This window comes from Sus scrofa, chromosome X (genome assembly GCF_054392235.1).
Source record: "Sus scrofa isolate SSC_HxYL_T2T_F1_AM1 chromosome X, Sscrofa_HxYL_maternal_Yorkshire_Landrace_v2.0, whole genome shotgun sequence".
NCBI classification, from domain to species: domain Eukaryota; kingdom Metazoa; phylum Chordata; class Mammalia; order Artiodactyla; family Suidae; genus Sus; species Sus scrofa.
In genome coordinates this window covers 132,132,499-132,203,814 of record NC_139401.1, presented here as the reverse complement: position 1 = coordinate 132,203,814, position 71,316 = coordinate 132,132,499, and the positions used below count along the sequence as shown (strand labels likewise).

At 51.5% G+C, this 71,316-nt stretch overlaps 2 long non-coding RNA genes across 2 annotated transcripts; one reads left to right on the top strand and one right to left on the bottom strand.

The window, feature by feature from the left end:
• Nucleotides 1-36,762: 36,762 nt before the first annotated feature.
• On the top strand, nt 36,763-45,476 carry LOC146394820 (uncharacterized). Its single transcript, XR_014834859.1, has 3 exons — nt 36,763-40,513; nt 41,050-43,376; nt 44,587-45,476. It is a non-coding gene; the product is annotated as an uncharacterized LOC146394820 (long non-coding RNA).
• On the bottom strand, nt 40,036-44,280 carry LOC146394821 (uncharacterized). The gene is made up of 2 exons (XR_014834858.1): nt 43,407-44,280; nt 40,036-40,539 (listed from the first exon to the last, which is right to left on the bottom strand). It is a non-coding gene; the product is annotated as an uncharacterized LOC146394821 (long non-coding RNA).
• Nucleotides 45,477-71,316: the final 25,840 nt, after the last annotated feature.

Below are 71,316 nucleotides of genomic sequence, written 5' to 3'. Positions count from 1 at the left end.
TCTAGATGGCCAGCCCCTGCTGTTTCTTCCCTTAGGCACTGTATTTATTCAGAGAGCTAAAACTGGCTGAAAACGGTGGTTTGTTCTGTGCCAGTTGAGTGGAACTGGAGCTTCAATGCCTGGAATTCCCTTCCCTGTACAGTTCTGGGCTAGAGGGATGGCTTTGGAAGACAGAGTGAGGCAGGAGCCAGCGCTGGCAGCGGCGGCAGAGTGTCCTCGATCAGCTGGCTCCTCTCGTCGAAGCGGGACAGCCCTGGTCCCCCCACTGCCCCAGCTCCTGCGGGAGTATGTGTGCAGCTGCAGGTGAGGGAGGCCAGCTTGCCTTCTGGGTCGCCCATGGCATTGAGGTTGGAGGTGGTAAGAGGCAGATGGGGTGCCTGTTTATTCTCATTCTTGCCCATGTGCCACTTTCCCTCCGGACACTTGGTCTGGGCGAGCTCAGGCCCCTCCGCCCGCCCCCACGGGCCACGGGTCCCATCCCTGTGGTAACCTTCTCTTTCTACCACCTTGACCGCTCTGCTTCTCAACCTGAACCCTGACTGGTGCAGAGACACCTCAGAGGAAAGGAAGATTAGAAGCCAGGCGAGTGGATGGTGAGCAGGCAGAAGCATAGGAAAAGCCAGACTCTTCCAAGGAATAAAATCACCTTGCAGCAGCCGAAACGCAAAGGTGATCCCACTTTTTGGGGGGCTGCACCTGCGGGCATGTGCTAGTTCCCAGGGATTGAACTCGCACCACAGCAATGACAACACCAAGTCCTTCACTTTTTTTGAGGGTGACTTTTTTCTTCATCTTTATTAAGGTTTAATTAATTGACCAATAAAAATTATATGTGTTTAAGATGCACAACTTGATGCTTTGATGTGCATATCCAGTGTAAAATGATTGCCGGGACGCTGCTATATACTCGAAAGCACTTTAAAAGGCCCAATCCACAGGGAGAGAAAAAAACAGTCTTTCTGTTTGCTTCTGGAACCCTGAGGACGTGGGTTCAGGTCAGGAAACCACTTGAATTCTCATCCTCCTCTGTTCTTCCTCATTCCAACACGTTAAACACGCCCCACCCTCACTGAGGCCTCCGTCCTCCCAATTGGCACAACCCTGGTGATTTTCAAACATATTTATAGGAAGAAAGAGACTTTGTATCGAGACTCAATGCAAATACACATACAAATCAAGATACACTGTAACAAAAGCTTCAAGAAACAATTCTTTTTTTTTTTTTTGTCTTTTTGCCATTTCTTGGGCCACTCCCGCGGCATATGGGAGGTTCCCAGGCTAGGGGTCCAATCGGAGCTGTAGCTGCCAGCCTACACCACAGCCACAGCAACGCCAGATCCGAGCCGTGTCTGCGACCTACACCACAGCTCACAGCAACACCGGATCCTTAACCCACTGAGCGAAGCCAGAGATTGAACCTGCAACCTCATGGTTCCTAGTCGGATTTGTTTCCGCTGCACCATGACAGGAACTCCCAAGAAACAATTCTTACCTTTACTACATAAGGTGCTTCCATGGGCTGAATGTCTGGGTCCTGAAATTCACATGTTAAAACCTAGTCGTCAGTGTGATGGTATTTGGACTTCAGGGCTGATTAGGTTACAAGGGTGAAGCCCTTACCAAGGAGATTAGTGCCCTTTTAAAGAAAACCCAGAGAGCTCTTTGTCCCCTCTGTCATGCGAGGTCACAGCAAAAAGGTGGCTGTCTATGAACCAGTGAAGTGGCTTGCACCAGACGCTGAATCTGTGGGTGCCTTGATCTTGGACTTGCCAGTCTCCAGAACTGTGAGAAACCAATGTTGGCTGTTTAAGCCACCTTGTCCATGGCGTTCTCTTACCACAGCCTGAGTAGACTAAGAAATTGGAGGTGTGACGTGGGGTGCTGCTCTAACAATCACCTACAGAAGTGGAAGTCGATTTGGGCAATGGGTGGAGGCTGGCATGAACAGACTTTAAAAGCCGATCGTGGTGTGAGAGCCCACAGAGAGCCTCAGGCTTCTTAGAGAGGAGCCAATGTTCACGGACAGAACGTGGTACGAAGATGGAAATGAGAAAGATGCTACTGGAAACCGGAGGAAAGGCGGTCCTTGTTATTCAGGGACAAAGCAGCTGGCTGGAATGTGTCCCTGTCCTAGTGTTTCGTGGAAGGTCGAACGTGCAAGTGATGGAGTCGCATGAAGCCATTTCTAGGCCAAGTGCTGCAGGTGTGGCGTGGCTCTTCCTGACGGCTTATAGTAAAATGTTAGACATGGAAATTGTTAAGCAAAAAAGAAGCAGACCTTCAACATTTGGAAAATTCTCAGCCTATTCATAGTGGGGGAGAAAAAAGAGAGACTTCTAAGGGTATGGCTAAACGACTCTTCCAGAAGGAAATTCGTATGGACGTAAACCCCAGACTTAACTTTCTCATGAAAACTCGGAATAGAGATGGGGTTATGCCAGCTGCCCCCCTTGAGCTGGGACTAAAGGAGGCAGAGAAAATGGGGCAGAATGAGGGAGACTGTTGGACTTCTTCGGCCCTGCAGGCATGGACCATGGAGCCGTGTGGTGGTGAACACGCGCTATTCCTCCAAACGAGGGAAGAAGGCCCGCAGAGGTGACAAAGCGATCGAGGCTGCTACCCCCACCGCGGTCTGCGCGAACCGCCCTGGGGCACGGCTGCCTCCGCCTAGGTTCTGAAGGGCAGGGTGGCTGAGCAGGCGCATGGGTTGGGACTGCAGCCCAGGAGAGGTTCAGGGCCCCAGCAGAGAGCTACCGCAGGGCCTCCTCGCTCAGTGGTGGGGCTGTCCTTGCCATTCCAGGCGTTCTGCAAGGCAGAGAGCGCGTGGAGCCAAGAGGATTATTCTCGAACCTTAAGGCTTAACTCTGCCCCGTTGGGTTTCGGACTTACGTGGGGCCCATTTCACCCTTCCTTCTTTCCTGCTTCTCCCTTCTGGAGTGGGAATGTCTGTCCCGAGCCTGCCCCACCACTGGCTTTTTTGAAGCGCATAACTCAGTTGGTTTCACAGGTTCACAGCTGGGGATTTTTTTTTTTTTTTTGGTCTTTTTGCCTTTTCTAGGGCCACACCTGCGGCATGTGGAGGTTCCCAGGCTAGGGGTCTAATCGGAGCTGTAGCCACCGGCCTACACCAGAGCCACAGCAATGCGGGATCCGAGCCACGTATGCGACCTACACCACAGCTCACGGCAACGCCGGATCCTTAACCCAAGGAGCAAGGCCAGGGATCGAACCCTCAACCTCATGCTTCCTAGTCGGATTCGTTAACCATGAGCCATGATGGAAACTCCACAGCTGGGGATTTTTGCCTCAGGATGAGTCATACCTTGAGTCTCGCCCAAGTCTGATTTAGATTTACGTGGTATTTAGATGAGACTCTGGACCAAGACGTCAGAGTTAATGCTGGGATGAATTAAAACTTCGGGGGCAATTGGGAGTATTTTGTATTTTGTCTTTTGCATGTGAGAGGGCCATGCTTTTGAGGGTCCAGGGACCGAATTCTCTGGACTAAATGTTGGTGTCCCCCCCAAATTCATATGTTGAAATCTCCTCCCCAGTGGGACCGTATGAGGAGCGAGGCCTTTGAAAGGTGAGGAGGTCATGAGGGCGGAGCTGGAACGTGGCCATTTATGAACCAGGAAGACATCCGTGAACCTCACCAGACACTACATCTGTTGGCGCCTTGATCCGGAATTTCCTATTTTCCAGACCTGCGAGCCACTTGTTGTTTAAGCTGCTCAGTCTACGGTGTTTTTGTTACAGCCGTCCATGAGGACTGAGACAAGGCACTCGGATGTTTCATGTCATCTTCTTTTTTTATTCTGTTTGCTGCTTTCAAATAGATGCCGGGTGAGACTTGCTAACTTGATTTTAGGACAAGCGCATTCGGGTTACAAGCCGCAGTTTGAACCATACTAGATGCTTCCAGAACACCCAGCCAGCCCCTAAGCTCCAGGACACCACGAGGGTTGAAGGAGCTTGTGTGGATAGTCTGCCTCGGAGTGGCTTCTTCTGAGTGGGGCTGTGATGTCCCCCTCTTTTTCATCTGACCCAGCTAAAGGGCCAGACGTTGGGCTCTGGAGGTCAAGGTTGGGCTCCTCTGCCAGAGGCCCCCCACAGGAAAGGATCCTGAAATGGCAATGAGAAGCAGCAGAAAGTTTAGGATTGCATGACATGAGCCAAGTCATTTCTTATTCCAAACCTCAGCCTTTTTTTTTTTTTTTTTTTCTTTTCTAGGGCCGCACCCGCGGCATATGGAGATTCCCAGGCTAGGGGTCGAATCGGAGCTGCAGCTGCTGGCCTACACCAGAGCCACAGCCACACAGGATCCAAGCCACATCTGCAACCTACACCACAGCTCTCGGCAACGCCAGATCCTTAACCCACGGAGCAAGGCCAGGGATCGAACCTGCGTCCTCATGGATGCTGGTCCGATTCATTTCTGCTGAACCACGCATGACAGGACCTCCCAAACCTCAGCCCTTTGGTGTGGAAAATGGAACAAAAGTCATCATCCGGGCTGCCTTCAGGACACGGGATGGCGATCAGAGTGGCAGAAGCCGCGACCGGTGGGAGGATGCTCAGAAGGGCCTGCTCTTGCCTCTGCTTTTCCTCAGTGACTTCCCAGGCCAACGACAGGGGCCAGCAAAGAAGGAGAGACTGTGCCCTGCCTGCCGTCGATCGGAATCCGAGCCCTTCCCATCTGCCCAGACGGAGCCGGGAGGGGCGGGAGGAGCGTGGTCATCGGGCCGCGCAGCTGAGGGACCGAGGCGGGCAGGGGGCTCCAGGGAGTCCTGCCCGTCACTTCTCAGCGGGTGAGCGCTTTGCTTCACCCTGCGGAGCTGCTGCCCCTCCCAGGAAGGGAGCTGGCTTTCACTGCACACCCACTATGTGCTGGCGCTTCCCTCTACTGCCTCCTTGAAGCCCAGTGGCAGGATGAAACCAAGCCAGGCCCCCTGCACGGGTGAGGCAGCACACCCCAGGTCCCGGGAAGCCCAGGACAGGGAGAGGCATGGCCACTGCCGTGCGTGTGTGTGTGTGTGTGTGTTGAAATTTGCCATACTTATTTGTTTGTTTGTTTGTTTATTCATTTATTTATTTTTGCTTTTTAGGGCTGCACCAGCGGCACATGGAGGTTCCCAGGCTAGGGGTCGAATCGGAGCTGTAGCCACCTGCCTACACCAGAGCCACAGCCACGCCAGATCCGAGCCGCGTCTGTGACCTACACCACAGCTCACGGGCACACCGGATCCTTAACCCATTGAGCAAGGCCAGGGATTGAACCCACATCCTCATGGATCCTAGTCGGGTTTGTTAACCACTGAGCCACAGTCAGGACTCTGCCATTTACCATTTTAAAGCGTACGATTCAGTGGGATTAATGAGACGAAGGAAGTTAGGCAACAAGCACCACTGTCTGATCTTAGAACGTTTTCATCACTGCAAAAATCACGCGATATCATCGACCGTCCAGTCCCTCCCTAGTTCCCCTCCCCCACGCCCTGGCAACCACGGATCTGCTTTCTGTCTCGGCGGGCAGATTTGCCTATTCTGGACATGTCGTATAAATGGAATCAGGTAGCAGGTGGCCTTCCACTTAGCATCATGTTTTCACAGTTCACCCCCCTGGTCGCACGCATCTGTACCTCATTCTTTCTCATGGTTGAATAATATTCCTTTACATGGACAGACTACATTTTATTAATCCGCTCACAGTTGGTGGACATTGGGGTTGTTTCCATTTTTTGGCTATTGTGAACAAGACTTCTATGAGCTGTCCTTGTCCGAACACCTGTTTTCAATTTTCTTGGGTGCGTCCCCAGGAGCGGAATTGCTGGATCATATAGTAATTCTATGTTTAGCATTTGGAAGAGCCTCCAAACTGGTCTCCACAGTGGCTGTACCATTTTACATGCCCACCAGAGATATTCAAGGGTTGGATTTCTCCACGTCCTTGCCAACGCTTATTTTCTGGATTTTTTTTTTTTTTTTTATCTTAATGAGCTTGAGGTGGCATCTCGTTGTGGTTTTGGTTGGCGTGTCTCTAACGACTAGTGATGTTGAGCATCTTTTCATATGTTTGCTGATCCTTCACTGGATCTTAAGACATCCCTACCAGGGCCCAAAGGCCCTGCCCCTTCCCATCTTGTGTCCCGACCCCCACCCGGCCCCACCACATGCCACTGGCTCTCCACTCTGGGTACCAGCCACACCCATTCCATCTTCCTCACACGCCTGAGAGCCTGCATGGGGCGAGCGCCCTCTGCCTGCAATGGCCCCCTCCTGGGGCCGCTGCCCCTCGGGTTCCTCCCTCATCCTCCTCCGTCCGTCCGCCCTGCGCAGCAGACCAGGCCCACCCTGCCTACCTGCAGTTTTGCAGCTCCAGCTCGGCCCTGCATCCATCTGGGTCCAAAGCAGCGGACAGAAGCCTGGACTGAAGGACTGCAGGGCGTGCAGCCTCCTTGCCGACAGTTGGGGACTCCTGCATCCCACCCACAGACTCGTCATCCCGAGCCACCAGTGGCACAGGCGAGGCAGCCCTGAACGTCTCCCGCTGACATCTTAGGAGTTGCCCATTGTCAGCTGCCGTCTGTCATGACTCATGCCCTTGAGGCAGGATGACCGTTGTTTGCAAGTGACACATGGATGTAGTCCCTCAGCCTTGGCAGCCCTCGGGGCCCGGCAACACAAGGGAGAGAGCCCCGTGGTGGGAAGCCAGAGCCACGGCCCTGGTGCGTGATGACTCGCTGTGCAAGCAGACCCAGGCCCCTTGGTCTATAGACTACATCACAACCACCACAAAAAGTGGAGCCCGTTTTCGGGATGCAGCTGCCCCTCCCCCACCCCACCCCCGCCACGCGGAGCTGCTGCCTGGCTAGCTCTGGCACAGGGCCCAGGAAATCGGCATTTTTATCAGCAGCTTCTGTGCCCATGCTGGCCAAAGTGGCTTGGAGGCTCTGGGAGAGCTGCTCTGAGGGCCCCGTCCACCTCCCCAGTCTTCGGTTCTAGGATGCTAGAATGTCTTTCCATTGCAGGTTCCAAGAAGTTCCTTGAAGGCAGGGCCAGCTCACTTTCTTGTCCTTGTACTCTGGGCCAGACCCTGGGGGACACCTGACGGCCCGGGGGGGTGTGCTGACCCAGGCCTAGGGGTCCCTGCCCTAGACACTCCACCACCTTCAATGCTTCCCACCTAGGCTGCACACACTCTGGCACAAGGGCTGGAATACCGAGGTGCAAACCCAGGGTGCTGGGCAGGCATAGGGGGAAAAGCCACCCCCGCTATGGGCACCTGGGGGAAGTCGGGGTGGGGGCGCTGCTGGGCTTTGAGCCATACACTGGGCAATTTATCAGGGGGAAGGTGGCAGCTCATGGCCCTGCAGTGGGGAGGGCAGGGGTGGGAGATGCACTGTGAAAGGAAAAGGAAGGTTCTAGAATATGAGGTGGGAGAGGTGATGGTGGCATATCTGGAGGACCTTGAGCATTGGAAGGGATCGCAGGGGTTGGGGTGGGAGGTGGTGCTCAAGGCTACCACACTGGGGGAGGGTCTGGGGTCCCTCTGTGTCCCTCCTGAGGCCCTCGTCCTTGGGTCGCCTCCATTCAGCAAGATGCACCCAGAGGCACCGCCTCGCCGTCTGGGCTGGTCTCGGTGGCGTGAGGCCTGAGCTGGGTTTCTGCTCAGAGCAGGAAAGAGGCCCTTTTTCTTCCTTAAGGCTGCGGCCCAGCCGAGGGCCACCGAGGCGGTTAGCAGCAGGGCTCTGGCTTCCCAGCCCACTTCTACCCGCCACCCCACCTTGGGCAAGCTGGTCACCCTGTCTAAGCCTCAGTCTGCTCCTCCATGAAATGGGGATATGATTGGCACCTGCCTTAGCATTTCCATGACCTGACGGGACAGGCCGCCCAGAGGAACCCCACGAGATCTGCTGACCTGCGGCCGAAGCAGAACTACTGGGCTCCAGCCATGCCTCCAGCATGAGAGCTCCACCAAGACGAGCTGAGCAGAAGCCTGGGGAGAATGCGCGTGCCCGGGAGCGGGCATGAGGCGGCCAGCGCCGCGAAGGACCACTCTCAGCTGGCACCACGCAGACGATCGGAGAGCCCCAAAGAGGGCCTCACGCCTTGGAGACGAGGGGACAGCCAGACCAGGGTCCCCCCTCCTGGGGGGACTGACAAAGCTGATGGCAGGTGGATGAGGGGCATTTGCACAGATCCGGCTCCCGCTGCCGAGGAACCCGCGCCCGCGTGGCCCGGCCTTGCTCCCTCCTGCTCCTGCCGGGTCGGGCTGTGGGTTGGAATCCAGGGGTGGGGCCACTGTGGACTGGGCTGGGGGAGAGGCCAGGATGGGCGTCCCCAGGGCAGAGGTTGAGTTAGGCCAAGCCCTGAGCCGGGCCTGGACTCCAGCAGCGGCTCTGCCCACAGACAGAGCACCCCACGGGGGGGCCGAGCCCTGGCCGAGGCCAGCCCACGGGCCAAGGGCAGCTGCGGGACGGGGGCAGATGGGGAGGCAGCAAGGCCATCTCCCCCGCCTCCCCGCGGGCCCCCGCCCAGCAGCATGTTTGATGCTCACAGTCTGATTTCTGACCTTCACCCAGAGGCTTCGGCGGCCCCAGGCCCTTGTCTGCAGGCCCCCTGGGTGTCCTCCAGCGAATCCCTCCAAACTGGGGGGGGGCCATGTCTTCTCCGGTCAAGACCCCCCTGTACTCCCCCAGCCCCGCTGGCCCCAGGAAGGGTCCTCATTCCTTGGGCTGCTCTAAATGTCAGGCCTCAGGAACCCCCATCCCCCCCAGCGCCCCCTCCCCACACCACAGCCTGCTGCTGAGAACCGGCTGGATCCACTTCCAGTGGGTCCTGTCTCCTGAACACAGGGCACCTGCTTCCTCTTCCTTCCCCCAAGGGGGGCACCCCCGGCCTCTGGCTGAGCCTCGAAGACCTCTGGCCGCAGCCTCCATCAGCTGACCTTCCGCTCCGCAGTGCCCCCTGCAGCGCCGCCCCGAGGGTACAATCCACTGGACCAAAGCCAACCCGAGCGGGCGCACAGGTGATGGTGAATTCTCTGTGGCCACGTGGCCAGGCATGGTTGCCCAGCTGTTTGGTCAAGCACCTGTTTGGATGTTGCTGTGAAAGTATTTTTGAATTTTTCTTTCTTTCTTTTTGAATTTGTCATTATTTATTTGTTTGTGTATGGCCAAATCAGAGCTGCCGCTTCAAACCTCCACTGCAGCAACAATGGATTCTTAACGCACTGAGTAAGGCCAAGGATTGAACCCGCATCCTCACAGACACCATGCCAGGTTCTTAACCTGCTGAGTCACAACGGCAACTCCATAAAGCATTTTTTTTTAAAGATATGATTAACATTTGTGATGAGGAGACTTTGAGTAAAAGCAGATTATCCTCCATCACCTGGGTGGGCCTCGTCAAATCAGTTGAAGGCCTTAACCGCAGATGGAGTTTCCCCAAAGGAGGAGCTCTGCCCCCGGGCTGCAGTGTAGAAACTCCGCTTCAAGTCCAGCCTTCAGACTCAAGGCGGCGACGTTAACGCTGGTGGGACTCTACAGCCTGCTCCTGCTCCGAGGATTTTGGACCTGCCCGCCCCCGGAATCTCACGAGCCGGTTCCCTAAAACCAGTCTCGCTCTGTCCCGCTCCATCTCTGCTTCCTCCTGATGCTCACGGTGGCCAAGTGAGTGAAGTGTGTTGAGTGGACTGGCATGTGGCAGTCACCACCAGGCACAGGAAGTGGGAACACTGTCCCAGCGGGGCTTCCCTCCTGCCTTAACCTTGGACCTTGACCCCCAAAGCCTTGCCTGCTGGCCACCTGCGGGCTGTTCCCCCGACACTTTCGGGTGGAACCCATTCCCCCAGAGCCTTGCCTCGCAGGACGTGCCCTTGGGCTGCTGGAGGGCAGCTCATTACTGCTTGTGACTCATCGACATCTCACACCAGCAGACAGACGCGCCTTTCAGAGGTTCCTTTGAACCCCAGGGCCTCGTTCTGTGACACACATATTTAGAGGATTGAGACGAGACCAAGAGCGTGTACAGCAGACAAGGGCAGCCCTGTCTTCCCGGGGAAGCGGCAGCCATGCCTGTCCTCACCCCAGTCCTTGCACTCAGGCCCTGCTCTTTAGCGTCCTTGTCCCAAGGCTGCATTCTGCTGCCTCTGCGTCTGCATGAGCCTCTGAAGGCTCAGGAATAAAGAGTGAATGAAGAGCTGTAAATAACGCAGAGCCTTTCAAAAGCACATGGGAAGAAGCGGCAGGAGCCACTGTGAAGGGCCAAGGAAACCTCGGTAGTTTTCCCCTTCCCTGGCCACCTGGGCACACCACCAGATGCCAGTGGGTTTTGCTAGGGGTAGGCTCTAAAATGGAACCCAAGGCACCAGCGTACCTGGGCCCACAGGGATCGGAGCTGTCGTTTTTCAGGGCCTAGCTGGTGCCAAGGCAGCCCGGGAGCCCCTGGCTCTTTGGCAGCTCTGGCTTGTCACCTGCTGCCTGTGGCCTGGCCCTCCTTGGCTTTCTTCACCCCTGCAGGGGACGCCAGGACATCCGTGGCCATGGACACCATGGCTGTGGGTGTGGCTATCTCAGTCTGGGCCCGGTCTCACCTGCTGCACATTGGGTAGCTGGTCTCAGGCAGAGGACACCAGCGGGGCTGGGCAAGGGTCCCCTCTCTGCTGTCACTACACCTTGCCTTGGGCCCGAATGGTGGCCAAAGGAGAGGAGAAGCTTGGAGGCAGAGGTGCAAGGCCGGAGGTGTGAGCACGGGCTGCTGCCGGCCATTGTCGATGAGCTGGCTTGGCCCCGGTCCTATCTTTTGTCTTGCTGGGTCCTGTTACTGCCACCCACGGCTTCCTGAGAAGGTGCCCGGGATCCAAGGAGTCTGCCCCCAAATCAAAATTCCCTGGACGACGGGAACCGCCTCTCTCCTCCTGCTCAGCACCCCTCCCTCCAGGCCCAAAGCACTGCCCCGCCCCAAGTGCCCTGGCTTCTAGAACGCCCAGCCAGCGTGCGTGCTTGAACTCCATGGGCTCCAGAGTTGGGTTATTGCCCCATTTGAAGAGGAGGAAGCTGAGGCCCCGAGAGGAGAAGAGCCACTCTGAGACCCCCAAGGCCACAGACCCCAGCCTTGTCCATCCCCCTGCCCCCACCGCCATCCAGGCCAGCGGGAGACTCAAGGCTGAGTGTCCCAGCAGGCCTCAGGCCCAGGCCGGGTAGGGGCCTTCTGCTCCTGGGGACCCTGAGCGGCCACCCAGTGATGGCAACGCCCCTTTTACGGACCCAGCTGGCCATCTCACAGCAGCCACTGGGGCTGCCATGCTGGCGCCAACCACAGACTGCATTTCGCACAGTTCTAGAGGCTGGAAGTCCAAGTTCAAGGTGCCAGCAGATCTGGTTCCAGGCTTCTAACAGCCGCATCATCACTGCGCCCTCACGTGGCCTTTCCTTGGTGCTAGTGCACAGAGAGGGGGGCAGCTCTGGTGTCCTCTCCCCCGCCATGGGGACCCCACTGCCGTGACCTCAGGTAACCCTAATCACCCCACGTCCAAATGTGTCACCCTGGGGGGTGGGGCTTTAACACGGGAAACAGAGGGGGACACAGACCTTCCCCTCACATCAGCCAGGGACAGCGGGACGGAGGGCAATTACAGTCCCAACCCGGGGGCTTCCTCTCCTCGGACACAGATCAGATTACTCCAAGCCTCTGGTGCTGGGCGGGCTTGTTATCTATCAAGTTATCGTCTAGTCACATGTTTCGTGTGCTGATTCCACCTTCCAAAGCCACTAAGTAGCAAGTCGAGAGCCCACGGACACTGAAGCGGCCCCAACAGGGGCCCGGTGCCGTTCCTGCACCCCAGCCCTGAGTGACAGGCAAAGGCGCTGCACCTGCGAGGCTCTGGCCAGGCACCAGGAGCTCCTTGGGTGCCACGTGGCAGGGCCCTTGGAGGGTCAACGGGCTCAGGGTCTCTGGAGCAGCTGACCCCCTGGTGAGCCTCCTGGGGCTGCCATTATAACCAGTTACCACGGACTTGAACTTGACTGTCTCATAGTTCCGGAGGCCAGAAGTCAGAATCCAGGTGTGGGCCGGGCTGGCTCTGAAGCTTCTAGGGAATGATCTCGCCTCTGGCAGCCTGTGGTAGCTGCTGGCAGCTTTGGCATTCCTTGGCTTGTGGCTGCATCCCTCCACCCTTTTTTGGGAGGGCTACACCCCACCCGCAGCATGCAGAAGTTCCTGGGCTAGGGACTGACCTTCACCACAGCGGTGACGACCCTGAACCCTTACCTGCTAGGCCACCGGGGAACTCCTTCACTCCAAGCTTTCCCTCCTTCTTCCATGGATTCTCTTCTACGCTGTGTCTTTCTCTTCTCTCTCTTATAAGGACACCTGTGACTGGATTTGGGGTCTGCCGGGAAAATCCAGGAGGTTCTTACCTCAAGATCTTGAACTTCATTAGCTCTTAAAAGACCCTTTTTCCAAATGAGGTCACGTCCACAGGATCTGGAGGGTAGGGCTTGGCCCGATCACTCGGTGGGCCACCCCTTACGTCCATCCCCACCGATGCATCACAGGTCACTGACTCCCTATGAGTCTGGCCGTCAGGGCAGAGGTGTCACTGACAGACAACTGCCGCCTTCTCCTTTCAGATCCGACGGAGCTGAGGCCTCAAGGGAGGGGGCTGCCCTGCCTCAAGGTCCCCTGGTGAGTGAAGGACAGAGCAGGGGCTTGTCACCCAGCCCTAGGCTCTTAGGGCCTGGATAAGCCTGCTGCACTCAGGACCAGGCCCAACGCATTTACGTGGCCTAGGCATTTGCAAGGGGCACCAGGCTCTGGAGAGCAGTCCTGCAGCCCGGTGTAGGGGTGGCATTGGGAAGCCTTGTTCCCCACAGGCCTCAAGCCCCTCAGCTGGAAAGGAGAGGGCTACATATGGCTCTTGGGGGCTTCTCCCGGGTCCGAAGCCCTCGGCCGCTCACGGGGGCGTCGCTTTCAGTACGGCTGCCATCAGCTGGCGGGGGTGGGGTGGGGGGGGCACCCAGAGCAAATGCACTGGCACCATCCTCTCTGCAGTTCCAACAGGGAGGCCCTTGGCTGGCCTGGGGCTCGGGGTCCCTAGGGATGGCGGTTCCAAGCCAGAGCAGAAAGCCTTTGGAGTTGCAGCCCGGGGTAGGGACAGAACTAAGCTGAGCTCCTCTCCAGTCCCACGGCCGCTCTGTGGCCATTTCATCCCTCCGCTGTGCTCACCGGAAGGAAACGCCCTTCCTCCGGAAGCAAACAATCCCAGCGTGACTGACCTCTGGAAAAGTCCTGCTCCCTCTATTGCAGCAGAACCCGCATCCCAGTCACTTCAGCCACCCCATCCCAGGCCTCAAGGCACCTACTGGCCTCTTTCCCACTGGGCAAATGGCCCTTCTTCTCCCCGCCCTCAGCCTTCCCTCCTCCAGAGAGGCTCCAGTGTGTCAGAGTCCTTCTCAGGGTGGGTCCCAGAACTAGCAGAGGCAAGCTGTGTACACTAGACCCTGCTGAATATCTGACATCTGGCATCTCACCAAATCCTCCTAACAGCACGTTTAGGTGGTTTCCACCCACTGTAAAGATGAACACGCCATCCGAGTCTCGGGGGTTAAGGCATTTGCCCAAAGTCACAGAGGTCATAAGTGGTCGAGGCAAAAGTCTAATCAGGGGGCTCCTGCTGTGGCTCAGCAGGTTAAGGACCTGACGTTGTCTCTGAGGAGGCAGGTTCAATCCCTGGCCTTCCTCAGGGGGTTACGGATCTGGCATTGCTGCAGACGCAGCTCAGATCCAGTGTGGCTGTGGCTGTGGTGGAGGCTGGCAGCTGCAGCTCCGATTCGACCCCTAGCCTAGGAACCTCCATATGCCACAGGTGTGGCTGTAAAAAGGAAGAAAGAAAGAAAGAAAAGAAGAAAGAAAGTCTAATTAAAAAAAAAAAAAAAAAAAACCTGGTTCCAGAGCCCATGTCTTACACACTAAACTGCAGAAGGGAACAGCACTCTCACCTCCCTTGTTCTGAATACGTTGCCTCTGTTGATACAACCCAAGGCCCCGATTGCTTATCTGGCCCCTCCACGGTGGCACCAACTCATGCTGAGGGACTGACCAGTCTCCTCACCCATCTCCAGGCCTTGCCCTGTGTGTTCCCTCGGCGCTAGTTGGGAGTCCCCCTGTCTCCACTGTCCAGGTCCCTCCTCCAATGGAGCCCTGCTCTGGCCTGTGCAAGTCCCTCCTTCTCCCTGCCCTGCGCCCCTGCCAGACAACGTGATCACCGAGTAAAGTTAGAGCACAGCAGGCAGGCAGAGGGCTGTGAGCTGGCAACCGCTAAACTGAGAACAATTCCTGGAAATCAGGAAACAACTATTGAGGCCAAAGGCATCAAAATTAAATCAGCCTTTGAAGCAAACAAGTGCATCTCCGTGGCATCAACTATGATTCTGCAAGATTCCAGGATGAGCCTTAAATGAGACGAAGTCTTCCAGCCAGTTTGGGGCAGGTGGGCGAGTATTGGGTTAGCACCGTCTAGTTTAAAATGCAAAGCCCCTGAGGGAAACGGAGCTGGGGAAGCATCCGGGCCTCCGGTCCAACCTGTGGCCCAGCACCCAACTTTCCTGCAGGGGCGTGAATTGCATCATCTGAGAAATGGGTGCATTTTTAGTGAGGCCCCGTGCTGGGGTTGGGGTCGGGGGCTTTCTCTCTAGGAAATTTTTCTAGCCCTAGGAGCCGAGATTCCTGGGGTTGGAGGGGTTCAGAAGTGTTACCCCTTTTCCTTATCCCTGAAACAAGATCACTTTAAAGAAGCATGGACAAAATTCCTGTGTTGCGATCAAAGCCCCATGGTTAATGTAAGATGTGCCCCTTAGGGGGAGCTGGCCTGATGTGCTAGAGGCAGATTCTATACTGCAATGCTTGTGTAAACCTAAACTGATTTCAAGCTAAAAATCTAAAACAGCAACAAAAGCAAAAAAGTCTTGGAGTTCCCACCATGATGCCATGGGATCAGGGGCGTCTCTGCAGTGCCAGGACACCGGCCCAGCACAGGGGGTTAAAAGATCCAGCATTGGAGTTCCTGTTGTGGCTCGGTGGGTCAAGAACCCGATATGGTGCCCGTGAGGATGCAGGTTTGATCCCTGGCCTCACCCCGTGGGTTAAGGATCTGGCGTTGCCATAAGCTGTGGCATCGGCAGTGATGTGGCTCAGATCTGGCCTTGCTGTGGCTGTGGTGTAGGCCGGCAGCTGCAGCTCCGAGTCGACCCCTAGCCTGGGACCCTCCAGATGCCACAGGTGTGGCTGTAAAAAGAAAAAAAAAATTAAAGAAGAAAAAGATCCAGCATTGCCACAGCTGCAGCGTTGGTCACAACTGCCGCTCAGATCTGATTCCTGGCCTGGGAACTCCATATGCCTCCGAGCAGCCAAAAAAGGAGAAAAATAGTCTTTTTCTTCACAGGAAGCGCTAAAGAGTGACGCGTGGAGGATGAGGTTGTTGGATCGCTCATAATTCTCATAGTTTATTTCTTCGTCACTACAAAGAAAGTTAATAATAATCATAACAATTTTTTAACAAGAAGCACAAATAGCAATGCCAACAGAGAGGTTCCTCGGGGCTCAGGAAATCAGGCTATGCTCCGTGAGCTCTGAGCAGGCACAGCCGCAGCCCCGGGCCTTTTCCAGTCCCACACGGTGGGCGCTGGGGCTGCCGTCCACGCCCCCTCGGCAATTGCCCCCAGCCTGTTCTCTGCCCCGTGGGAAACGGAGAAGGAGGGTGCCCGCCGTCGGGGAGCTCACAGACTGAGTGCAGAGGGGTCCCGAGAGGGGCTTGGGAAGCTCAGTGGGCAGCATGATGGTTTTCACTTAACAAACCTGGGAAGGCTTCCTGGAAGGGGCAGCAGTTGACCTGGCGAATAAGCAGTATGGGGACGAGGGAGATGAGGGGAGAGCCTGGGCAGGGGCGTGCCAGGACATCCTCGAAAATGGAGAGCGACCCATTTGGCTGGAACCCAGTGTCCTGGGCTCAGAGCCAGGGCCAAGGCCAGGCCTGACCGTGGACAAGAGGAAGCAGCTGTTCTCCAAGTGAGGTCGGCCGAACCCTGCAGGGAGCCTAACACCCTTGTAGGGGATCCAACGTCAAAACGACTTCCACAGCCACACAGAGGTGTTCTGTGGCTCTTCCATTGGGTGGCCGTGGGCACTGATGGTGCAAAAGCTGCGGTGGGGGAAACAGCAGGAGCCTCAGCACGAATCACAGCGGTGGCACCAAATCCTACTAGTCCTTGCTGGACTCTTCATCGTCACGAGCTTGCAGTTAAAAACCAAAAAGCCCGCTGCACCTAAGGGTGTCGTTAGGGAAGTGGGAATAGTTAACTTTACTAAATACTAATCCCTGAGTCCCCATCCTTCAAAAATCCCCTGTGACCAAACGGGAAATACGTTTAGGGCTCTCGTGCTGGAATCCCAAGGGCAAGGTGGCGTCAAGGCCGAGCACTCAGGCGACTGTTGGGAGTTGGGAGCCGAACTGGCTGATTTTTCATAGAACATCATATTTACTTGAAAGAATGACTAACTCGTGTTCTTCCGACTCGGAGAGCTGGCAGACATTCTCTTGCAAATGAACGAAGTGAGCCCATCACTTCAAGGAAAACAACTGCAGTATTTTTGCCAATGAGAAGATGTAAGGTTTCAAGCAATATTAAGAATTTTGAAAAACCACGACTGTGAACCTGCCAGCTTCCCAGTACTCCCAGGCCGTGTCCAGTGGGATGGGTTGTAGAAACGAATGATGTTCCGACGCAGAACGAACTGTGTCAACAAGGAAGCCTGCCCAAGTCGGGACAAGGACCTTTTCCAAGGGACCAGTGCACGCCGTTCCCAAACCACAACCATGACCGAGTGGAGGACCCACTCGAAGCCGGACAGAGTCCGAGGGCGTTCACTGGGGTCAAGGATGGAAAATCCATTAACACGGTGTCACAGTCCACACTGCACTTAACCTGTAAGAAACCACCACTGGCTGAGTTTTCGTCTCACATTGAAGAAGAATATGCACGATGACACGAAAAGTCTATGGAAAGAGCCCTCCCCTTTCCAGGTGCCGGTGCATAATCACAGAGAAGTAGACGTGAGAGCCTGTCTTTCACCAAGCTCACTATTGGAGAAATTTGGGGAAAACAGGTAAAATAATGTAACTCTTTTCAATACAAGTTTTTGCTCTGGAAAATATACTTGTTTTCATTACACGATTTATATTTCCATGAAGTGAGTTTATTCTTTTAATTTCAAAATTACTTAACATTTTACTAATCTCGTTTCTAACGTGATTAACATGAAGCGCTATAACCCACAGAAACAACAGCTCTGGTCCTACTGTGCAGCCCAGGCAATTATATCCAGTCTCTTGGGATCGAACATGATGGGAGATCATATCTCTGTATGTATCTGTATGCCTGGGTCGCTTTGCTGTATGGCAGAAATTGGCACAACATTGTAAATTAACTATGATAATTTTTTTTTTTTAAAAAAAGCTCTTTGGAGTCCTCAACAAATTTTGTTGTTGTTGATCATCTACCTACTTTTTAAAAAAATTGAGGTGAAATTCACATGACGTAAAATTAATTCTTGTAAAGCATACGGTTCATTGGCAGTTTTGTACATTCACAATATTGTGTGACCAGCGCCTCTATCTAGTCCCGGAACATTTTCTTCACACCGAAAGGAAGCCCCGTCCCCCCTGAGCTGTCACTTGCCTTTTCACCCTCCCCCCATCCCCTGGAAACCACCAGTCTGCTTTCTGTCTCTGGGGATATTTACTCTCAATATGTTTAAGAGCATAAGAAGGTCTGAGACCAAGTAGTTTGCGAACCACTGGCTTCGCGTTTCAAATCCTAGCTCTGATTTTATTAGCTGGGATGCCTTGGTCAAATTGGTTAACTTCTAGAAGCCTCCTTTTCCTGACCCTTACAAGGGAGATAATAATAGCAGCATCTTCTTGGGGCTATTGTGACGATTCAATGGAAAAAACGCACATAAAGTACCTATCGACTCCTGGGAGGGAACATGGATTCCACTGTCGAACATTCTGTCTCTCCACGGGACCGGCAATATCTCAAGAGCAAAGGGAGTTCCCTTGTCGCACAGTGGATTAAGGATCCGGCATCGCTGCAGCGGTTCTGATCACTGCTGTGGTGTGGCTTCCATCCCGGGCTTGGGGCACTTCCATGTGCCAAAAAAAAAAAAAAAAAAGAACAAGAGCCAGGTATCAGCCACGAGACTTCGGTGAGTCACTTCTTCGCCTCCCTGAGCACCGCTCTCCTCATCTGTGAAATGGAACTAATGAATTAATACCCACCCCACAGGGTAGTTGCGAGAGTCACTGTAGGAGTGAATTCCTGCAATAGTCCCAGCGCATAGAAGGCACTCGGCAGCAGGCTGTTATGGGCGCGGGGGGCGGGGCGGGCAACAGTGACAATGAACATGGGAAGATGCTCACGACAGGTCTCTTGTGCATTCTGTGTGCAGCGCAGGAGCCACACTTCAGCTTGGTCCTTCCCCGGGACTGTTGGAGGGACGGGCCCAGGGTCCCAGATACAGCAAGGTCATCGCTGCACCGTCGGCCTAGGGTCCCAGGGGCCTTGGCCTTGGCACAGCTGCTGTATGTATACAGGTCGCTTTAGGAGAGCCGGCAAGTTCACACTAGGCTTTCCTGCCAGAGCCATGCCTTAGCCCCGGCCCCAGAAACATGCCAGGGCCCCTGCCCTGCACTCAGCTGGACGGAAGGGCACCTTGACAAGGGGCTACGGCTGTTCTCAAGACAGCCTGGCAAGGCCCTAGGGGCTCAGACGCGAGAGGCGGTCTCCAGCGTTCCTGGAGGCGCCCATGGCCCCCTGGGCACCACCCCTTCTCTTCTCACCGGCAAGGAACACGCCCGGCTCCTGGTCTCCAGCCCACGCGCAGGCTCCCTGGGCTGAAGCTGTCCTTGCTGCCCAGGCACGTGTGGCCGGGTCTGCGGGGCCGGCGGCTGCTGGCTCTGAGCCTCCCAGCAGTAGAGGCTCGAGCTGCCCCCGGCCAGTTCCCCTGCGCTGCCACGTTCCCGCCGCCAACAGGGCTGCGAAGCCTGAACTCCCGTCAAGGCCGTTTTGAGAGGGCACGTCAGGTGGAGGGCGGAGAGGAGACAAGCCAGACCAGACACACGGAGGATGGAGTGATGTGGCCACGGGCCAAGGAGGGCTGGACGCTCTAGCCGCCGGGAGAGGCAAAGAGCAGGCGCTCCCTGGGGCCTCCGGCGGGGGTGCAGCCTTGACGACCCCCCCTTTTTTTTTTCACTAACGCACCCGTGGCACATGGCAGTTCCTGAGCCAGGGGTCGAATCAGCTGCCGGCCTACACCACAGCCACGGCAACACCAGATCCTTAACCCACTGAGGGAGGCCGGGGATTGAACCTGCATCCTCACGGATACTTGTTGGGTTCTGAACCTGCTGAGCCACAGTGGGAACCCACCTGATGACACTTTCATTTTGGCCTGGTGATAAGAATTTGGGGCTTCAGGCCTCCAGAACCATAATAGAATAAATTTCTGTGGTAATAAACCACCAAGTTCGTGTTTGTTACAGTAAACCAACCACGGGAAAGGCACACATGAGGGTCTATTAGGAGGCCTAAAGGGAGATCTGGTAAATGGGGAAACCGGCCTTGTTCTCAGCTATGAAGAGTCAATATCCAGAACACCTCAAGTGTCTCTAAATTGATCTGCAAATTCAATAAAATCTCAGAAGTTCTAAAAGGATTTTTGGAACTGGATAAAACGATTCCAAAGATCATCTAGAAGAATAAGCACACAGCACGAATATTCAGAAAGAGGAGTTCCCATTGTGGCTCGGCAGGTTAAGACCCTGAGTAGTATCCATGAGGATGTGGGTTCGATCCCTGGCCTCGCTCAGTGGGTTAAGGGTCCGGCGTTGCAGTAAGCTACTGCCTAGGTCAAAGATGCATCTCAGATCCTGCGTTGCTGTGGCCTGGGAACTTCCGCGTGCCTCAGGTGTGGCCATAAAAAAGAAAAAAAAAAATAGAATATTTAGAAAGAAGAGCAATGAGGAAAAACTCTCCCTTCTGGATAGAGAAGCATATTGTAAAGTTCTTGCAGAAGAAACCCCCCCAACAGAGCAACTGAGTAGAGCACAGTGCCCCCCCATATACCCAAGCGTATATGTAAATTTAGCATATGATAAAGCGGCGAATTCCAATCAGTGTTGAAAGGCTGCATTAGTCTATAAATGGTGACGGTGATTTCAAAATGCCTCTTTAGAAAACAAGAGTCTGAGCCCCACCTCATCCCTTCCACCAAAATGAATGCCAGATGTGCCAAAGATTTAAATGTTAAACATGAAACCATAAAAGTACATGAGGAATAAACACATGACGTTCTTCTCATTATATAAGTTATAATTTGGGGTTTGGGCAGGTTTTTTCCAAACATGACATAAAGCCTTAAAGTCATACAGAAAAATGTTATCATCTTGACCACATAGAAAAGAAAAGCTTTTAGATGGACAAATGCCCTAAAGAATACCTATTATACACCGTATTTTATAATAGAGAGGATTTATAATATTTATTATAAATGGTGTGTAGTCTATAAAATAAACCACAATATGCAATATGTAATGCATACTGTATTTTAAATGTTCACTATATCTCAGTGCTAGGTTATATAGAATATTACATATATTAAATATATGCGTTGTATCTCAATACGAGAAAAATATTTCTAATAGATGTGACACAGGCTTCACAGCCATCTCTGCAATGAGCTCTCACAAATCCATAAGGAAAAGAGCAAATATTCCGACAGAAAAACAAGCAAAGGCCCAGAAGAGACCATTTCCCAAGAGAATAAATACAGATAATATGTGGAAAGAATAAGCACAGCCAATAAGTATGTGGAAAGATACTATCACCAATAATCAGAGCAATGATCAAAGATCTTTTTGTCACCTACCAGACTGTCGAAGATTTAAAAGATTGACCAAACTGGTGAACTTCTTGCACTTTTGGTACCGTAAATCAATCCGTTTTTGAGGGCTGTTTGGCAGTACCAGCACGTGTAATGGGCCGGGCCTTTGACCCAGCAAGTCCATTTTGAGGAGTCTACAAGGATTGACATAGGAAGACACCCACGATGTAGGGTGGAGAGAGAGCGCTTTCTAGGATGATGCGCGCATGAGGCCTGCGCAGCAGCCTGGAGTGTCTACACCAAATGCTAAGAATAGTTATCCTGAGAAGATGAGATTTGGGTATGCTTTTTTATTTTCTTTGCCCTTTCAGTATTGTTTGCTGTTTTTAAATGGGCATGTATCTTTTTTTTTTTTTTTTTTTGCACAAACAATAAAGCTATTTTTTTAAAAAAAAGAAATGTAGAAGATGAACCATTAACGTAGAGCTTTGTAATAAAAGTGGTTGGCTATTTGGGAACAGATATGGAGGCAGAAGGCACAGGCCCAAGAATAGGAGCCCCCCCCCCCCAACCCCCGAGGCCCGCCACGTCCTAGCTGGCTTGTTTTGGCAACTGAAATGACTGGAGTGGGACACGGCCTCTTAGAGTCCTTGCAATCCTTAAATGTGTGGCAGATACTGAGCGCTCAAAAGGAGCTGGCCTTGGCCTTCATTGTTATTCACTCACGAAAGCAGAAGAATCCACGACCCTCTCTGGCAGTGTGTGTCTGGATTGTACCACAGTCGCTGGTTCTGGGTCTGCCCCTGCGTAACCACGAGCTATCGGTGAGAAAGGACCATGGCTGATTCATTTCTGCGCCCCCAGAGCAGGAGCTCAGAGGACACCCTCCACACTGGCCAACGGTTGAACTAGCATTTGTCAAGAGGAATTACTTAGCATGGATTGAGTCCTGACGCAAGTCGACTTCACTTGGCATCAGCAAATATATCACACCCTCTCCGTCTCTTCCATTACTCTCTACCTCCAGGCTTCAGGGGCTGATGGATTTATCTGAGAAGATTCCCAGCCCCTGTGTGACCCTGTCTATTGATCGCTACATCTGTTATCCAGCTCTGGACGAGTATCAGTAATGGTCCTTCTCTTCCCTCTCTTGCATTCTTCGCTTCAGCCCCGACAGCCACATAAAAGTTGCTCTTTCTTTTCCTTTGCTTCGTCCATGCCTTACTGATCATTTCTTCACTGTTCTGGGAGCCCCTGAATGTCCTCCATGGTTCCAGGAAGGCTTTCAGAAAAAGAGCAAGAACCCCAAGAGAGCATGCCCAGCACCTAACACCACACTGGCATGCTGTAAGCACTTACTCCACACATGTCTACGAGGGCAGTTTTCAAATGTGAGCATGCATCAGAATCGTCCAAGGGCTTGTTAAAACTTACTAACTGCTGGGTGGCACCCCTAGAGATTCTGAATCAGTAAGTCTAGGCCGAGGGCGGAGAATTTGCATTTCTAGGAGTTCTCTCGTGGTATAGCAGGTTAAGGATTCTGTGTTGTCCCTGTAGCAGCTTGGGTCACTGCTGTGACCATGGACCCCTGGCCTGGGAACTCCCACATGCTATGGGTATGGCCAAAAAAGGAATGTGCATTTCTAATAAGTTTCTAGGTGATGGTGAAGCTGTTGGTCCAGGGACCACCCGTTGACAACTACTGGTGTTTGGAAAGAGTGTGAATGAGTACACAAAAGGGGCCTCATGAATTAGAGTCCCTGTACCATGGGAACTGTAGAACTCTTATTAGTGGGCAGGGAATGTACATGGATGCTGGAAGTAGGAGGAAGCTCTTGCGGTAGAGAATGGGATTTTGAAGAATGTGTACGGGACAGGGAGCTTGAGGGGGAATGCACAGAGAAGGAAGGGCAGGCCAAAGGATAAGACCCCAGGTGTCTGGTTGGGAATAAACTGGCATCCATATTCAACATATCCAGTGATATCTGGCCAATGCTTACAGATTAGCTGCTTGCTTACCTGCTTCTTAATACAGCTCTAGCCACAAGTTAAGGAGTCTACAGATCAGGAGTGGCTCTAGGCCAGAAGATAAATGGTAGTAAGAAAGCGGCATATAGGGTTGTTGGATAGGTGAGCTAGGTCTAGCATCCTAGAGATCTGATAATGTGGGGAGGAGCAAATATAAGCATAAATTTGCATAATATCTAAATGGTTCTTTTTCACGTCTACCTGTTCTTGCTTCATTTATGCCTGGTTTGGTGCAGGATTTCCTAGGTATTTTTTTAAAAAAAAATAGATGTTATTTCTTCATTTCCTTGAGGATCCAAAACATATCTTTTATTAAGTCATTTTCAGGTTGCAGTATTGTTTTCATTTTATCAGGAGTAAACTTGGCTCCTAAGTGTTGATATTTTAGCGGGCACTGCTAGTGTTAATGTTCACGATGTTTTGAAATTTTGGCTCATCTCATGTTGTGGAGCCTTTTCATCTTTTCTCTGCCCATATCCCTTCCTGTTTCCTAGTCTTGCTAATGTCTCCGCCTAGCACCCTAGGGCCTTCAGTCAAGAATCAGGTGGTACGTTGGTGGCTCAAACCTCCATCTTTCTGTGATGGGGGGAATGCCGCTAGGTTTACAGGCAGCTCCATCCAGGTCCTGTTTGTTTCATCTTATATCCCTAGGTTTGCGGCTTGATGTAAAAACCATAACCCCGGTGGGGGGGGGGTTTGTAATGTCTAGAAACCCTTTCACAAACGGGGAAGCACTGCTAAGATCTGATTTCGAGTAGTAAAATCCAGTCCCTCATCAGTACCGCCTAAGAGCAGAACACCTGGTTGTCTCAGTCTGCCTCTTGATCCGGACCTCAGTGGGCCTCTGGCTTTTATCCCTGCCTAATAGGTGTCTTTATGTTCCATTTTTGGTCCACCGAGATTTTTTTTTTTTTTTTTTAGGGTTGCTCTGTCTTTTAAATTCTCTCTCTCTCTCTTTTTTTTTTTTTTCACTTTGCTTTTTATGGGACCACACCTGTGGCACATGGAGGTTCCCAGGCTAGGGGTCCACTCAGAGCTACAGCTGCCAGCCTACACCACAGGCACAGCAACGCAGGATCCAAGCCGTGTCTGTGACCTACACCACAGCTCACAGCAATGTCGGATCTTTAATCCACTGAGCGAGGCCAGGGATTGAACCCGTGTCCTCATGGATGCTAGTTGGGTTTGCTAACCATGTTGTGGTGGGAGTGTCTCAGAGCGTAAACGTAAAAGTCATCTTGACTAGTGGTTCATACTGGTTTAGCTCCTGGGGGTCTTCACTAATGCTGTTTGGACCGTGCACTGATTTTTTAAAAATGCAGGCCACAGTCGTTTCCTGTGCCTGCCGTCACGTAATGCAGTGGTTTCAAACAAAACAAATTTCTTCTCTCACATTCCTGGAGGCCAGAAGTGTGAAATCAAGGTGTTTGCTGGGCCAGGCTCTCTTCGAAGGCTCTAGAGGAGGACCTGTACTTTCCTCCTCCTCGGTTCTGGTATTTTCTGGCACTCCTTGCTGTCCCCTTCTCTGCCTCCATCTCCACGTGGCCTTCTCCCTGTGTCTGTGTCTCCGTTCTCTCTTCTTAGACTCAGGAGTTCCCTGGCGGCTTAGTGGTCAACAATTCAGTGGTGTCAGAGTTTCGGTTGTAGCTCAGTGAGTTAAGAACCCGACTAGGTTCCACGAGGAAGGGGGTTTGATCGCTGGCCTCGCTCAGTGGGTTAAGGATCTGGCATTGCCGGCAGCTGTGGTGTAGCTGGCAGATGTGGCTCGGATCTGGCGTCGCTGTGGCTGTGGCGTAGGCTGGCAGCTGCAGCTCTGACTCGATACCTAGCCTGGGAACCTCCATATGCTGTGGGTGTGGCCCTAAAAAAACAAAACAAAACAAAACAAAAGATTTCAGCATAGTCACTGCTGTGGCGCAGGTTTGATCCCTGGCTGGAGAACTTCTGTACCCCTCAGGCGTGGCCAAAACAAAATTTTAAAAGGATTCAGGTTAAATTGGAATTTACAGATAAATAATGAAAAATTTATATGCACACACACACACACACACACACACACACACACACGCACACACTTACAAACAGTTATACCAAAGCACTATTTTTTAATCTAAAATTCAAATTTAGCTGGCATTCTGTATTTTATTTGGCAACCGTATGTGTATATGGAGTTGGCATTGCAGGGGCAGCAGGTGGGCAGACTGTTTGTTTGTGTATTCATTTTGAAGTGAGGGAGTCAGCAGGCCACGTGCCAGGGACACAAATGATCTTCCCACCGAAGCAAATCACCACGGCGGTTCGCAACCTGGGGACCAGCGAGAACGTACACAGATCTGATGTTTTGTCCTGATGACAAACACTCACTTAAAATTAGGGCCCTTCCCTTCCCCTTCCTGAATGTTCCCCCATTTATCTGGGCTCCTTTGGAGTACTTAAAAGATATTTTATCAAGGATATAAAGAGTATTTTAAAAATAGATGAAGGTGTAAACTTCAAGTCTATTTAAACATAAGGCCTAGGATTTTTAAAAAGGGTTGTAGTCTTCTGCTTTTGGCCAAGATGGAGTCACAGGGAATGAATTTACTCTGCTCCCTGAAAAAACCAACCGACAAAATATTTTGTAAAAACTCAGTATTTTGCAAGATGCTGGCCATCAGGGAATGAAAGACTGAGATGGACCACAAATGAGGTGAGGGCTACTGTGCCCCTACTTGTTGCCTAGAGAGAGATTTCAGGCTGTAGAACAGGGAGGGAAAACCCAGGCATGTGGCTCCGTGTTTTCCCCGAGCTGAGGCCACAGGGGGCGGGGGGGGGGGGGGAACCGGGGAGGCCCGAGGAAGCCTGATTTCACAGAGGCCAGATTACTGGAGAGCTGAACAGGGAAACTGCTCCGGAAACCTGCTGGATTGAAAGCGACTTCAACAGCGTATTGATCAGCGCATGCGTGTGAGGGAACTACCTGAGGCCTGGAAAAGAAATATCCAAAACAATTAGACGAAATGGTGCCTGGTACTTTCACAGCTTTGGGGATTATTCCTGCTCCCAGCTGCCAGTCTGAAAAAAAATCTCAGATTCGCAGGGCACTGGGTAGCACATACAAGTGGTTCTTATCTCAGCAGTGGGGGATAACTAGCCCTAGGCTGATGGCTGCTCCAGCCCTGCCTAACAAATCATAAAAAGCAAATCCGAACAGTTCATGCTATTTGCAAGGAGCTTAGCTGTGTCGCATAACAAAGTTCAGGAATATTTACAGGAATACGAAAATATCTGACACCTAATAAGGTAAAATGCACAATGTTTGGCATCCAACAGAAAATTCCCAAGCATACAAAAGAGCAGGAAACTATGACCCATGATGAGGAAATAAATAAATCAATTGAAACCAATCCAGTATTGAAACATGTTGGAATAGGTAGATCAGAACATTAAAGCAGTCATTACAACTACATTCCATGATATTCAAAAGTTAAGTAGAGACATGTGAGATACAAAAAGACCCAAATTAATTGCTTCTAGAGATGTAGGAGACCAAATATATATATATATACCCTAGAGGGAATAATAGAAGATTAGACATTGTAGGATAACAGATTAATGAATTTGAAGACACGGCAATAGAAACCATCCAAATGAAACACAGAAAGAAAAGAGTATATAAAAAACAAAACAAAGAGGAGTTCCCATTGTGGCTCAGCAGGTTAAGAACCCTTCTGATATCCATGAAGATGTGGGTTTAATCCCTGGCTTCGCTCAATGGGTTAAGGATCTGGCATTGCTGTGAGCTGTGGTGTAGGCCAGCAGCTGCATCTCTGATTTGACCCCTAGCCTGGAAACTTCCATATGCTGTGGGTATGGCCCTAAAAAAGCAAAAAATTAAACATTAAAAAATAAAAATAAAGAAAAAAGCACTACTGAGCTGTGAGACAACTTCAAAGGCTTAATATATGTGTAATTGGAGTCCTGGAGAACAGTAAGGGGCAGGAAATACATTTGAAGAAATAACGGATAAAATCTTCCATATTTGATGAATAGTATAAACCCATAAATTCAAGAATTTCAGTGAACTCCAAGCACAAGAAACATGAAGGAACTACACCAAAGCACGTTGTACTCAAATTGCTCAAAAGTAGTGGTAATTATAAAAATCTTAAAAGCAAACAGAGGAAAAAGCTGTGTTATGTACAAAGAAAAAGGGTAAAGATTAAAGCAGACTTCTTGTCAGAAACAATACAAACAAGAAGATGGGGGGTTAACATCTTCAAAGCACTATATCAAAAAACAAAAAACTTGACCTAATAGTAAAATTATCTTTCAAAAATAAAGGTGTAATAAAGAATTTTTCAGATATACCAAATTTTTCAGATATACCAGAGCTTCATTAGCAGCAGACTGGCGCTACAAGAGATTTTAATGGAAGTCATTCAGACAGAAGAAAATGATACCAGATGGAAATATGGATCTATTCAAAGGAAAGGAGAGCCCTGGCGATGGTAACTACGTGGGTAAATACATCAGATTTTTCTTATTATTCAATTTCTTTAAAAGACAATTGTCTATATAAGCAAAAATAATAACTATTGAGTGTAGGGTTTCCAACATAAGTAAATCATATAATAGTACAAAAGACTGGAGGGGAAAATGGAAGTACACTGTAATGACATTCTCACATACAAAGGGGTAAAATACTATCTAATTTTATTAAGTAATAACATTACTTAAAGGCAGATTGTGATAAATTAATGACATACACTAGAAGTCCTAAATTAACCACTGAAATTGCAAGACAAAGAGTGATACCTAAAAAAAGCAACAAAGGAGATAAAATGGAATCTAGGAAATAATCAATTAATTCCAAAGATTTTAAAAAAGAGGAAAGAGTACACACACAGCATATGGGACCAACAAAATGCAAATAGCGAGATAGTAGACTTAATTCTAGTAATATCAGTAATTATATTAAATATAGGTAGTCTAAACACCATGATAAAAAGGCAGATATCATCAGATAGGATTAAAAAAATAAAACCTGACTGTATACTCTCTACAAGAAATGCATTTCAAACATAATGACACAAACAGATTAAAAGTAAAAGGATGAAAAACATGACGCCGACACTAATCCAAAGAAATCTGGTGCGGCTATATTAATATCAAAGTGGTTTTATTTTATTTTATTATTATTTTTTCTTTTTAGGGCCCTACCCACGGTATATGGAAGCTCCCAGGCTAGGGGTCCAATTGGAGTCATAGCTGCTGGCCTACACCACAGCCACAGCAACTCGGGGTCCAAGCGGAGTCTGCGACCTACACCACAGCTCATGGCCACACCAGATCCTTAACCCACTGAGCGAGGCCAGAGACCAAACCCATGTCCTCATGGATGCTAGTTGGGTTCGTTAACCGCTGAGCCACGAAGGGAACTCCTCAAAGTGGTTTTAGAATAAAGAATGTTACCAGAAATGAAGATAAAGGGGTTGATTCACCAAGACTGTATGAGTTTATAAACATCAGAGAGCTTCACATTACATGAGGCAAAACCTGACAGAACAAAAGGACTAATAGACAAATACCTGATTAAAATTGGAAATTCCAATATCTTTTTCTCAATAATTGATAATACAAGTATAGAGAAAATCATTAAAGATATAGATTTGGACAATACTATAAACAAAATTGATCTATTTGACACTTATAGAATATTCCACCCAATCATAGCAGAATACATATTCTTTCTCTTTTTTGGCTGTGCCCATGGCATGCAGAAGTTCCTGGCCCAGGGATGGAACCCGTGCCACAGCCACAACCCAAGCAGCTGCAGTGACAATGCCGGATCCTTAACTCGCTATGCCACAAGAGAACTCTCTCTCACTCTCTCTCTCTCTCTTTATTTTATTTCATTTTATTTTTAAGAATATACACTCTTGGAGTTCCCGTTGTGGCGCAGTGGTTAACGAATCCGACTAGGAACCATGAGGTTATGGGTTTGGTCCCTGCCCTTGCTCAGTGGGTTAAGGATCCGGTGTTGCCGTGAGCTGTGGTGTAGGTCACAGACGCGGCTTGGATCCCACGTGGCTGTGGCTCTGGTGTAGGCCGGTGGCTGCAGTTCCGATTCGACCCCTAGCCTGGGAACCTCCATATGCTGTGGGAGTGGCCCAAGAAATGGCAAAAAGACAAAAAAGAAAAGAAAAGAATATACACCCTTTTAAAATCTACATAGAACATTTACTGAGATAGGCGATTTGAGGGGCTTTAAACAAGTTTCAATAGAATTAAAAGGACTCAAGCCATACCAAGTATGTTTTCTGACCACAATGGAGTTAAATTAAGAATCCATAGCAGAAAGATGTCTGGAAAATCCCCAATTACTTGGAAATTAAATAACACAGTTCTAAATAATCTGCACATGAAGCAGGAAATAAGGGAAATGAGTATTTTGAATTGAATGAAAATGAAAAGACAACACATTAAAAATTTGGTGGATATGCTGCTAAAGTAGCACTTAGGGGAAATTTCATAGGATTAAACGCCTGTACTAGAAAAGAAGAAACACCTCGAATCAATGACCTCAGCTTCTACCTTAAGAAATGAAAAAAGGAGTAAGCAAGTCCTGTTGTGGCTCAGTGGTAATGAACCCCACTAGTATCCATGAGGATATGGGTTCGATCCCTGGCCTTGCTCAGTGGGTTAAGGATCCAGCATTGCCATGAGCTGTGGTGTAGGTCACAGACACAGCTCAGATCCTGCATTGCCATGGCTACAGGGCAAGTTGGCAGCTGCAGCTCCAATTCGACCCCTAGCCTGGGAACTTTCATATGCTGCACTTGGGTCCCTAAACCCAAAGGCAGTGGAATAAATGAAAAATGATAAAGACTAGAGCAAAAATCAATGGAATAAAAAATGAAATAGTAGAAAAAAGTCATTGCAACCAAAAAAAAAGACAAATAAGACTAATAAACCTGTAGCCATGCTGATTAGGGAAAAAGCGATAAGACACAAATTACTAATACTGGAAATTGAGAGGTGACAGCACTACAGATTTTATAGATATTAAAAGGATAAGATAATATCATAAACCACCTGATGATAATACATTTGATGACTCAGATGAAATGGATCCGCTTATTAAAAGATGCAAACTACCAAAGCTGACTCCTGGAGCAATAGATAACCTGACTAACTCTATAGCTATTAAAGAAACTGAATTTTTAGTTAAAAACTTTCCCATACAGACAACTCCAGAACCACATGGCTTCACTGGCAAATTCCATCAAACGTTTAAGGATGGACATGAAGAGATGTCCAACATTGCTAATTATTAGAGAAATGCAAATCAAAACTACGGCGAGGTATCACCTCACACTGGTCAGAAAGGCCATCATCAAAAAGTCTACAAACAGTAAGTGCTGGAGAGGGTGTGGAGAAAAGGGGAGTCTCTTACTCTCTTGATGGGAATGTAAATTGGTGCAGCCACTCTGGAGAATGGCATGGAGCTTCCTTAAAAAACTAAAGAGAGAGCTACCATATGATCCAGCAATCCCACTCCTGGGCATCTATCCGAGGAAAACCATCCTTTAAAAAAAAATACATGCACCCCAATGTTCATTGTAGCACTGTTTGCAATAGCCAAGACCTGGAAGCAACCTAAATGTCTATCAACAGATGAATGGATAAAGACGTGGTACATACATACAATGGAATATTACTCAGCCAGAAAAAGGAATGAAATAATGCCATCTACAGCAAAATGGATGGATTGTCATATTCAGTGAAGTCAGACAGAGAAAGACAAATGCCATATGAGATCACTTATACATGGAATCGAAAACATGATAAAACGAACTTATTTACAAAACAAGAACAGACTCACAGACACAGAACACAAACTTATGGTTACCAAAGGGGAAAGGTGGATGGTTACCAAAGGGGAAAGGTGGAGGGGCAGGATAAATTAGGAATTTAGTTGGTCGTTTTTTTTAAAAAGAGGTACATAATGTTTACCTTTGTTCTTGGGCGACCTGCTGACAGGAAAACCTCTGTGAAGTGCTTCTGACAATGTTTTCAGACAAAGACAGATATACCAAATATCTCACTGAGAGAGAAAAGAGGGGAGCAATGCATCCTTGTTGGCACCTGTTCATGGATGAGTTTGGTGCTTTACCAACATTGCAATGCTGGAGTTTCTGTCATGGCTCAGTGGTTAATGAACCCGACTAGTACCCATGAGGACGCGGGTTCGATCCCTGGCCTCGCTCAGTGGGTTAAAGATCCGGCGTTGCCGTGAACCGTGGTGTACGTCGCAGACACGGCTCAGATCCCGCATTGCTGTGGCTGTGGTGTAGGCTGGCAGCTATAGCTCTGATTCAACCCCTAGCCTGGGAACCTCCCTATGCGGTGGGTGTGGCCCTAAAAAGGCAAAAAAAAAAAAAAAAAAAAAAAAGCGATGCTACCGCTGCAGGGCCTGCTGAATCCAGGTGGGGCTCTGTCCTAGGACCCACTCTCCAAAGGGGCTGAGGGCTATGCGGGCGGCATCTGGTCTCTGGGGCTGCTACTGCCCCTCACGGGGTCTGGGACAGGGAGGTGAGAAACTGCTGTTTGCTTTTCCTTACCTGGGAATCCTGCCTCAGCACAGAAGGTGCCCGCCAGCCTGCACCCGTTCCATCCTTTCCTGCTCCTGCTTCAGTTCCTCAGCTTTGACCTGGGGCCAGCGTCTGGGCCCCGCCTCTTCCTCCAGCTGCCTGGCTGGGTACCAGGGAGCCAGTAGGGAAAGTTCTCGGATCCTGAGCATGCAGTGGGGATGGTCACTGTGACAAACTGCTCCGAGCTCACCTCCTACTCGGTCTGCCAGAAGGTTCTGACAGATTCTTGGTGTGACGGCGCCCATTCAGCAGTAGAAGGACTGTACGTCCACAGAGGTTAGGCCTTCATCAGCGTCTCTCCTGGAGACGGGCTCCATCTTCCAGCACAGCACCCTGCCCGCTCGAGGAAAGGACCGGGGGGAGAAGAGGGCCCGGCCGGAGAGCCACGGCCTTTGGGCCCCTGCCCTGGAACCGCCAGCCGCTGTGGACCCCGGGGCTCAGCCGCCCATCCGCAGAGCAAGAGGGCGAACGGCAGGGCCTCCACGGGCCCGGAAAGCGATGGCCCTGGTGGAAGCCGTCGCTGACAGATGAGGAGAGCGAGGCTCAGAGAGGCTGAGGGGCAAGAGGCAGCAGGGCTCAGGGCACCGGCTGAGCAGGCCCGGGCTCCGCCTGCCCTGAGGGCCCGCCCGGCTGGGCGCCCTCCGTCTGCGGGCTCCTGCTCAGGGGAGGCCTCGTCTCCGTGCTGGAAGCAGGTGGCCTGGGCGACCCGAGTGGCTTCCTTCTGACCCGGGCTGGAGCCCACCAGGGAGCGGCCGAGGCCGGCCCCCTCCTCTCTCCCCGTGGACGCACAGCCCCCGAGACGAGCGGCCCCCCAGCCCCCTGGCCGGCCGGCCCGCTCCTCCTCCACGGCTCGTCTGCCTCCAGCCCCCCCGCCTCCGCACCCCCCACCCCAACTCCCCGCACACTCGGCAAACCTGCCAGGCTCCACCGATCCCCGGGGCTCCGGCCTCATCACGTCGAGCAGAGAAACAGGCAGGCTGTGCAGCTGCCAGCCTGGGCCCCAAGGGGGCAGAGGCCCCCACCAGGGACTGGGGTCCCAGTGCTGAGCTGAGCTCACAGCTGCCTGAGCAGATGTTGCAGCAAAGAGAGCTGCCTGGTGGGGTCCCTGAGCTGTAAGGACCGGCCCGGATCCACAGGCAGCCGCAGTCCACAAGACCTCGGCTACGCAGACCGAACCTCTGGCGGAGATGAGGGCTGCGTCTACCTTATAGGAGGCTCTGCCAGGAGACACAGGCTGTGTCTGCACGGGGCTGGGCCCGCTACGGAGATGAAGATGGTGTCCACACGGGAGGTGACTCCCCAAGAAAGAGAGGGCTGTACCCCCAAAGGACAAGAGATGCAAGATGTGTCTACACAGAGCCCAGCCCAGCAGGAATATGTGACTTTATCAGCACAGAGCAGGGACTGGCCAGAAGAAACAACAAATGAACAATGGTGCTCACCCCGGAGACACAGGCAGGGCCAACACCAGGGACTGTGGCTCTTCCGGACAGAGAACTGAAGGCTGGTCCATCTGGGGACGAGGCAGCGGGCAGGGGCAGTGGCCGTGTCACCATGTGTGCAGCTCTGCAGGTGGCACTGGCTTCGTCATCACTGGGCGAAGCCTCAGGAGACACAGGCATGCACATGTGCGTGCCAAGAGGCTCAGCGGAGATGCATGTGCAAGGTGAGCCTCGGCCACGAAGGAGGGGGCGCTATCCTCAGGCATAGACTGTGCCTACAACTCAAGTCCCTAGAGGACAAGAGTCCACTGGAAGATGTTGGCTGTGCGGACAGCTGCTCTGCAAGTGGACAGAAGCTGTGTCTGCAGAAGGGCTGCTGGGGGATCTGCAGCCTGTCTATGCAGAGTATGGGTGGTTTCAAGCTGCATCAGTGTTCATCCACCAACCCTGGGGTCTACCTGCCAGTGTGGTCTGTCTCTACAGCCAGCACTGGCATAAACTCAGCTGGGAAAACTGGTTGTGCAGAATTCCACTGGTGATCTTTTTTTTTTTTTTTTTTTTTTTGGTCTTTTTAGGGCCAAACCCGCAGCATATGGAAGTTCCCAGGCTAGGGGTCAAATCAGAGCTACAGCTGCGGGTCTACACCACAGCCACAGCCACACCAGATCTGCACACTATGTCTTCGACCTACACCACAGCTCATGGCAACGCCGGATCCTTAACTGACTGAGCGAGGCCAGGGATGGAAACTGTGTCCTCTTGGATACGAGTCAGGTTTGCTTCCGCTGAGCCACAAAGGGAACTCCACCAGCGGTCTTTGTGGAGACTGGTCCTGCGTCCACATCGGGGGCAGGTTCTCGAGGAACTGCAGCTCAAGTGAGGGAAGCAGACAGAGCTCCTGCAGAGGGTCACTGGCTGTGCCCTGTGACTCAGCTCTCTGCGCAGCATGGGTTGGCAGAGCAGAGGAGGTGCTGCAAGGGGTTGCTGGCTGATTCCACCTGAACCGGGGTGCCAGCTGGAGGCTCAGCCCAGGTCTACCCGGAGCCCGGCTCCGCAAGGAGCTGGAGGCCGGCTGCTCAAGGCCTCAACCGGGGAGCGCAGGCTGTATCTCCAGGGAGCAGAGGACCGCGTGCTGGGCCAGCCTGCTTCCGTGCCCAGCAGGGCGCTGCTGAGAACCACCACCTCAATCAGCGCTGCCCAACAAGCCTCTGGCAGCGCCTCACCAGAGCTGAGCTGCAGGCAGGCGCGGAGGCACGTGCACAGAGGGCAGCTGGGCCACCCTCCAGCCCCGGCCCCTCGGCCTCTGGAAGGGCACTGCGCATGCGCGCAGCTTCCCGGGGCTGGACCCGCACCCTCCCAGGGAGCTCGGGCTTCTCCACCACTGCCTGCAGGACTCTGCCCCGGGGCACCATGTCATCACCTCCTTTTCGCTCTCTGAGCCTCCTGCCTGTCCCCATGGCCACCATGCAGGTCCTTTCTGCTGGGTTCCAGAAGCCTGACATCCACAGACTTGGACAGAGTCCCACACCATAGACCCAGGAGCAGACTGAGTCCCTGTGCAAATCCTTCCATGGGGCTTAATCTGTAAAGAAGCTTCCTGATGAATCTGAGAAACCACCAGCGCCTGGCCCGGCTTCTCTCTGAAGGGGCCCTTCTGGATCCAGAGCTGTGTGGGACCTGAGGCCCCGGGCAGCATGTGGACGGGGAGGGGATGGCAGGGAGTGTTCCCAGCAGGCGTATTTCACGGAGAAAGGGGGTAGTAAAGCCTGGACTGTTTGAGGAAACGCCGAGTGGTGCCTGTTTTCTGCAACGCGCTCGGCTGCTGTCTCTGGGGCTCCCTCAGCACTTCGTAGAGCTCTCTGTCGGCACCTGTCCCCCAGGTCCCCGTCGCAGTTTCCTTCTCTGCCGTCCTGGCCTCAAAGGCCCAGCTCCTCACAGGGCTGCCCCACCTTCCTCCTCTCCCTCATGCTCCCCGGCAATCCCAGCACCCACCCCCAGTTACTCCCCACAGCATTGCTGTCCCATAGAACTTTCTGTGCAGGTGGAACGGATCCATATCGCCTTGTCCAACACAGGAGCCAGGAGTCACGTATGTTTATTGAGCTACTGGGAGGGAGGACCTGAATTTTAAATCACAATGAATCTTTTTTCTTTGTTAAAGTTACCATAAAATACAGATGATATAAAATTGGCCATTTTAGCCATTGTTTGTATACGTTGCAATGACAATTACATTCGCGGTGTTGTGCAGCCCTCACCGCTATCTATTCCCCAGGCGGAAACACTGGTACTCAGTTCTTAACAATTAAAATTAGTTTACGTTTAAATAGTCCCGTGTGGCTAGTAGCGACCATGTGGGACAGCACAAGTCTCCAAGCCAGTGGCCTCGACGTCTCCCGCCTGGACCTCCCCTTGGCCTGGAGCCCGGGTCCTGGTACCCAACTGCCTAACGGGCCCTCCATCTGGGTGTCCTCCTGGCAGGTGGAACTCGACAGACTTTCTGAAACTGACCTCATTATCTCCACCCTCACCTCCCAATACTGCTCCTTCCGGGTTCCCTTTCTTACAAAATGCCACCACCAGCCACCCCAGACCTGAGTCAGAAACCCATGAGTCACCTCAGATACCGCCCACTTACTTGGCTTCCGTAGCCAGTTCTTTCCGAGCTCCGCGGATTCTGCTTCCTCCAAGTGTCTCATCTGTGCCCTGTCTTCGCCCTCCCCATCCCTCACGGCTGGCTCCCTCCTCCACACCTGTGAGACCCCGACTCTCGTCCTCCCGTCCCTTCACCGCCACACTCCTGGCCCACCCTGTTCCCCGAGCCCCTGCTGCCAGCCCCGGAGGCTTCGGCAGAGCTGCGAGTTCTCGCTGTTCAGATGCCGCTCGGCCCCGACCCTGCGCCAAGTGTGGGGGCCCAGAGGATGCTCTCTGTGAAGACCGAGACCTCGGCACAAGGAGGGGGAGGAGGCCACCCAGGTTTTGGGGGACAGCCCCCCCTAGGCTGGCGGTGAGGCGAGGGGACACACTTCCTATGTGGGGACCCCCACAGATCTGGCCTGGAACCCTGGCTCTGCCTCCGTTTCTCACCTGCAGGATGGAGATGGCTCCCTGCCATCCCTCCCTGCGCTCGCAGGACTGACCGAAGCCACGCGGGGCAGGGTCTGCCTGCCGTGGGTACCAGGCCAGCCTCCTTAGCGGGCAGAGGTCCCCGGGCCCAGCGCACGGGAGACACACGTGGATGCGGAGTGCGGTGACAGCAGCTTGGAGATTATTGCGAGAGGCCACAGATGAGTGCGCCGGCGTTCAGAGAGGGCGAAAGGCCCTCCAGGAACAGCGGCCGAATGAGGTCACATACAACTCCCTTTCCAGAAATGCCGCGCCAGGCCCCGGGGGTTTCCTGGGGGATGGCAGCTGGGCTCGCGGGCAAGCCTTCCCAGTGGGGAGGTTTGTGTCCCTGGGCCTTTGCCACTCTTGATCCTGGGGAGTTTAAAGGGAGATGCAGGTCCGCTGACTGCGCGCTGCCTGCGGGGCCCTGGGTGTGCCCCCCACGCTGGGTCCCCAGGGGCTGCTCCCTTCTCCCGGAGCCTGGAGGTCATCAGGCCGTTAAAAGGAGTGAAGCTTTCACATGGAAAGGAATAAAAAGACTCCGAATTTGAGAAAGTGAGTCATCAGCATTAAATGTCTAGCTGAACCTTCTGGTAGCAAAGCCAGCCTTTTTTTTTTTTTTTTTCTGTTGATTCACTCTGCCCGCAGCAGTGACCTCTGGGCAGGGTGCACAACAGGCCCCGCGGGAGGGTGGGGGGCCGCCTTCCTGGGGAGGGGGGCACAGCCAGGCTGCGAGGCCCTCTGTCTGGAAGACCTGCCCTGGGCGACGGAGAGCAGGGCTGCCAGCCATGCCTTGGGCCCAGGCCCCTGCTTCGCCTTTAGCCCCCAGGCCACAGGTGAGGCCTCTCCCCTAGAGAAGGCCCGGGGCCTGGCCAGGTGTTTCTGGAAACAGACTTCAGCGGGGCCCCATTTGGTCACTTCTCTGGGCTGTGTGCAGCCTCGGGCAAGGGGACAGAGAACGAACGAACCCGCCCCTAGGAGGGCCTGGGACATCTCTGGGCCTCCCTTCTTTGAGGCTGGGGAAAGCGAGGCCTCGAGGTCCGGAGCCCCTTGCCGAGCGAGCATCCGCGCGAACCGGGGGCCCTTCCTCGCGGGCTGAAGAGGACCGGACCGTCCTCCAAGCCGGTCTCACTCCCCCAGGGAAGCCTAACGTCCACGCAACTGGGCACGCGCGCACAGCTTCGGGGTCTGCATCCTACAGGAGCTGTGCGCTTGGGCCCTGGCTGGGGACGGGGACACACGCACACAGCCCCTTCGAAGCGGAATGCCGAATCCTGCACAGCTCGCTGGATCTTGCCAGTCACCGGCCCATCCCTCCTTTGGGGGTTCTGAGGTCCGCAGAGCTCCCCTGTGACTTTCCACAGAAATCTTCACTGACACAAAAATAGACTGCTCAGACATTTAGATGCAGAGATCTCACGCTCCTTCTAAATTGAGGCGATCGTCCTAATATAGCGTGAGCTGCCTGGTGGTGAAGAGGATGGGAGGGAGGAAGTGGGGCAGGGGACAGGAGGCCCGGCTCCGATGTCAACAATGACTTCGCGGCCTGGGCCTTGGGGTCTCGGGCCTGGCGGCTGGGCTGCTCCTCACGCGACCAGTCAAAAGCTACTCCCGGGTAAGGGTTGCCCCTTCAGAAACGTGGCTGGAGTCACAGACCATCAAAGATCTGAAAGCCATCAAACCCCACCAGCCCCTCCATCCCCATTTGACAAAATACACCTGCTGAGCCTGAGAGAATCAGGTCAGTTCAACACGCATTTTCTGAGCCTTTCCAGAAACAGGGCCCCAACTGAGCGCTCCTTCTCCAACAGCAACAGGGAAGCACGGCCCCTGCCTAGAGCCCGCTGCTTGCTCTAAGCGCAGGCAGGCCCGGGTGAGCGCCCCCAGCTGGTGGGACTCTCTCCAGGCCACTTGGTCCTTTCAAAGACCATCCAGGGCTCCGGCTCACACTTGGGCAAAGCAAAATCCTGGCAAAGTGAAGGCCGGGGGGTGCCACGCCCCAAGGCCCCAGCTAACATCCGGTTGGGGGGAAATCAGGCAGACTGTACCCAGCAGGCCCGGGGGCCAGGCTGCCCCCCTCAGGCCCACCAGCCCGGCAGGAATAGGAATGCACCGGCTGTGTTGGGGCTCCGATACCTCTCTTGTCTCACAGTCTTGGACAAGATGCCCTTGAACTGGGGTTAGCAATTGCTTTTTCGTTTAGTGTCACTTTCCTGCCGTCAGTGGATTCTAACCACATATGCACACGTGGACGAGGACAGCGACACGGGGAGAGAGGAAGCAGGCAAAAGCAGCTCATCGTTGGGCTAGATGCGGGTCAGGGCGGTGCCTATGTGCCTGCAAGCGCTGGCCGCCGAGGCCCCCAGCCTGCCCTGGGCCCCTGCAGGCCTTCTCTCCCCGTTTGCCCCACTGCTTCGGCTTGGAAAATGTGTGTGCCTTTGGCGGGGTGGGGCAGTGGGGCAGGCACCCCGCAGAAACCGGCTTGGAGCAGCCCAAGGCCTCTCGCGAGAAGGGAGAGGACCATCAATTTCGTCTGAGAGATTTTAGGGGCCCCTCTCTGGCCAAGGGACACTGCGGCCAGGGATCCAGTTTCTAATCCCACAGCTCAGGGAGGACAGAATTTCTCACCACAGAGGAGGGTTCAAGCAAAGACTACACCCCCGTGTGCCAGGCACGCCAGGGCTGGGAGGCCAAAGGCGAGGGGCTGCGGGCCGCCCTCCCTGGGGTGCAGAGGCTGGCTTTCCATGGAGGTCTGGCCTGGGGCTCCCTGCGGGCACGGTGGCTCTACCGGATCCAGTCAGAGGGGGTGGCAGGCCCCCAGGCGAGGTGGCCCAGGCCTCCCTTCTCTCCCTTCTGTGCTAAGAACCAGAACAGCCTCCAAAGGGCTCCCCAAGCCCGGCGCGGCCTTGCAGGACACCACAGCCTTGCAGTTGTCAGACTGGTCTGCAGCCTGTGCCCCACCGATGACAAGAAAGGCAAATCCATGGCCCCGTGGGCGGCTCTGCTAAACCACGGGGCAGCCGCCCTTGCTGCCCTACTGACCCCCGTGTCCCACCTCTCCAGCTGGGGCTCCCATTGTTCTCGTCCCCTGGGGATACTCTCTGCCAGGTGGAACGTCACTTTGTCGCTTGCTTTGTCACTTTCGTTGCAGTTACAGTGCGTCCTGGCCTCAGTGCTCTCTTCACAAGGAATTTATATCATTAGGGGCCACAAGAAAAATTTCTTCTTTCATCCTCTCTGGCCAAGATGCACTGTCTTTTCAGGGCCGCGCCCGCGGCATATGGAGGTTCCCAGGCTAGGGGGTCAAATCGGAGCTACAGCCGCCGGCTTCCAGTACGCCTCGGTGGCCGGCCTGAACCAGGCAAGAGACGCCTTCCTTCTCTGACTTCCTCCTCCTTGACTTGGACTTCAGGTATGGCTCAGGGGGCTGCATAATGCTCCCCACCCCCAGCCCAATGTCCCCAGCCTATATAGTGAAGGGAATGGGCAGACGTGATTGAGTAAAGGATGGGAAAAGATGGAGCGTGATCCCGGATGTTGGCCGGGCCGAGTGTAACATCACAAGCGTCCTGAGACGATGAAAGGGGCAGGCGGACGTGTCCGAGGAGGAGACGTGATGGAGGAAGCAGAAGGCAGCAGGTGCCTTGCTGGCCCTGAAGGTGGAGGAGGGGGCCACAGCCCATGAAGGCAGTGGCTTCTAGAAGCTGGAAATGGCCTGGAAACTACACTCGCCTCGGGCTTTTAGCAGGAGCACAAGCCCACCCCCACCTTGACCTTTGCGCAGGGCAGCTCTGGGCGGACGTCTGACCTCTGAAGCTCTAAGGTTTAAATGTACGCTGGCGAGGAGCTACAGCAGCAACAGGAAACAGACACAGTGGCTAATGGTGTTTAAACCGAGCCAACCCACGGCCACCAGCCGTCACTGGTTGAAGCACTGGGCTATAGGGACAGGGTGGGCAGGCAACCCTGAGCTCAGATCCCAACCTGTCCACCTCCTGGGAATGGGGCCTCGCGTGAAGTCACTTCACTCCTCTGAGGCTCAGTTTCCTCATCTGTAAAATGGCAAAATAAAATCACGAGTTTCAGGTATCTGGTGTAGTTAATAGTATTGTACCAACTTTGATCATATGCCTTTGATAACTGTACTAAGGCTACATAAGATGCCAAGACTAGGGCAGCGGGGCAGAGGGCGTAGGGACTATACCACTGGGTAGTCTCCGGACTCCTTCTGCAACTTCTCTAAAATCATGTCCAATTTGAATGTAACTACTTATTTGAATTAAAATCATTATTATTTTTTGTCTTTTTTTGTCTTTTCAGGGCCGCGCCCGCGGCATATGGAGGTTCCCAGGCTAGGGGGTCAAATCGGAGCTACAGCCGCCGGCCTACACCACAGCCACAGCAACGCCAGATCCTTAACCCACTGAGCGAGGCCAGGGATCGAACCTGCATCCTCATGGATACTAGTCAGGTTTGCTAACCACTGAGCCATGACAGGAATTCCTTAAAATTATTCTTAAAACTTTAAAATTACAACCCTTAGGGATATTGTCAGGGCCGTGGTTAAGTTCTTTGCTGTTGGATGACTTGCCACTGTCAGAAACATTACAGAGAAAGCCCCAAAGATGAAATTTCTTCATGGGCAAACCCACCAAAAATACCAAATAAGGGAGTTCCCGATGTGGCTCAGTGGGTTAGGAACCCAGCTAGTACCCATGAGGACGCGGGTGGCCAGTGTTGCCGCGAAACTGTGGCATAGCTCACAGATGCAGATCCTGCGTGGCTGTGGCTGTGGTGTAGGCTGGCAGCTGTACCTCCGATTCGACCCCTAGCCTGGGACCCTCCATATGCCGCAGGTGCGGCGCTAAAAAGACAAACTAATAGCAAAGAAGCAGGGAGGGAAGGAAAGAGTTTTGATTGAGATCCTCGAATAGCTGGTGGCGGGCACAGCCCACGCAAGGAGAGACGCGTGTACACGGTGGATCTCCTTCTAGGGGTGCCCTGCTGGGAGGGGTTTGGTCCGCTGGCCAGCGGGGCCACCTGGGGTCAGGACAGCCATCACCCCGTGGGGCATCGTAGCCCTTGCTCCCAGCCACTTGTCCCTCGCAGGCTGCCAGAGATGATCCTGCAGTTTTCTTTGAAACAGGCTCTTGTTGGCCTTTTCTTTCTTGACCTAAGTGGTTTATCGCGCAGGTCCCGGGACCTGCGGGGATATTCGTCCTTTAACCAAGATGCCTTGCTTTAAAAGCCCCTTTGTGGCTTCAGGGCCCTTAACCTAGGAACAGACTGCCTCAGTCTATACTTGGGGCCCCCGATCTAGAACTGCACGCCCGGCAGCTTGGGCCTTGTCCGCACGGCCCCGGATATCCGGAGTGTCCAGTGTTTAGAAAGCACAGGCCCGAGGCAGGCCTCCCCATCCCACGCATTCAGAATGGCGTTCATGCCACCCTAGAGATGACACGGGCTGAGCGGGGAGCACCCAGACGAGGGCTGGGGCCCAGGTCCCCAGTGCGGCTGACAAGGCCCCACCTGAGCTGGCCCTGCCCTGTCACCGCCCCAAGCCTCGAGTCCAGGCCCACTCCCCTTGCTGTTCTCCACCCTCCCAGACACACTGGACCCTCCCCAGCCTCCCCAAACACAGTCACACGGGGCAGGCGCCCTCCAGCGTCGCCCTCCTCGGGCCGAGTGAACCGGCCCTGCTCGGGGACCGTCCCGCCCCAGCACGCAGCACGCCAGACTACAATTATTTCAAGGCCTGCCTCCCCAGAGCTGGTGGGCTCCTCCAGGACAGAGGCCAAGCCTCCGGCCCCCAGCTCCGGGCAGAGCAGGGCTGGGGGGCTGGAAATGGTGTGGAAATGCACGGACAGCACAGAAGCCCAGAGGAGGGTTCTCTCTGGGGCCACCTTTCATTCGTCACATTAATAGGCAGGGATTCAGATTTCTCCCGTGGCATGACTAACGTAGGGGATTTTCAGTGTTGATTACTAAAACAGCCCCCGCAATGGATGGGTGGATGACATCATGCTGGGCTCTGGGACGTCTGCTGCTCTGGGGGTGGGGGTAGGTTGGGGGAGCGACACTGTCATTGGCTATTTGGACTCTGGGGAGGAAAGGGTCCTTGGCAAAAGGCCAGCCTGCACGGACCCACCTGCCGGGGTCCCAGAGGCTGCAGGCCCCGCTGGCAAGGAGGGAGTACCTCCCCTGCCATCCGCCCCAGTCCTGGGGCCTCTGGGGGCGAAAGGGTGGCCTCTGGTCCCTAGGCACCAAGTCACGGCCCTCCAGGTACCCGTGAAGCTCCCCATCCGTCTGCTCTCAGGGCAGAGGGAAGATGGGCTCCTTGGGGGCCTTCGGAGCAGCCCCTCATGTGGAAGCATCTTCTCAGACTCCTCTCCTGGCCCCTGGGCTGCCGCTGAGATGAGGCAGAGGCAAGGTCCATCTCTGAGAGCCTCGCCAACAGCCCCGGCTCCCTGCAAAACCAACGGCCACACGGCGGGGCCTCTGCTGGAGAAGAAGCTTGGTTGTGATACAGGACGTGACGCTGCTCTGTCTTCTACCCCCAAGACCCCCAAGGTCTTGCAATAGACCTAGCTGGCTTGAGCTTCTCCCGGATAAGTTAATCCCCGCCACCATCCCCTGCGAGGTGACCAGACTAAACAATCTTGGCGGGAGAGACGGGAAAGCCAGCCTGCGGCCCCGGGACTGCCAGCAGACACACAGAGGGACCAGGCAGCTTGCCCCTGGGTGAAGCCCCAGCCCTCAGGGTGGCAGGCTTGTGGTGGCCAAGGGACAGCCCTGCTGCCAGATAATGCTGTTCTGCCTGACTTCCAGACTCAGCTTTCTCAGCAACAGGTGACTCTGGGCGGTGCTGCTGACTTTCCTGGCCCCTCCTTCCCTGCTGCCATATGGAGACGCAGCCCCTGATGAGAGCAGGTGGCCGCCCCCGAGAGGAGCTGTTGCCCAGGGCCCTCCTGGGTCTTCACTGGCTGCCATCCAGGTACCATAGACCTGGAAGAGCTGTTGGAGACCAGCTACTCCAAGGGTCCCATTTCACAGAGCAGCAAACTGAGGCCAAGAGAGGAAAGGGATTGGCCTGAGGTATCTCTAGCCAGGAAACAACTTCCTTTCATCTCTCTCTTTTGTAATTTTTAAATTTAATTTAATTTTTTATTTTTTTGCTTTTTTAGGGCCATGCCTGCGGCATATGGATGTTCCCAGGCTAGGGGTCGAATCAGAGCTGTAGCTGCTGGCCTACACCACAGCTATAGCAATGCCAGATCCTTAACCCACTGAGCGAGGCCAGGGATTGAACTCGTATCCTCATGGATTCTAGTCAGGTTCGTTACTGCTGAGCCACAATGGGAACTCCGTCTCTTTTTTAAATGAAGCTTTGTATTGGAAGGTTCTAGCCGGTTCACATGCTGTTGTAAGAAATAATACAGAGAGACAGCGTGGACCCTTCACCCCCAGCGAGACAGGTGTCACTTTTGAGAGGACTCTGAGATGGGGCTGGGGTGTGCCTGCGCCCTGGTACAGGGCCACGAGGGAACGAGGCCAAGGGAAAAGGCTAAGGTTCATTCAGAGCCAGGTCTGATAGGCTTGATCTCAAACTGGAACTGAAACAGGGTCTTTCTTTTTTTGCAGCATCCGAGACTATTGAGGATGTAGCTCCGAGTGGCCCGTTTTGCCCATTTACTCAGCCGGCTCCTCCCAGGCCTTCTCCCACGCCCCTGCTGCCCTGCTCCTGCCTCCTCCCACATTGGAAGAATGGGAGGCCCCAGAAAACGGAAGCTGCTGGACAGCTCAGCATCCCCCTGCTCGGGAGACCTCCCAGCAGCCCCCGAGCCGCCAGCTGTTCGCCCCAGCAGCCGGAGGGGTCCACCTGGCTGAACCACGTGTGTCGTGACTCACCAGCTTTCCGCGGAAACATGGCCTCTCTCCTGTACCCTGGCCTCTGCCAAGTCCCTGCAGATGCCCGCAGTTTCCACTGCCTGTCATTTATCAGAAAGACCAGCTCTCGACTGTCAGGCTTCAATGGTCAAGTCTCATCTGTATTACCTCTCAGATTCCTCAATACCAGCAAGCGATTCAAATTCATCCTGACAGGCAACAGCATTTAAGAAACATTTCTGGAAAAAAAAAAAAAAAAAACAAAACCACAAACCCCAAACCAGCTATGGTCCTCTGTTCCTGGAGGTGGGCAGAGTCCCTTTAATAGCCTCTTGAGTATATTTTTTTCTCTTTAAAAAACATTGCATTGGAGTTCCTCTTGTGGCTCAGTGGGTTAAGCACCCCACATGGTGTTTGTGAGGATTCGGGTTCGAGCCCTGGCCTCACTCCGTGGGTTAAGGATTCTGCGTCGCTGTGGCTGTGGTGTAGGCCGGCAGCTGTAGCTCTGATTCGACCCCTAGCCTGGGAACCTCCCTATGCTGCAGGTGTGGCCCTAAAAAGAAAGAAAATAAATGAGTAAATAAACAGAGAAATCATTTACCCCATTAAAAAAAAAATCATTGACGTCTAGTTGATTTACAGCGCTGTGTTGATTTCTGCTGTGCAGCCAAGTGATCCGGTGATGTGCCTGATCACAGGATACTGAATATAGTTGCCCATGCTCTCCAGGAGGAGCTTGCTGTTTATGCAGCCTCTCGAGCGCTGATGATGCTTTAACCCAGTTTTCAGAGTTGTGAGCAGTTCCCTCCACCCCATCTTGTAACACGGTTGTCAGAAGCCAGCCCCCCAAAGGCGCTCTAACGAGTGAAGCTTTTTACTTCTTTGCTAAAGGGCGAAGCAAGAGGGGCAAGGGAACCGGACCGCTCCAGTGGATGGCATGGGACACAGTCACCCGCACCCTTGCAGACGGTGCCTGAGAGAGAAGAGCAGTCTGGGCAGAGGTGGGATCCCAGCCAGCCACGCCCTGGCCCTGGAGAGAGACTCGGCTGGACCCGCGGTGGCAGGAACCCGGTGTCGGTGGTCAGGGAAGCAGGGAGCAAGGAGCAAGTTGAAGGATCGGGTCCCAGGCCAGGTCTCGGCCTCCCCGCCTGCCCCATCTCCCACCAGAAGCCTCCGCTGTTGCTTAGCGCCCCAAACCTCTGCCCGCTGGGAACCGGTTTCCTGAGTGGCAGGTGGCTGCTCTGTCCCAGGCCCCCATGTGACAACGCGTGGGCAGGTGACACAGGGGGGCCAGTGCGGGGAGCAGCCTGTATGTGGAGCTGAAGAGGCCTCAGCCTAAGGGCTGGGCAAGGCTGGGGCCCAGGAGCCTGGCAGTGCTTGGTGAGGCTCTAGAAAATCCTGAGGATGAACCCGAAAGGCCTTTAACCTCATTCCCTTCCTCCGAAGGCCGCTTTTTAATAAACGGGCCCTCCTCCCAGGCACCCGCATGGAGAAGCTAAGACCGACCTTCCCCTGCACACTCCGGTGTGGGGGCAGGCGTTCCAGGCCAGCAGGGGCCCCCAGGAGCCAGCCCGCAGCAGCGGACAGCCTCAAGAGGCTTGGCACGATGCCGAGATGGCATCAGCTCTGATTCTCTGGTAGCAACACATGCCTCCATAGGCTGAGAGAGCCAAGACTTTTGATAGGTCGCTGGGGAATGGGCCTCACACACATCTAGAATGTTCTGGTTGGTGCCAAGCTATTTTTTGATTTTTGTCTCATGATCAAATCATGCAGCCAAAAATACAAACAGCGTTCCAACTTCTAACATCAGTATCACTTTACCGTGGCAACAACTATGGTCATTTAAGAAGTAGGATAAAGAACACATTTATTTTATTTTATTTTATTTTATTTTTGCATATTCCACGAGACACACAAAGATGAGAGCTTGTCCGAGAGGCCAGCGACCTAAGGGGGCACGGGGCCGACCTCTGCGCTCTGGCGATGGGGAGGCCGAGTCCCAGAATCCTTGACAATCCAGGCAGCGTCCTTTGACTTTGGGTTGTGCCTTAACATTTTACAAAGCGTCCCGCCATCTCTTGAACCCTCACTGCACTGTGAGAGGCAGGCTGTGCAGTGGGTCAGGGCAGGTAAGCAGGAGCCAGGCCGCTGGAGTCGGGAACCTACTCTCTTCCTTAGGGTTGCCGTCAGGGCTCAATGAAATAATACGTATACTGTGTTTCGAACAGTGCCTGGCACACACTCTGGCTATGGCTTTTTAAAAAAAAAACTTTTCAGGGAGTTCCCGCTGTGGTATAATGAGATCAGTGGCATCTCTGAAGCACCAGGATGCAGGTTTGATCCCCGGTCTGGCACAGTGGGTTAACCGATCCCACGGCAGCGGCTGCAGCAAAGGCCGCGACTGTGGCTCGAATCTGATCCCTGGCCTGGGAACTCCATATGCTGTGGAGCGGACAAAAAAAAGAAGGAAAAAAATCTTGTCGGGACCCACCGAAGCATCCTGAAGTGGGAAGAGCAAGATTATTATCCCATTTGACAGATCCTAAAACTGAGGCTCGGGGAGATACTGTGATTTGCTTTTTGCTTTATTTTATTTTATTTTTATTTTTTAACAGTCGCACCTGCAACATATGGAGGTTCCCAGGCTAGGGGTGGAATCGGAGCCGCAGCTGCTGGCCTACACCACAGCCACAGCCATGCGGGATCCAAGCCACATCTGCAACCTACACCACAGCTTTGCAACCCCAGACCCTTAACCCACTGAGCGAGGCCAAGGATCCATCCCACATCCTCACAGACACTATGCCGAGTTCTTAGCCTGCTGAGCCACAACAGGAACTCCATTCTTTGCTTGATTTTATACCGCTAGTCAGTGGTCGAGCCAGGAATCGATCCCAGACCTTTACTCTACACCCGGGCCCTTTCCACCAGGCTGGCCACGTGCCGCGACAACCCCTCCAGCTTGTTCACACACCTCGCCTCCATATAAGTCAAGGAAACACCTTCTTTTCCCCCAGGTGCAATAAGAAAATCACGATGAGTATAACACTTCTCTAAAGATCCCAGGCGGCCTACCGTGAAGACGGATTAAAGAGGGCAGTGGGACTAAACCTTTGAGAAAAGAGTCACAAACGTTCCAAGAAAGGCGAGAAGTCACTTCACTGAGATCTGGGTTGAGATCACTGGATCCCTGGCGGGGGGCGGGGGGCAGTGGGGGTGGGGAAGCCAGTACTGCGGCAGGAACACTTGTTAGGGTAGGCAGGTGACGGGCCAGGCCGCAGCAGCCCAGAGAAGGAGGCTACTGGCACGGACAGGAAGCAGACAGGGATCCATTCGGAGTCAGGAGCTCTGGTCCAGGCAGGCAGGGGCGCAGGGCTCTAAGGTGCGGCCGTTCTCTGCCCCTCCAGGTGCCTCTTCCCTCAGCCCCCTGCCCGCTGGACGGAGCCCGAGCTTCCTCTCACCTGTACCGGGGCTGGGGCACTGGGGCTGGAGAAAGGCTGGAGAGTTGGGAGAGTGGACGGGCACCAGTGGCTCGCAACGCAGGTACCCCTTTAAAGACAGGGGTTCCACCAACCGATCCAGCAGAGCGGGGGTGGTGGAACGGTGAGCACGGCTGCCCGCCAGCAAACCACCTCTGGACTCTTGCGGGTTGAATTGGACCCCCGCCCCCAAGTTCACATGTTGAAGTCCTACCCCTGGTACCTCAGACTGTGACCTTACTTGGAAACAGGGTCGTTGCAGATGTGATGAGAAAAGATGGGGTCGTGGCGGAGTGGGGTGGGCCCCTCAGCCAGTGTGCCTGGGGTCCTTACACAAAGGGGGAGTTCGGATCCAAACACACAGAGAGAGAGAGAGAGAGAGCACGTGAAGATGAAGACAGAGATGGAGGCGATGCTTCTCCAAGCCAAGGAACCCTCAGGATGGCCAGGAAACCACCAGAAGCCGAGGGAGAGGCCTGGAACAGATTCCTCCTGCCAGGCCTCAGAAGACAGCAACCCTGCCCACACCTTGGCCCCGGAATCCAGCCCCCAGAACTCGGAGGCAACGCGTTTCTGTGGTTTAAGCCCTCCAGCTTGCGGGGACTTTATTACAGCAGCCCCAGGAAACTAACACACACACAGACACACACACAGACACAGACACACACACACAGACACACACCACCACCACCACCCCAATAGGAGCTGCGTGCTATTTTCCTTACCATGGAGGCCGAGGAAGGGGGAGTGGTCTGTCCATCATTGCGGAGGTGGCCGGGGCTCAAACGCTGGGCTTCGAGTTCAGTGTTAGGTTTATAACAGTGACTTTTGATTACTGAACACCTACTGCGAGCCAGGCACCTCCCCCAGGGGCCAGGCGGGGGCTCTCATTGAACCCTTCTATTTTCCAGATGAGATCAGGCCGGGGAAAGGTGGGGAAGCCGGGAGGCACCAGCACGTCTGGCTGACTCTGTAGCCTGGCTGGACACCATCACCTGATGCTGTCCCCTCTGGGTGACCTCCTGAGCCGAAGGCTGACAACTTGTTCCCAGCCCCCCAGTAGATGCTGGTGAGAAATGATCCCAAGTGCCCATCACCCAGCTGGTAGGCCAGCAGTCTATGCAGGAAGTCCCCTGGCCTGGGGCCCAGCTCCTGGGGGCTATTTAGAGATGTCTCATTCCCCCCTGGCATAACTCCTGAAACCCGAGGGCCAGCCCTCTCTCGGGGGCTGCTGCACAGCAGCCTCCCAGGAATGCTCCCATGACACTTTCACTAGAGCCTGGAGCTGGCCTGGAGCCCAGCTGGCATCAGCCATTGCCCAGGGCAGGTGGCAGGAACCCTGGCAAGGGGGTCACCCTGGGAACTTTTCTGGGCTGGACCAAAGAGGGTGCGCAGAAGCAGGGGTCACTCCGGCCTGGGACCCTGCCCTCTGCTGAGGGGTGGGGCTCAGGGGCCCCACCTGCTGGAGTAGTTGCTGCAGCTCACCCACCTGTGATGGAGCTAAGTCAGCCAGAGGGGACAGTGAAGGGGACAGAGGAGAATCTTCCTAGAGAGAAACCATCTCCTCTAAGATTTGTAAGCTCTGGAGATTTGCAAGGGAACAGCTCGGATGCTAAACTAACATGCTGGGGAGGAAGGCAGGTGCCAGGCTAAATAAAGACATGTGAGGACGAACCCAGAGAACACACTGCTTTATTTCCACAGGGAGACACAAATGTATATTAATGAGGATTTTGAATGCCAAGAAATCAAATAATGACATAAACATCACAGTAAACACCAAAGCCCCAGAGTTGGCTGCAATGACTTGCTAAGGAAGGAACGGGACTTCGTGTGCCATGCTCTGCCGCCCTCTGAGCCTTCACAAAAGACAACTCTGCTCCAGGACTTGACCCTCTAAGAAGCTCCTGGCTTCAGCCCCTGACATCGGAGAGAAGCCCAAGGATGGCCCTGTGGGTGCTGAAGACACAGAGCACGGATGTGAGCTGGGGTTCATGCTGTGGGCATGGAGCGTTCTGATGAGTCTTGAGGCAAGTTGACTTCCTAACCCCTTCAGATGTGGTGGGAGACGGGGGTGGGGGAGAGGGGACCTAAAGAGGGCAGCCTCTCCATGGGAGCCCCCGCAACGAGAAGAAAGCTCCTCCTTGTGTGGCCTGGGACGACGCAGGTGTGGGGGGCTGCTCCCATCCAGACCTATGCCCAGCTTGGCCTGCTGGCCAGACAGCCGTACATGGACCGGTGGCACCAACGCTACACGATCCTGATTCAGACCCGGAATAGTTCTCTCCCTCTCTCTTTTTGGGGGAGTTTGGCCACGCCCACAGCATGTGGAAGCTCCTGGGCCAGGGATCAAACCCACCCCACAGCAGTGACCCAAGTTGCGGCTGTGACAACTCCAGATCTGCAACCTGCTGAGACACCTGGGAACTCCAACATCTGTCTCTTTTTGGCTGCCAAGCATCTTAATTCCATTCCTAAGGTTGAGGAAGCTGAAAGCGCCAGTCGCGCCCTCTCCCAGCTTCCTTTTGAAGCTAGAGCAGGCTGTGTGGCTGACGCTTCAGCCATTCGATTTGGGGTCAGTGCTAACGTTGAAGAGAAACACGGCCAGTAGGGAATCTGCCACAGCACCCATTTCCTGGAGCAATTGTACCAGTGATGCCAGAGGCCATCCACGGCAAGGGGAGTGGGCAAACTTCAAGGTCTACTGCTCAGTGGTGCCAACAGAGGTGTTCTAATCAGACTGATTCTTTTTTTTTTTTTTTTGGTTGGGGGGGGCGCACCCTCAGCATTCAGAAGTTCCCTGGCCAGGGATAGACCCCAAACCAAGTCAGTGACCTGTGCCACAGCAGTGACAATGCCAGATCCTTAACCCACTGCACCACAAGGGAACTCCTAATCAGACTAGTTCTATACCATGATTTTGCCTGTGGAGCAACCAAATTCTCTAATCTTCCCAGCAGTTCTATGAGCTACCCCATATCCTTCCTACAAATTCCTTTATCCTAATAGCCTTTAAAGGGTCCACAGGTTGCACTCATTTTTCTGATTCTCTGTTCATATATATATATAGTCTTTTTAGGGCCGCACCCACGACACATGGAGGTTCCCAGGCTAGGGGTGGAATCTGAGGTGTAGCCGCTGGCCTATGCCAGAGCCACAGCAATGCCAGATCCAAGCCACATCTGCAGCCTACACCACAGCTCACGGCAATGCCAGATCCTTAACCCACTGAGCGAGGCCAGGGATCGAACCTGCGTCCTCATGGATATTAGTCAGATTCATTTCTGCTGAGTCACAACAGGAACTCCTGATTCTCGGTGCTTTTCGACTTTATCCCCATAATCCCTATTCTCGTCTTAGAGATTTAATATTTTAGAGAGACTCTTTTATAATGTTTTAACTACATTTTTTTAAAATTTCCCTTTAGTGGGAGGGCTAATCCTCCACTATCGAAAGTTGAAGCCTCAACTTTTCAACTCTGATTTCCCCATCAAGGTCACGTAGCCAGAGATGGACCAAGCCTCTAGCACAGCCCTCATCAGCTTTCTTTTTCATTGTTCATGTATCATTCCAATGGGGACACTCTGAGAACACGAACAGGGTCCAGTTTATTTTGACATCCTCAGCACTTGGCACAGTGCTGGCTCAAAGCAAATGTGCAGGAAGTGTTGCTATAGCATGAATAGAGTACTGACGCTGTGGCTTTTAGAAGAGAGATTTGTGTTGGACCTCAAAGAATGGCCAGGATGTGGCGAGAACAGGGAAGGATATATTCCAGGTTCACAACAAGGATTTATGGTCCTCTAACAATCAGGGTTTTGTTTGCTTGTTTGCTTGTTTTGTATTTTTAGGGCCCTACCCGAGGCATATGGAGGTTCCCAGGATAGGGGTTGAATTGGAGCTGTAGCTGGCGGCCTACACCACAGCCACAGAAATGTGGGATCCAAGCCGTGTCTTCGACCTACACCACAGCTCACGGCAACCCGGATCCTTAACCCACTGAGCAAGGCCAGGGATCAAACCTGCGTCCTCATGGATGCTAGTCAGATTCATTTCCACTGAGCCATGACGGGAATTCCCAATCAGGGTTCTTAGGTGTAAGCAACAGAAATGAACTCTGGATCATTTTCTGAAGAGTGATTTAATGAACTGGGAAATAAATTAAGAATATAGAATATGCACAGGGAAACAACTGAACAGAAAGGGACACAGAAGATAGAATAAGATCTAAGCTATGTGCAATTGGTATCCAAGGGAAAAAAGGGGCAAGAGAAAATGGGAGCAGAAGAAATATTTGAAGAGCTAGTGGTTAGAGACTTTCCAAACTGATAAAAGACATCAAAACTGTTGATTTGAGGAGTTCCCGTCATGGCGCAGTGGTTAATGAATCCAGCTAGGAACCATGAGGTTTCGGGTTTAATCCCTGGCCTTGCTCAGTGGGTTAAGAATCCGGCGTTGCCATGAGCTGTGGTGTAGGTCCCAGACTCGGCTCGGATCCCACGTTGCTGTGGCTCTGGTGTAGGCTGGTGGCTACAGCTCCGATTCGACCCCTAGCCTGGGAACCTCCATATGCCGCAGGAGGCGGCCCCAGAAAAGGCAAAAAGACAAAAACAAAAACAAAAACAAAAACTGTTGATTTGAGAGGCCTACAGACCTCATCAAGGATGGTATTCGGAAGCATATCCTGGCAAAACTGCTGAAATAAAAGACAAAGAGAAAACACCAAATACAGACAGAATTAAATTATATGATGTTTGGGGTTTACTTTGAAATGATGCAGTAGGACTGGAAGAAGTTGGCGGGGTTATAGATGAACAGATATGGGGAACGTGAACTTGCAGAAGTGCCACCCATTAGGTAGCAGAGGAGTCCTCCCACCATAAGCGACCATAAAAATGGACAAAATATATGAGGCGATTGCTTTCCAGCATTATAAATTAGGCATTAGAGAGAAAATAAAAGGATGAAATAAAAGGATGGACTCCGCAATTGCTCCAGTTCTCTGCATGGGGAAGAGTCCCCAGCTGCAGGGAAGCAAAGTGGCATCCCAGCAGAGACGGTGGTCCTACTGAGGTGAGGAAGCAGAGGCCAGCGTTAGGAAAAGCTGAAACGGTCGTGATCTTTGGAACAGGGCCCTGGAGGGGAGAGAGCTACAAGGGGAAGGAAGCACCGAAAGTCCAGGTATGAGTGTGCCAGAGATGTCATAATAAACAACCACAAAGTGGGTGGCTTAAATAAATGTACTCTTTCACAGTCTGGAGGTTAGAAGTCCAAAACGAAGGCGTGGGCAGGGCTGGTGCCTTCTGAAGGTTACAAGGGTGAGATCTCTTCCGGGCCTCTCTCCTTGGCTTGCCAACAGCCATCTTATCCTTAAATCTTTTCACACCACCTTACATCTATAGGTTTTTCTGGGTTCAAATTTCCTCTTCTTAAAAGGACACCAGTCATATCGGATTAGGCCCCACCTTAATGAATTCACTTTTTTTTTTTTTTTTTTTTTTTTTTTTTGCTTTTTGAGGGCTGCACTCGAGGCATAGGGACGTTCCCAGGCTAGGGGTGGAATCAAAGCTACAGCTGCCAGCCTACACCAGAGCCACAGCAACTCGGGATGTGAGCAGCGTCTGTGACCTACGCCACAGCTCACGGCAATGCCGCATCTTTAAACCACTGAACCGGGCCAGGGATCAAACCTGCATCCTCATGGATACTAGTCAGATTCATTTCCACTGAGCCGCCACAGGAACTCCCTTGATGATCCCACTTTAATGTAATCACTTCTGCAAAGATTCTGTCTCCAAATCCCATCACAGTGTGAGGTACTGGTGGCTAGGACCTCAACATATAAATTTGGAAGGAACACAATTCAGCATACAAGAGTCCATGTGGGGTCCCCTGGAAGTCTTTGGCTGGAGTCTGGGCTATAGATAGGCAGAGCAAGACAGGCATCTCTGAGGTCAAGTATACAATTAACAATTAGTAAACATATGAGGAACCATGAAATAGTAAAATGAGCGGTCAACTGAACTCAACCTTGAGATGGTCCAGATGTTGGATTTAACAAAGGCTTTAAAGCAAGTATGAGAAAATATAGTCTAAGAACAAAAGGCAAATATGGTATGGATGAGTGAACAAATAGGAGATTTAAGCAGAAAAGTTAAAACTATCCAAAATAACCAAACAAAACTCTAGAACTGAAAAAGGACAATAACCGAAATAAATAATTCACTGGATGCGATTCACAGTAGTTTGAAAAAGAAGGAAGACGGATCCAGTAACTCTGAAGACAGATGAACGGAATTTATCCAATATGAGGAACAGAGAAAAAAGTGAAAAAATGAACAGAACCTCAGGGACCTTGAGAAATCAAATAGTATAATATGCATGCAAATTGTAGTCTCAGAGGGAGAAGAGAGTGAGAATGAGGCAGAAAAATATGTTAGGAAATAATGGACAAAATAGTCGTAAAGTTTGCTGAAAGTTATAATAGAACCAAGGAGCTCAGCAAACTTCAAGCATAAATAGGTACAAAGAAGACCATGCCTAGGCATATCATAGTCAAACCACTGGAAACCAAAGGTAAGAGAAAGTCGCAGAAGAAGTCAGGAGAAAAAAGATATACATCACATACAAGGGAACGATGATACACACAGTGCTGGGGCAACTGGATAGCCATAGGCGAAGAAAAAAAAAATTTCCACATGGATCCCTCATGTTGACTTGTGTGTGTGTGTGTGTGTGTGTGTGTGTGTGTGTGTGTGTGTGTGTGTCTTCATATGGAGGTTCCCAGGCTAGGGGTTGAACTGGAGCTGTAGGCACTGGCATACGCCACAGCCACAGCAACTTGGGATCCAAGCCACATCTGCAACCTACACCACAGCTCATGGCAACACTGGATCCTTGACCCACTGGGCGAGACCAGGGAGCGAACCTGCATCCTCATAGATACTAGTCAGGTTCATAACCGGCTGAGCCACAGTGGGAACTCCCTCGTGTTGCCCTTTTATAGCCCGTCCTTCACTCTGTTAACCAGCAATCTGTTCTCCATTTCTATAATTTTGTCATTTCAAGAATGTTACATAAATGGAACCATACATATAAAAAAGCCAACCATAAATAGGATTAGCAATTCTCACTTAGAATAATGCGCCGGAGATGCTTCTGGGCTGATGCCTGCATGGATGGTTCTTTCCTTTTCTTGCTGAATAACAGTGTTTCATGGAATAGACGCATCACGGTTTGTTTAACCATTCACTTGTTGACGGACATCTGGATCATCTCCAATTTTAGACTGTTATGAATACAGCTGCTGTTACATTCGTGTACCAGTTTCGTGTGGACATAAGCTTTTCTTTCTCTGGGATACAGGCCAAGAGTGCAATTGCTTGATTGCATAGTAGTTGCACGTTTAGTTTTTTAGGAAACGGCCAAACTAGTATCCAGATAGTTTGTAGCGTTTAATGTTCTCACCGACAACACATGAGTGATCCAGACCTAGCCTCCGCCCTAGAGCATTTTGCTTTAGCTATTCTGCCAGGTCTGTAGTGAGATCTCATTGTGGTTTTAATGTGCGTTTCCTTGATGGCTAATGAGACTGAACATCGATTTTGGTTTACCTAGAGTGTCTGAGAGTATCTTTTCGTATAGTTTGCCTAGTGGTTGCTCTGGGTGTTATATTATATATATTCTTAGTGCATATGTTATTAGGCTATGAATATGTAAATATGTAAATCATGCGTGAGCCTACAGGTGCCAATATTTACCAGTTTGAGCAAAGTGCTCAAGCCGTACTTCCTTTACCCTCCCCCGCTCATAATATCTTCAAATACTTCCTCCACGTCCATTCGGAACCACCTCAGACTGTTGCCATAGAACTTAATTTAGAAGACCTGAGAGAAGGCGAGGATCCTCTATTCATCCACACTTTTGCTCTTTCCATTTTGCTTTCTTCCTCACTGATGTCCCGGATTCCCTCTTTCATCATTTCCCTTCTGTTTAGAAAATCTCCTTTGGTCACTCTTTAGGATAGGACCCCTAGTGACAAAAATCTCTGTTTCCTTCATCGGAGCACGTCCCCGCTTCATTCTGGAAGGAGACTTCCGATGTGGTTGTGAACGTATATGGAGACTTTGGGTTGGCAGGATTTGTTTTTGTTTTGTTTTTTCTCTCAGCACTTGAAAAATGTGCAACTTCCTTCTGGCCTCCATGGCTTCTTATGAGAAATCTGCTGTCTTTTGAATTGTTTGCCTTTAGTCAGGATCATTTCTCTCTTACTACTTTCAAGATGCTTTCTTTACCTAGAGTTTTCAGATGTTTAGTTATGTCTTGGCACGTATTTTGGGGGGTTATATTGTTTGGGGTTCCTGAAGCTTCTAGGTAGGCCTGTGTCTTTTGTCAAATGTGGCCTTTCTTTCTTTCTTTCTGTCTTTCTTACATAAATGTCTGTCTGTCTGTCTGTCTTTTTAGGGCTGCACCTGCAGCATATGGAGGTTCCCAGGCTAGGGGTCGAATCGGAGCTGTAGCCACCGGCCTACGCCGCAGCCACAGCAACGCGGGATCCGAGCCACGTCTGCCACCCACACCACAGCTCATGGCAACACTGCATCCTTAACCCACTGAACGAGGCCAGGGATCGAACCCTCAACCTCATGGTTCCTAGTCAGATTCGTTTTCACTGTGCCAGGATGGGAACTCCACATTTGGCCATTATTTCCTTGCATACGTTTTCAGCCCAACCCCTTTCTCTCTCCTTCTGGCACTACTGTGACACAAATGTCAGATCTTCTGTTATAGTCCCACGGGTCTCCAAGGCTCTGCTAATTTTGTTCAGTCTTTTTTTTCCCCCCTGCTGCTCACTTGGATAGTTGGATAATTTCTATTGCACCTTAAAGTTCACTGATGTTGACACCAATTGATTGTCTTTTTCATTCAGTTTGAGATCGTCCTTGTTCTTGACAGGATGAGTGATTCTGGATTGACACATGAATATTCCCGGTAGTATGTTATGAGACTCTGGATCTTATTTACACATTGGTTTATCTGGTTTATTCTGACACTGAGGCAGCAGGGGAGGAGGGGATGAAGTGCTACCTCTTCACTGCCAAATGGGGTAAGATCCGGGCTCCCTATTCTGCCTCTGCTGACATCCAAGGTAGGGGGCTTCTTGTTATTATATTACTACAATAATAATATATTAGTATTGTACTAATATGTTAATATAATGTTAGTATTAATATATTGTACATGACATTTTAATATTAACATTTACATAATATATTATTACTGTGTTAATATTAATAATAGTGTTATTGGGCAGGGATTTCCAGCTCCCCACCATACTTCCACTGATACTGGAATGTGTCATAGTGCTTTGCTACTGCTCCCCACGTGGCCTCCACTGACCCCATGGTGGGGAGGAGGGTGACCTTGTCACCACTAGATGAGGGTGAATGTCCCGACTCTCCACTAGAGGGGAGCCGGTGGGTGCCTCATCACTGCCTCATGGGCTTGGAAGTTTAGGCTCCCCAGGTCATGTCCACTGACACTACAGACAGAGGAGGTGTCTTGCTACTGGCTGGGGTGAATGAAAGTCCCAGCTCCTCACTCAGCCTTCTCTGAGTCCCAGTAGAGCCCGGCAGGGGTGGAAATCTGGCCTTGCCACCCAGCTTTTGATGGTGTGGGTGTGAGTGGGGCCAGTTTTTTCCCCCCTGTGGCTAGAATAGAGCAGTCATTGTCTAAAAGTCTTCTGTCTTGTTTTGCTGCCTCTAGATTGAGTTGTTCTATATTTGTATCGGGGTGGTAGTTACACCAATCTATCTGTGTAAAATTCACAGGAATATATACAAACATGTCAATTTACAACTAAAAGTTTAAAAATGAAGAGCTAACTTGTAGGAGTTGCCTTGATAGGCTTTTAAAGACTCATTATAAAGATGGAACAGTCAGAAAAAGTGTGGTATTGATAAAAGAACAGGCAAGTAGGAGTTCCCACTGTGGTGCAGCAGGTTGAGGATCTGGTATTGCTGCAGCTGTGGCGTAAGTTGCAGCTCCAGCTCAAATAGAGTCTCTGGCCCGGGAACTTCCATGTGCCATGGGTACAGCCAAAAAAGAAAAAAAAAAAAAGAATAAACAAGTAAATCTATGGTAAAGAATAGAAAGTCCAGAAATAGAAATGGCCTCACCACATTTGGCCAATTAATTTTTAACAAAGGTGCCTAGGTAATTCAATGGGTGATAGTATAGACTTCAAAATATTCACATGGGGAAAAATGAACCTCAACCCTTATCATATACCATATACAAAAGTTAACTCGCAATGGATCATAAATCTAAATGTAAAAGCTAAAACTATAAAAATTTTTTCAGAAGAAAAAAATAAAAATATTTGGAAATTTGGGATAGCAAAACATTTTCTTGATAGGACCCAAAAGGGATGAACTGCATGTAAAAATACGGTGCCTTAGGTCTCATCAAGTTTTGCTCTGTAGAAGCACCACTAAGAAAATTAAATGATAAGCTTGCAAACCATATATCTGAAAAAGGACATATACCCAGAATATACAAATTATACTTACAGTTTAACCACAAGACAAGGAACCCAATTTTAAAATGAGCAAACAATTTAAGGAGTTACTTTACAAAAGAAGACATGTGAATGGCCAAAAAACACATGAGAAAATACCCACCATCACTTGTTACTGGGGCAACAAAAAGGAAAACACGAAGAGATACCCCTGAGCACCCGCTTGAATGGCAAATATTAAAAAGCTGCACAATAACAAGTGTCAGTAAGGATGTGGTAGCAACTGGATCGCCTGAGCTTTGGATTGTGTCCATGCAAAATGGCACGATCACTTTGAAAAACCCTTTGGCAGTTTCTTGTAAAGTTTAATATATACTAACCACACGGCTCAGAGGAAATTCCATTACTAAATATTAGCCAAGAGACATGAACACATATGTTCACATATATATTTGTATACAAACATTCATAGCAGCTTCATTTGTAATAGTCAAAAACTGGAAACAATCCAAATGCCATCAACTGGCGAAGAGACAAACAAGTTGCAGCATATGCACAACATGGAATACTACACAGCACTGAAAAACCCAACTCTGACATATGTAACAACATGAATGGACGCAAAGAAATCATGATGAGCAAGAGAAACATGGTATAAAAGAGGAAGTACCATACTGTTGCATTTACATGAAATTCTAGGAAAGGCAAGATTAATCTATGGTGACAGAAAGCAGATGAGTTCTTACCTGGGGCTGGGGCGGGAGGGGTTCTACTGCAAAAGGGCACAAGAGAGCTGTCTGAGATAATGGAAATGTTCTGTATCAACAACATGGATCAATCTTGCAGACAACAGAAGAAAGCTACGCTCAAAAGAATATACATTGCACGATTTCATGTATTTCAGGTTCCCCAAAAAATAGGTAAAGTATACTGCTTCGGGATCCATGCTTAGGTGGTAGAATTAAGAAGCTAAGCAGAGCAGGGACTGCTGGGAAAGCCAGGCTAATGGTTTCCTAGAGTGGGGAACGGAGGTGTCATGCTTGGGAAGGGACATGTGCACGGTGTCATCTGAGATGCTAGCAATGTTATCTTCCTGATCTGGATGGTGGTTACATGAGTGTTTACTTTCTAGCAATTTGTTAATCTGTAATGTTTTGACTATGTACCTTTTTGTTTGTCCATTATATTTTACCACTGAAGACATTAAAATAAAAAGAAGAGCAAAAAATGGTAAGGCAAGCCAAAAGTTGGTACAGGGGATAAGGTCAGGAGAGGAGAGAGCCGCACGAAGCAAGCAGCAAGGGCTGTGGGCCTAGGGCTGGGAGGTGTTTCTAGGGAAACCCCTGAACTTGCTGGGGGCATATGGACAATGCATCTTCTTGACTGCTGTCCTGTCACATCCCAGCACAGGACTGGGCAGAGAGCATGCTCAACTGAGGCTTGCGCACACATTGGTGGCATTAGGATGTGCCATTAAGACAAGCCCAAATCAGAGCCTATTCCCCAGGGGCCGCCTACCATAAAGCATCAGACTTGGAGGCAAGGGACCTGGGCTAAGGTGCCAGCAATGCCATTTCTAGCTACGTGACCTTGGACAGATCATTTCACCTCTCGGTATTGGTTTCTATTCGTTGTCCTGGCTGAGGGCGGCAGTGGGAGACAGAATGGATATATCTATGTATCTATAGCCTCCTGCATCCAAATCCAGCCTTTCGGAATGGCCCATGCAGTAAAGTCTTGAAGTGGGAACCCCAAGGGCCTCGACCTTACAGCAGCCAATTGGTCCTCCACATCTCGTCATCCCTGGGTTCACATGCCCCTGGGTGTGAATTAGCATGGGGATGGCAGTGACTGTGTGCCGGCCGCTCCAAGCTGAATATCTGAAAAGGTGTCAAGAATGAAAGGGGGTAGCAGGAACGGGTAGGTGGGGGGGTATGAAAGCCAAATGCTTTGAACCTCTGCCGACGTCACTGCACACAGTGCCCATGTGTCAGGCTTGAAGGTGGGGGAAGTGGCACGAGGCTGATATTTGCCAGGTCAGCACCAAAGGCAGGTGCATGCGGTGGGCTCACCACGGCTGCCTCCCAAAACTGCTCTGTCTGCGCCCTGCTGCTTCGAGGCTCCAGGGGACCCTGGCTGGTAGCGGGTTTACGGAGTCCTCTGTCTCCAGGTGCCCTGACAAGATATTCAAGCTGGAAACTTGGGACAAGCTTCCTTGTCCTGTTGGGGGACGAGTGGCCACTTCCTTTGGCTCTGAGAGAAAGGTTCTGGATTCACCCCCGGTCACTGCTAGGCAGGAACCCTGTGCAAATTAAAGCCTTAAGATGAGGGCTGTCTGGCAATAGAGGAATGGCAACAATGGAGCAGATGCTAGGGCCTTATCCATTTCAAAGGTTCATGAATAGCCAGCTGTACCACGGAAGGAGCCAGGCTTCTTTTTAATAACATATCATGGTCCTGATTAGGCTTCAAATGGTGCCAGCACCTGTTTTCTTCTTGTCCCTGTGCCTCATATATACACTTTTATTCTCAAGTAGATGTAGGAATCCACTGCAAATAGAATTAGCTTTGGGGAGAAATTATTTGCTGGTTCCTCCAATGCGCGCGCGCGCACACACACACACACACACACACACACACAGTATAACTATGATCAAGACATTTTTTAAAAAAGAAATCTCTCGAATCCCATCACCCTAACAGAGCTCTTTATCTTTGAGCATTTCCTGTGCAGAAAGCGTTTGTAAGCTGCACGATCACAATGTGAATACAGTGGCACCTTTTCCTTTACAAAACCTTCTGTTCCATGTATCCACCAGCCTGCTGCAGGTTTCAGAACAAGCATATTAAATGGCCTCATAATATGCAATGGAATGGATAGGCCATAATTTAATTAACCACCCCTTATTGTTGGACGATTCATTTGTTCCCAGTGTTATATTCCTACAGCCAATCGCAGAATGAACATCTTCGTGCATGTATCTGCTCAATTCTGCTGAAATGCTTCCCGACGAATAAAATCTCAGGAGGCAGAATTACTGGGTTAAAGGCTAGGAACAGCCCCAGGGCTCCTGCTTCCATTGACTGGGCTGCCTTCCATGGGGGACGGGGGGTTGCCTTCTGAAATGCACCCCCCCCACTAGCCGCCCTTCCCGTTCAGCCCCCCGAAGCTGTCCCACGCACTCCCAGTGCCTTGGTTACTGCCTGTTGTGTGGGGATCAACTTCTATTTGCTCTCTGGCTGCCCTGCACCATGGTTTCAAAACAATGCACACTTGTTTTGGGAAACAGACTGAGCCGACGTGGAGTACCTCTGAGCGCCAACAGCTGAGAGCCCGCAGTCATTACCTTCGGGGCATGCCAGGCGTGGGCAGGGAGGAGCAGATGCGCTTGTATCCCCGAGCCCACACGCGGAGAGCTGTGCCCCGCTCCCTGTCGAGGGAGCCCCGTGCTCTGACACAGGAAGCCTTGCACTGACTACCGGGCTCCCCTTAGCACCCACTCCGTGCCAGGTCCTGCCATGAACCAGAAATGGCCCTTGCCCTGGAAGAGCCCCCCCCACCCCTGGTAGAGCAGACGGCTAACAGGGATGCAATGGGGTGTCATGGGCAAGAGCAGGTGCATTACAACCCAGGCTGACTGGGGTTGGGAGCCCCCCTTTGCCATCCCTTGTTGGGTGGCCTTGAGCGAGTTAATTTGTATCCTTCCCCCCGCCCCTTGGTTTCTCCATCTACAGTAGAGGGATAACATCAGTGCTGCCCCCTGTTGGGTTGTCACAGGGAGTTAGTGACTTGGGGCGGGACAGCCTGCAGCACAGGGCCTGTCATGTAGTCAAGTAAGTGTTCAATAAATCTCAGCTACTCGAGTGTCATCGTATTTACTAAAACAACGTAGAAAGCGAGACATTTCCTGAGACTCTAAGAGAGGAGACAAAAGCCCAGTTCTCCTGCGCCTCCCCCCAGCCCTGCAGTGCGAGGTGCTGAGAGACACCGGCAGGCCAGACGAGCAGGCCTCTTCCACCAGCCCCAGGACACAAAGGCCGTGAACCCCGCGAGCAGCCTCAAGGTGGCTGGAGAGGAGAGGGCCTCAGTGACTCCGGGCTGCCTGGAAAACCATTCAAAGAAGGCGCTCCCGTCATGGCTCAGAGGAAACGAATCTGCCTAGCATCCATGAAGATGCAGGTTTGATCCCTGGCCCCACTCAGTGGGTTAAGGATCTGGCGTTGCCGTGAACTGTGGTGTAGGTCACAGACGTGGCTCAGATCCTGCGTTGCTGTGGCTGTGGGGTAGGCCGGCAGCTACAGCTCCCATTCCACTCCTAGCCTGGGAACTTCCATATGCTGTGGGTGCAACCCTCAAAAAAAATTCACAGAAGCTTCCACTGTCTCTGCCTGTGTTATTTCTACCACGAGGGGAAAGTAACGTGGCCCGGCTGACTAGTCTTTCCCAAGTGCTAGATTGGCCTACTTGATTAGAAAAACACAGTCCTGGGTTGTCAGCCTTGCCAGCAATCAGTGCTAATGCACGGCCCAGCTGAGGGATACAGCAGGCCAGGCCCTGTGCCCAGCGCCACGCAGCCTCTGCCTCGTCTAGGACATGGTCCAGAGACATAAAAGAGCTGAGTGAAGAGCAGAGCTCCTAGAGCCGATGGTTACAAATGCCAGTGATGCCTTCTATGCAGTGAAGGGAACATGAGTGGGGCAGCTTCTCTCCCCACCTCCCCCGAGTCCCAGGGCAAACTTTCCCAGAGGAACTGTCCATTGAGAATGGCCTTGAGCTGCCATGGTGGGCAGCGCAGACACACAGGCCACAGAAGTACCCATTTCTACTGTGGTTGGCATCCTGTCCCCGTCAAGCCTCACCCTCATCTCTGGGAACAATCTGCTCTCCTCTGGTGACCGGGAATCTGTTGTCTGCAGCCAACGTAGCCTCTCTTTTAATGGACCCATTTCTCATCACACTCCCTGTTTCAGGGCCGTTATCTGAGCACCTGCTGTGGCAGATGCAGACATGAGGCCAGCGTCATCCTCTTTCCTCTGAGTAACCTCAGCAGAAGCACCACCTCTCAAAGCAGGGCAGGCCCTGGCTAATCAGCCACTCTGGCTTTGCCCAAAGCCTGTGCCACAGATAGTGGATCTACAGCCTTCCAATAGATGCTCAGCTCCAAAACGCTTGCGGGGGGGGGGCGGTGGCAAGAGTTTGAGTAAAGCTGGGTGGAGGAAAGGCAGCGAGTATTCTTGGCGGCCCGACTTCCCAGAGCCTGTGACGGGCCTCAGTGCATCATGACGTCCAGAGGGGCTAGAGAACACAGCAGCGCCCACACAGGTTGGGCACCAGGGCCAGGTGGGGAAAGCACTGCCCAAGATTCGAAGTCAGACAGCACCCTGCTGGGATATACACAACTTTTCCAACCCCTTAGTTTTTAGATGAAGACACTAAGGCCCAGAGAGTGAAAGGGACTTGCCTGAGCTTACCCTGGGAATCTGGTAAGGTTGCACTAAGGCAGCTTGTAGAACTTTCAGAAGAGCTGTCTCTAAGCCTCCAGTTTTTCAGATGGGGAAGCCATTTGAAGGTTTTAAGCATGGGGTGATACGGTCAGAAGAGCATTTTAGGTAAATCACTTATGGGTAGAGGATGCAGAGGGCGCCAGTGGGAGGAGGCTGAAGACGAAATGAGAGCAGCGGCGGGAATGCTCTCAAGGAGGAGACACATTCTGGAAACAATTAGAAAGTGAACTGGCAGGACTTAGTGGCTGATTAGGTGGGTGAGAGGGAGGAGGTAGGGGTGATGCTGAGAAGTCTCGCCTGCGGGACCCGGTAGATGCAGGTGCCACATGCTGGAGAAAGGGCTGGCTAGCTGGGGGCAGAGGCTGCGGCACGCTCAGTGTAGACTTCCAACAAGCATTTGGCTTTCTGGGGACAGGTTCAGGCTAGAGACCACGATCAGGGAGGTAACTGCAAAGAGATGGAGGTTAAAGCACAAGAATGGAAGGAATGGCCCAGGGAGAACGAGCAGGGGAGTGATGGCTGGAGGCCTCCAGAGAGCTCCCCATCTCAACTTCACCTTTCTTTTGGCTTCCCTTCAGAGCACCGCCTCCAGGCAAGGAACGTGCCGGAAGGTAAATGCAAGGTGCTGAGTGGAGTTAAAGGACAGAAAACTCACAAAACATGATTAAAAGAGTAAGTAAGTAAATAAATAGATAGATAAATACATAAATACAACAACCCCCCCATGCTCTTTCCACCAATGGACAAGTCAATTTTTGTTGAAGCAATCCTACTGCAGATAAAACAAAAAATGTGGCGAACAAACGAAATAAAAACACATGACCCGAGTACAGCAAGGAGAGAGCAAAAGCAGGCAGGTACTCAAGGAGAGTCAATACTTGGAAGAAGAAGACGAGGCTGGGTCACGCTCTCATTTCGTGTGAGGTTTAGCCACTCGGCCCTCTGCAGGGCCGCTAACACTCTGCTGGAAAACTTGCAGCCTTTCTAGATTGAAGAACCTGAGCATAGAGTTCGGAGCAACGACAGCCGCTGAGGCGTAGGGAGAACGTCCTCCCAAAGAAGAAAATCAGACAGAGCCTCAAATCCCATGTGTAAACTACACTCAACTCTTTGCAGACCTCAAGCGTGTGCATGTGGGACAGATTCCAGGAAGTCTAGCGTGTGTTTTTTCTGACACTAAATATTGTGTTGTTCCCAAACAACGACCGGTTCTCCAAGTCTCTGACACCGCTTGGCTGTTCTATGATTCAGTCTCAGACTAACTACGGGAGTGTCGATTCTACAAGTTTAAGGGCTTCATTCCACAAGCCTGCCCTCACTTCAGATGCTAACCACACAGGGGGCACCCAAGTTGCCCCTTTGTGGTTCCCATGACCCCCCCTCCTCAGTTTTGACCATTTACTAGAAGGATTCACATAAATCAGGAAAGTGCGTTACTTACACTTACCAGTTTATTATGAAGAGATGACTAAGGGACAGTGAAATGAGAGAGAAGCTTCTAGCAAAGTAGAGGGATGGGGAGAATGGCGCAGAGCTTCCATGCCCTCTTCAGGCAAGCCACCAGCACAGTATGTCCATGTGTTTGCCAACCTGGAAGCTCTCCGAATCTCATTATTGAAGTCTGTATCGATGTTTCTCTACATGGAGACTGAGTCACTGGGCATTGGTGACTGAGTTCACTCTCCAGCCTCTCTCCCTCTCCCAGGAGGTTGAGAGGTGGGGCTGAAAGTCCCAACCCTCTAATGAGTCTGGTCTTTCTGGTGACCAGCCCTCATTCTGAGTCATCTCATTAGTACAAATTCAGGTTGGACTGAAAGGAACTCATTCTGAATAACAAAAGACACTCCTATCACTCAGCGAATTCCAAGGCTTTTAGGAGCTCTCTACCAGGAAGCAGGGACAAAGACCAAATATTTATTTTTATTATACCATACCCAGCTAAGGTTAAAAGAACTGAATTGTGATTTAAGCTGCCGCCCACCACAGGGGAGAAATAGCTTGCAGTTTGAGTCCAGCAAGTCAACTGCCTGCTAACACAGACGACACAAACAAACAAAATCAGCATTTATCACAGGAATAGAACAGAAGCAGAATCACCACGCTCAAGAACCAGAAAAATGTGAGGGAAAACTCAAGAGCAAAAGCAATCAACTGAGATGACCCAGATGTTGGAAATTAACAGACAAAAGTTTTTAAAGCAGCTATTATGGTTATGCTGAAGGACATAAAGAACACATTTTTTTTCTCTTTCTTTCTTTTTACTTTTTTTTTTGGCTGCCCTGCAGCATATGGAAGTTCCCAGGCCAGGGATCGGATCTGAGCCACAGTTGTGACCTAGGCCACAGCTGTGGCAATGCTGGGTCCTTGAACCCACTGGGCCAGGCCAGGGACCTAACCTGCATCCCCACACTGCAGAGATGCCGCTGATCCTGTTGCACCACAGTGGGAACTCCAGGAAGACACTTGTAATGAATGAAAGACAGAAAATGTCAGCAAAGAAATAAAAATTATAATAAAGGATTGAAGGGAAGTTTTAGAACTGAAGTATACAATATCTGAAATTAAAAAATATTGAGTAGGCTTAACAACAGAATAGAAATGATAGAAGTCAGAAAAAATGAAGATAGATTAATAGAAATTATCCGTCCTAAAAAATGGAGAGAAAAAATATTAAAGAAAAGCCTCCAGACCCACAGGGACCTATGAGACATTGTAAAAAAATATCTAAAATAGATATATTTGGAGTCCCAAAAGGAGAGGAAAGAGAATGAACCCGAAAGAAATTTATTTGAAAAAACAATGGACATAAACTTCCCAAATTTTGCAAAGAACATAAAATCACAGATTTAAGAAGCTCACTGAATCCCAAGCAATATGAACACATAGAAAACCACCTACCACATCCTAGCCAAACTGCTAAAATTCCAAGTTAGAGATCAAATCTTAAAGCAGATAGAGGAAAAGAACAGAGAGGGATCACAGTTCAAAGGACTGCATTACAAGGAATGATGAAGGACATTCTTCAGGCTGAAGGGAAATGTACCAGATGGAAATTTGGATCTAGGAAGACACGAAGAGCACTGGAAATGGTATAGGTGAGTAAATATAAAAGATGATTTTCCTCTTGATTTCTTAAAAGTACATACGAGTGGTTTTGTTTGTTTGTTTTGTCTTTTTGCCTTTTTCTAGGGCCGCACTGGTGGCATATGGAGATTCCCAGGCTAGGGGTCGAATCGGAGCTGTAGCCACTGGCCTACACCACAGCCACAGCTGCGTGGGATCTGAGCCTCATCTGCAACCTACACCACAGCTCACGGCAATGCCAGATCCTCAACCCACTGAGCAAGGGCAGGGATCGAACACACAACCTCATAGTTCCTCGTCAGATTCGTTAACCACTGGGGCAGGGATCGAACACACAACCTCATAGTTCCTCGTCAGATTCGTTAACCACTGGCGCCATGACGGGAACTCCCATACGAGTGTTTAAAGCAAAAATTATAACATTGTATTGAGAAGTGTTGAATATCATTAAGATGTAATACATAAGACAATCATAGCACAAAACTGGAACTTGGTGGACATATATACAGTTGACCAATGAACAACATGGGTTCGAACTGCACGGTCCCACTTATATGCAGATTTTTTTCCAATAAATATGCAAAAATCTAAGTACCGAACATCATGGGCAAGACGTATTGAAGTGGATGGCCCATCCTTACATAGGCATAAGGTGAGTAATACTTAACATAAAAATGATAATGTATTCATTTTCCTACTGTTTTATAACTTTGCTTCCAAAGAATTACCTTACAGCATGCCTCTCTCTTGTAACTGAGGAAACTGCATACCAGCCTATCATCACAGGGAAGATTTTTTTTTAAAAAAAGAATGTAACAGTGTTTCCAATACTGTATTATGAATATGACTATAATACTATATGCCATAAACAATTTATAATGATTCATTCATTAGTGTATAGGCTGGACTACTGCGAAGCAATCATATTATTGATTATACTAGGCTACCATAAAGCAATTATATTGCTGCTGCTTTGTTATCAATGCATGAATCATTTTACCTGTAAATAAATATGAATTTATTTTTCATGTTATCTCTTCATTATCAATGTCTAAAGTTTATTTAGCAAGTGCTCTAGGGGAACCTGGATGCAAACACAAAGGGAAATCCACTTAAATCTTGACTTCTCCTTGAACAATCCAATTGGTTCCAGACAGGTGATAGAATTAGCGAGAGGGAGAGAAAGGCCAAGAAAACAGAAGGGCCAACAGGCTGGCGAAGGCTCTTGAAATCATGACGTAAGAAGAAAGAACATGGTGGGAGTAGCAGCAGGCCATTCATTCAGCCACTTAGCCCGCCATTCATTCACTAAAAGTCTTCCTCATGCCAGGGCCAGATTGGACCTAAAAGCAGAATCCCTGGGAAATAGATGCTTCACATACCACATGTGGGGCTGTTCTGTGCTGTGGAGCTGCTTGCACCTTGGCCCCTCCCCCTCCAGATGCCTTTATCCACAGTCGACAAAGCTCGTCCTGCTAAAGCCGGGCAGAAGTCTGTGCTGGCGGAATAATGGTCCCCAAAGGTGTCCACGCCCTAACCCTTGGCACCTGCGAATATGTCACCTTACCTGGCAAAATGTGCCTAGCAGATGTGATGAAATTAAAGATCTCGGAATGGGGAGACTTTTCTAGATTATCTGGGTGAGTTCAGTGTAATCACAAGGGTCCCAGTAAGCGAAAGAGGAATGAGAACAGTGGGTCAGAGTAAGATGTCAAAATGGAAGCAGAGTCGCGGAAAAAGGGTGGGAGAGATTGAAAACTGAAGATGCTCTTTTGCTGGTAGTGAAGACGCTGGAAGGGGCTGTGAGACGAGGCTCTGAGGGGAAAACCTCTAGAAGCTGGAAAAGGCCAGGAGGCCAACTCCCCCTAGAACCTCCTGAAGGAACGCAGCCCTGCCCACACCTTGATTTTAACCAAGTGAGACCCATCGTGGACCTCTGGCCTCCGAAACTGTAAGATAATAAATGTGTGTTGTGCTAAGTCACTAAGTTTGTGGTGCTTTGTTACAGTAGCAATTGAGAAGAAATACGGAGTCTGAGGGAAAAAAGGAACAGGAAAGCCGTGTATGAAATCTCTTTTAGAAATAACACCAAACCAGGGGAAAGAGAACCTTGGGGAAATTAAAGTTTATTTAGCAAGTGCTCTAGGGGAACCTGGATGCAAACACAAAGGGAAATCCACTTAAATCTTGACTTCTCCTTGAACAATCCAATTGGTTCCAGACAGGTGATAGAATTAGCGAGAGGGAGAGAAAGGCCAAGAAAACAGAAGGGCCAACAGGCTGGCGAAGGCTCTTGAAATCATGACGTAAGAGGAATGAAACATAAGCCTGGAGGAAAGAAGACGAGAGTTCTCGCCTGCCACCTCCACTCGTGTCCAGAGCATGTGCACGTGGAGGACAGGCCCAGGACCGGTGGACAAACGTTGCAGAGGGAGAAAGTCCAGCTCGAAGGAAGACTATTCCAAACAGGTGGCACCCTCTGAACCTGGAGCTGCTGCCTCGGGAAGTGCGGGACCATGCGTCCTTGGAGGTGCTCCACTAGAAACCTGATTCTGGGGAGTTCCTGTTGTGGCGCAGTGGTTAACGAATCCGACTAGGAACCATGAGGTTGCGGGTTCGGTCCCTGCCCTTGCTCAGTGGGTTAATGATCCGGCATTGCCGTGAGCTGTGGTGTAGGTTGCAGACGCGGCTCGGATCCCGCGTTGCTGTGGCTCTGGCGTAGGCCGGTGGCTACAGCTCCGATTCAACCCCTAGCCTGGGAACCTCCATATGCCTCGGGAGCGGCCCAAGAAATAGCAACAACAACAACAACAACAACAAAAGACAAAAAAAAAAAAAAAAAAAGAAACCTGATTCTGGGAGTTCCCGGGTGGTGCAGCAGGTTAAGGATCCAGGATTGTCCCTGCTCTGGCTGGGGTCACTGCTGGGGCATGGGTTCCATACCTGGAACTTTCACTTGCCATGGGTGTGGACCAAAAATAACTAAAGGCAAATTTTGAGAAAAAAAAAAAAAGAAAAGAAACCAAATTCTGGAAGGGGCACTCCCACATTGCTCTGGACAGAGGACTTCAGAGCTCTAGGCTGGGGCAGGTGCCTTCCCGCAGCTTTGTCAAGGTCGGGTCAGTCAGCTCTCCTCTCTGTCTGGACTTTGACGTAACGTTGTAAATCAATGATAATAAAAAAGTTAATGCCAATGACAAAATGCCTAATGTAAATATGTACTTTCAAAACATTTTAAAAAATAAAGCAAATTCAGTTTCTCAAAAAAGAAAGTAGCATCAGTCCAGGGGCCAAGTCCTGTTGGCTCCATGACCCCCACAGCATCGGAGAGAGGACACAGAACCCACGCAGCCTGCAGTGCATCCACGGCGCTCACCCCCAAACAATTCCTCAGCGCTCATGGGAATGAAAAGTAAAGGTTTCCACATTTGCCGGTGGCGCCACGACAAAGGGTTTCGTCTCTGCGGCGCTGCATTCTGGGAGGGCAGGCAAGCGCCAAGGGCAGAGGATAGAGGACGAGGGAACTTCAAGGTGGGTGCATCAGCCTCCCCCTCATTTCAGCATATGCAGGTCACCCACCAGGGTGACCTCTGCACCCCGAGCTCACCCCACGGCGGAGCGGGCCATCCTGAGGCCAGGGCCTTCCTTGGGTTCCTACACCTCTGCCGAGTTGGGAACCACAGGCGCTTGCTGTAGACGCAGATGAAGAAACGGAGGCAGGGAGGTTGAGAACATACCAGAGTCAGGAGGACACGGAGCTGGTCACGCTGTGACTTGCTCATTAACCAGCCCGCAAAATCATGTCCCATGAGGGGGCAGGGGGCCCGGGGGGAGCCGTTCCTCCCCTCTCTTCGCACAGGAGGAGCCCGCCCTCCCGCTAGCGTAGCCCCAACCTGCCCTGATTTATCCCCTTAAAAGAACCCCACCTGAAACACCAGCCAGCCTGGCGGGCTTCTGGCAGAGGCGCATACAACGTAATTGAGATCGGAAAGTCACAAACCCCGATTCCCCTTGCCTCCGAGGGCTGCACGCCTGCCTTCTCTAGGCGCCCCCCTCCTGATTTCTTCTCACCTACAAATGCTTCCAAGCCCCCTCCCCAGGAAGGCCAGAGTGGGCGACGAATGTGATAAGCCAGCTGCGTGGCGGCTTTAAGTCAATCTGACGTCTGAGGCCTGCGAGGTGTAATTTTTCCTTTCTTTTGTTTTTCTCCCCTTCTTCAAGCGAACGCAATTGACAGTCCCAGCCAGGACATCTTGCTGGCCGAAGGGCCACATGGCTCCCTGACGGCCTGCGGAGCGCCCCGTGGAGAGTGAGGACCAGCGCAGCGCCGGCTGCATGGCCTGCCGCCAGTTCCGCTCTTCTCACGGCCTGGGAGTGGCAGGTGCCGCGAGCACGCCTGGGAGACTTGGCTTGCGTGGTCCCCGTTGCTTCTCCGGACCTGAGCGAGGCCCCTCACCTCTCCGAGCCTGTTTCCTCAAGGGGGAGAGGAGGGCGGTAATCCTGCCCGCCACCTAGCAAGCACTCAGGGAGAAGCTGTTGTCACCACCACCCCGTGATGACATCCCCACCGTCTACCTCTGTCCCCACCACAGGGCTTGCGTGTAGGGTACCTGTCACGGGCCAGGCTCTGGGCCGAGAATGCACAGACTCCGGTGGAGGGGATGTTACTGCTGCCAACATACAGA